Source organism: Bos indicus, chromosome 14, assembly GCF_029378745.1.
Source record: "Bos indicus isolate NIAB-ARS_2022 breed Sahiwal x Tharparkar chromosome 14, NIAB-ARS_B.indTharparkar_mat_pri_1.0, whole genome shotgun sequence".
In the NCBI taxonomy this organism is placed as follows: domain Eukaryota; kingdom Metazoa; phylum Chordata; class Mammalia; order Artiodactyla; family Bovidae; genus Bos; species Bos indicus.
Window position 1 is genome coordinate 38,473,294 of NC_091773.1, and position 72,089 is coordinate 38,545,382.

Here is a 72,089-nt window from a genome sequence, read left to right on the forward strand (position 1 = left end):
CTGGGGGAAGTCGAGATTTCTTGGCCTTTATATCAAATGCATTTCTTATCACTAGCTTTCAATAATTTCTTTATTAACTGATTTATTCTAATTAATTTTGGGGATTCCCTTAAGAGTGAGATACTTTTCTAGTTTTGCCTCTTTCTACAGAACATTTCCTGTCTTATACTGATTTCCTTTGCAGCCTTTCACACTCAGCAGATTTCCACCTTCACCATGATTTTATATTAAAAAGCATGATTCTGCTTTTTATGAAAATTTATGAGCAACTTTCATATCCAATTTTAACCCAATAATATGCTTAGCAACTTTCTATATGCTGACACTATAGCAATCATTTCTTTTCATCTTATAACATTCCATTCCACACTCCAATCTAGAACCAAGAGTGCTCACTATTCACCTCTTCCATCCACCTGAGCCATAAACATTCCATCTTCTCTGTATGGAATGTCTCCTTAACCTATTACTAAATCATCCCTAATTCATTAATCTAAACTGTATGTAAATTAACATCCTTATTAAAATATTCCTAGACTAAACTTCAGCACCATATGATATCAAACAAATTCTGGTCATCCACATTACTGTAGTTTCTTTTCAGTATCTTGATTTCTCATTTTCTCAAGTCATACCTTTTTGTCTGAAGCTGCTGTTTTTTTGGAGTGTATAACTGGAGGTTGTGTCTTTAGTTTTCTTCTCTCCCCATAAGATACAGTACAAGCCTGATTGTCTTCTTGTCACTTTGTCCAATCTATAGATAAAAGTGGAACAAATCTTCAGCAGCCTCTGTGTCATTGATTTTTCCTATTAACATTTACTGAGCATGTATTACATGCACTTCTTTTATATTATGGAGAGAAATTTACATTGCATTGGGTAGAGATGTTTGTTCACCTCAGGTTTCCCAAGTAAGATGAGCTGGAGTAATTTCTCTGACTTTATATTTCTGGGCTCCAAAATCACTGCAGATGGTGATTGCAGCCATGAAATTAGAAGATGCTTATCCCTTGGAAGGAAAGTTAGACCAACCTAGATAGCATATTAAAAAGCAGAGACATTACTTTGCCAACAAAGGTTCATCTAGTCAAGGCTATGGTTTTTCCTGTGGTCATGTATGGATGTGAGAATTGGACTGTGAAGAAGGCTGAGCGCTGAAGAATTGATGCTTTTGAACTGTGGTGTTGGAGAAGACTCTTGAGAGTCTCTTGGACTGCAAGGAGATCCAACCAGTCCATTCTGAAGGAGATCAGCCCTGGGATTTCTTTGGAAGGACTGATGCTAAAGCTGAAACTCCAGTACTTTGGCCACCTGATGCACAGAACTGACTCATTTGAAAAGACCCTGATGCTGGGAAAGATTGAGGGCAGGAGGAGAAGGGGTCGACAGAGGATGAGATGGTTGGATGGGATCACCAACTCAATGGACATGGGTTTGGGTGGACTCCGGGAGTTGGTGATGGACAGTGAGGCCTGGCGTGCTGCAGTTCATGGTATCTCAAAGAGTTGGACATAACTGTGTGACTGAACTGAATTGAAGTGAACTGAATTTCCAGTTCTCACATGTAAATGTTTAAGGAGAATGCAAAGTAGGTTTCCTTTCCTTTTCTCTGAGAGTACAATGCTTTTCCATTCCTAATTTCATGTAAGCAAGTTCAGGAGCATTAGCTAAGCAGTTATGGCTTTGATATCACCCTTTTCCTAAGCTATACATATATATCCTTGACTAATTTTGTCTGTTACCTTCTTTTTATTTAACCTCATTGTTTTTTTCTAATATTTTATTGGACTTATTCCCTATAAAACCAATTCAAAATACTTTTAAGATAAAAGAATATAAAAATATATTTTTTATTATTCTTTTTTTTAATCAAACTTTAAACTATTTATTTTGTATTGGAGTATAGCCGATCAGGAGGAGAAGGGGATGGCAGAGGATGCAATGGCTGGATGGCATCACCAACTCAATGGACATGAGTTTGAGCAAACTCGAGGAGAAAGTGAAAGACAGGGAAGCCTGGCGTGCTGCAGTCTGTGTGATCACAAAGATTCAGACACAACTGAGAGACTAAACAGCAGCAACAAATAGCCGATCAAGAATGTTGTGGTAGTTTCAGGTGAACAGTGAAAGGACTCAGCCATATATATATATATGTGTGTGTGTGTGTGTATCCATTCTCCCCCAAACTCCTCTCTTATCCAGGGTGGCACATAACACTGAATAGAGTTCCATGTGCAATACAATAGGTTCCCATCAGTTACCCATGTCAACCTAGCAGTGCATACATGACCTTCCCAAAGTCCCTAGCTATCCCTTCCCCCCAACAACCATAAGTTCATTCTCTAAATCTGTATCTCTTTCTGTCCTGCAGGTAAGTTCACTTGTATCATTTCTTTTTAGGTTCCACATATAAGGGATGTCATACAATACTTATTACTTCATACTGAGTGACTTACTTCCCTTAGTATGACACTCTAAGTCCATCCAGGCTGCTGCAAATGGCATTTTTCATTCTTTTTAATGACTGAGTAATACTCCATTGTATATATGTACCGCATCTTCTTTATCCATTCCTCTGCTGATGAACATTTAGGTTGCTTCCTAATGTCTTGGTTATTATAAACAGTGCAGAATATATTTGACAAGCAGGTCTGAGAATGCAGCACCAGACCAGTTACTTGTACATCTCTCAAAAGAAGCCTACATCTGTTGCCTTGATGTCTATTCTTCATTTTTTGTACTCACTGCAGTCTAGTTTTTGTCCACTAATTCACTGGTGCTATTTCTAAGTACAACCATCTTTTAAAAATCTTACCCAACTGTATTAAAGCCAAATTCTGATGGCCCTGCCCCAACTGGCTTCTCCTGCGCTTCATCTAAGAAGTACTGTCTTCTCACTCAGCTATTCCTTGAACTCTTCCTTCATTTTCATTTCATTCATTCAGATAACTTTTTGTTATATCAAATCTACTGTTAACCAAATTATTTGGACTTTGTCCCTCTGAACAGCACATTCTCACTTTCTTGGTTCAATCATTTATGATATGTCACCCAGACTATTACAATAATCTTTTAAAATGTCTTCTTGCTTGTCTTCCTCTCAATCCATTATTCATGTTGTCACATGAGTTATCTTCTTTTAACATGATTATCATCATGCCATTTCCTGAAAACCATCAGTGGCTCCTCATTTAGTAGAGAATAAAGTTAAAATGTCTTAGTGAAACAGAAAGTTCTTCTGTGATTTGGACCTGTTACAACTTTCCAGTCTCAGCTTCCCACCTTCTCCTTTTCTATACACCTTACATTCTAATCACACAATTCTACTTTCTATGCCTGGAACACTGCAACTTCTTTAAAGCCTCTTACCTTTGTTAATGCCATTGGAATACCCCCTTACTTGTAATTCTACTTTTCTCTCAAGATTCAGATCAAATTCTTCTTTCTTATGAACTATCCCTACTGTGCTAGTCAGAAATTATCATTCATATTTTTCGTAACATTATGTTAGTACTTTTACTGTTTCATAAACTGACCTCTGCTTGACTACAGTGTTATGATCTTTTGCTTTATTAGAGTGTAAGTGTCTTAAAACAATAGCCTGGGTCTATCCACAAGGGTATCTCGAGTGGTCAGTACTTATGATTCTGACCACTAGTATGATTCATAGAAGACTATCAATGCATGTTTGCTGAAGGCTTCCAATTACTGTTCAAAATCACACTTTTCAAAGGTATCCAATTCTCAATATTCATTAAGCTTTTGATCAGAAATATAGTAAAGAACCACTTTTCTGTTGAAAAGCAGATGCACTAATAAGTTTGGCTTGACCTAAAAGGCTCTGTGAAGGACAAATTATTCCTAGTCTATTGCACTATTGATATTGTTAAGGCAACGGGGGGGCCCAAGGCATAGTTTTAAATTAATTCTGTAGGTTTATATTAGCTCTTGTTTACATATGAATTTTTAGCAAAAATATATAATACAGAATAAAAAAGTTTACACTGTGAAAACTGGCACTTAACAACTGTTGGTAAAACTTTTGAGTTAGTGGTATTCAGGAATGGTTAAAGAGCACTGTCTTCCCACATTGAAAAGAGGGCATGATTACCATACACCATCTTAATATATCAAAAGAAAAAAAAATGGCACTTCAAGTCTTCTTTCCTCCTTTTCAGCTTTTCCATTTCCTTACCTCAAAAATGGACTCTGGTAATTTCCTGCCCCCAATATCACATAGCAATATCACAAGCAAAAAGAAGTCAGCTGCCCTTTAGAGCTATCATGCTGATAGATTTCCTCTGCTTGCATTTCCAGATGTGCTTAACCATCAACTGAACTCCATTTGGCTAAAATCTTATTCGAGATCACTTCTAACATGAGACCCAACCTCAGCCAGAAGAACTAATTTGGGATGCTTCCAGGGATTATCTTGTCCTTTGAATATTGAGGAAGGAGAGTTTGGGTGATCCAAGACCCTGGAACTCCTTACTATCTTAGAGCTCACAATGTCAGAGCTTTTGGCTCAGAATCTCTGCCAGAGTGAGGCTGTGATTCTCCGAGAGATGGGGTCATTGTTATTATTCTTCCAGTCTCCAAGGCAAAATACATTGTGTGACCAACCATGTAGGTAATGCCAAAAACCACCTGGAAAAGACCCACAGTTGTCACTGGGCCATGTTGAAATGTGAATCGCTGGAAGTGCTGACCACTACAAAGCCATGACAATTTTGTTTTCTACCCTTTGCCAGATGATGGTTAAATAAAAGGACCAAAGAGAAGGCAGTTAGAGATAGAATTCAACTTGCTAAAAGTGCCATTTATTTTCTTCTGACTTACTATGGCCCACATGATGTTATTCTAACTGACCTATTTAGAAACGTTTAAGAGTAATATAACAGGCAGTTGGTGGAGGGTTGGCAATTTTCTTAAGCTGGTTCATGCGTCACTCTGCTTTTGTTTGTCCAGCTGCCAGTATAAATTATGATCTGTTGAAGTGGATCTTGCTTGGCGCCCTCTAAAGTTGGCCCAAACATTTGGACAGTCACATGTATCTCTTTCTGAACAAGTGCATCATTCAATGGACTCATGTAGCTCAGATGATGCACAGATATTCTGTAAGCACACAGGCAATCACTATGATGGGAAAGTGGACCAAGGGGAAAATCCAAAGGACATCTGAGTCTGTCCTGTCCTAGCTGTTACTCAATGTGCTGAGATAGTGTGACATCAAGCCTTCTCTCATGTGTTCAGCCATCCAGGCTTTTCCCAGACGTCCTAATGAATTGTATCACTGCCCATTACTACACATTCCTGCTCACTTTCTCCCTATTAGTTCTATCTTTACCTTTCCCATCTCAGTCTTTCTTGAGATTTGGCACATGCTTCATTGGCAGCTGGTCTGAGTACCTCACTCTGAAGCTGAGAATCGCTCTAATGAACAGCTGTGGGAGACTGTGTTCCTTAGTGATAACTGTATCCTTTTGACCCTCTTTCTTTTCTTGCATTAAATTCACACTTCATAGTCACACACATTCAACTCAAGCTTTAATTCTATTATACCCTTTATTATTGTCTTCTCAACTCCATACTATTTGAAGAGATTTAAAAAGAAAAAACTGTTAGAGATGATTCTTTTTTCTTTTAAACAACAGTTTGGGTTTTCTCCTTCCTTTCCTCCCTTGTCCTCTCCACTTGCCCACTCCCTCTTCCCAAGGATCTTGGGCATAAGCAGAAATGCCCTAAATGTGCTATGGTATATGTGTGTGTGCATGTGTATAAAATTGTGTGTTAAATGCTTTCAATAGGTTTCTTCTTTTAATTCTCATAACAACCCCATAAGGTAGATTATTATCCCTCCTTAAGGACAAAGTCTTAGGAAAGCTTAGGTATTTGGCTGACAATCCCAGAGCTGGGAAGTCATACAGCAGGATGTTTCCTGGAGTGTGGCTCTGTATTTCTAGACTGTATGCTCTCAACTGCCTGCTGTATTGCCTAGTTTTTCCCCTCACAATATATGGAAAACTTGTGGTAAATGTGAGCATTGTACAAGGTTGAGTTTTTTTAGAGCTTGAAGAGGAAGAGATAAAAAAGAAGAAGCCTTGCTGCCTGTCTTACTAATTAATTCCCACCACTTTCTGGAACAGTAAAATATAATTTTCTGTGTCACAGGGCTTTCCAACTCTTAGTACCACTTGTTACTTTTCAGATCTTTGAAAATTTGGCTTGAAGATGTGGCCCTAGGCCAAGAACATGAACTTGGAGGAGTTAAGAGATTACATGGCTGACGTTATACTGTAGTCGGAGTATGTACACATAAAAAAAACTGTTTAATAAACAACAGAAAATTGCAGAAAAAGTGGGTATTATGGGATGATTTTCCCACCACAATGTTGGGAAATTGTTCTTTTTGTTTTGGTTACTGTTAGTCAGAGATGGAGATTGCACATAGTAGTTTGTGCAAAACAATTTCATTTCAAATATTAAAGGGCAGTCACTTAAAAAAGAAAGATAACTTTTATTTAGGTTTTAAGGGTGTATATTCATCACAATTTAAAATATTTTACACAGTTTTTTCCCCCCACTCATATTAAAATCTGTAGTTTTCATTAAGGTAAGACATATTCTTCTTGACTCTCATGTGCTCAGTGCTCAGTCACTTCAGTCGGGTCTGACCTTTAGCAACTGTATGGACTGTAGCCCACCAGGCTCCTCTGTCCATGGGATTCTCCAGGCAAGAATACTGGAGTGGGTTGCCATGCCCTCCTCCAGGGGATCTTCTCAACCCAGGGATGGAAACTGTGTCTCCTACATTGCAGATGGATTCTTTACCATGGAGGCACTGAGTAAGCTCCTTAACTTTCATATGTCTAAACAATTCAGCAGCCAAAAAGTAATTGTTAAGTACAAATTATTTTTCTAGGTATTCTAGAGCTACAGATGATACAGTCCTTGTCCATAAGGAATTTATGATTGTGTGGTAGTTAGAACACTAATGTATGTTAGACACAGAAGGAATAATGAAAGAGATGATCTAATACAGAATAAAAATGGCATCAGTTATAGGTGAGGTAAATGTTAGCTTGTACTTCTTTATCTTGTCTCTGGAAGGATCTGAGACAATTTGTTAAAGTACTCTAGAAAGCCTATAGAGAGGATTTGCAGAGGTGATGAGGGAGTGAGTTTATGCCACTGGGGACAAATTCTGAGCAAATCTGCAATGAACACAGGCTTCATTTCATAAGGAAGCAACTGGCTTCACTAACAAAATGCTAATGGTGAATAGGAATAGATAGTACAAAGGAGAAAGACAGATTTATATTCCTAGGATAAAGGACTTTTGTAATTTTAAATAGGTGAATAATAAGATAGGAATCGGAGAAGGCAATGGCAACCCACTCCAGTACTCTTGCCTGGCAAATCCCATGGACGGAGGAGCCTGGTAGGCTGCAGTCCATGGGGTCGCTAATAGTCGGGGACTACTGAGCAACTTCACTTTCACTTTTCACTTTCATGCACTGGAGAAGGAAATGGCAACCCACTCCAGGGTTCTTGCCTGGAGAATCTCAGGGACCAGGCAGCCTGCTGGGCTGCCGTCTATGGGGTCGCAGAGAGTCGGACACGACTGAAGCGACTTAGCAGCCGAAAGATAGGACTATTTGTGAAATTAATAATAATAATAAATAAAAATGTTTATAAAATTCGGGTAAACAATGGGCTGGTTATATAGGCATTAGGAAAACCTTACGTGAGGTAGTTAAGCGTGTATTTGAGCATCCATATCATGAGTGTGTAAGATGGAGTAATCAAAATTTATAAATAGAGAGGCTGAATTGGTCCATTCAGTCCATGTTTGTTATTGTACTGGGTAGGGTGCCAGCCCAGTGGGAGTGCAGAGATGAACCAGAGACAGGCCTCCCCTTACCTCATTACCCTGTGAGAAAGCTCAACATGAAATTAACTAGCAACTCTAATTATACAAATACCTACAATCTTCTTCTAAGTCAGTGGTTCGCCCAAAAGGCAGAATCACTATGACTTGAGAATATATTAGAAAAGCAAATTTTTGAGCCTATTCCAGTTGTTCTAAGAAACTCTGTTTCAATATTCTGTGGTTTAACCTGCCTTCTGGGTGATTCTATAATAATATTGGTAAAGCCTGTGAGCCTCCGTTCTGAGAAAATTAGAAATATGCAAATTACAAGCCAGGGGTAGGATGCAGTGAAGGTTGAGAGGTTCTTGTGGCAGAAAATCTACATCTTTCAGGGATTATCTAGCGAAATCAACCTACTGTATGAGTGTGCTGATTGGGAAAGAAGGTTAAATGTTGTTTTTAGGTATCATAAGTGCATGTTACCATGGGCCTATGGAGACATTTGCCTCACATTTGTTACCTAGTTTGTTAGCAACGCCAGTTTGGGTATTATCATAACAGCCAAGAGGTTACCCTGAAGTAGAGAGTAGGGAGATTAAATGATAAGCAAAGCCTTAAAATTTCTTCAAAATATACTATAATCAGTCTCTATATGTTCATGGAAATCTAGCCCTACCCAATGATTTCTTCAGATTAGTCAAGGCCTTTATTTTCTATTATATTAGCTTGTATATGGACAGCGTGATGGACACGGAGGCCTGGCGTGCTGCAGTCCATGGGGTTGCAAAAAGTCAGACACGACTGGGTGACTGAACTGAACTGAACTTAATAAAACACCACTAAGACTTACTGACGGAGAAGGCAATGGCATCCCACTCCAGTACTCTTGCCTGGAAAATCCCATGGACGGAGGAACCTGGTAGGCCCTTTCACTTTTCACTTTCATGCGTTGGAGAAGGAAATGGCAACCCACTCCAGTGTTCTTGCCTGAAGAATCCCAGGGATGGGGGAGCCTGGTGGGCTGCCGTCTATGGGGTCACAGAGAGTCAGACACGACTGAAGCGATTTAGCAGCAGTAGCAGCAGTGACTCAGCAGTAAATAATCCACCTGCTAATGCAGGAGATGCAGAGTCAATCCTTGGATTAGGAAAATCTCCTGGAGACGGAAATGGCAACCCACTCCAGTGTTGTTGCCTGGAGAACCCCATGGACAGAGGAGCCTGGTGGTCTACCATCCATGGGGTTGCAAAGAGTCGGACATGACTTGGCGACTAAACAGCAACATTATAGCTTATACTTACTCATGTTCATGTAATCTTTACATGCAGATAATTTAGGGTGAAACGTGTATAACCAGAGTTAAAAGCATCCCAGGATAGTTCCTTCTTCTTGTTGTCTTAACCATTCCCCATCTCTACTCTTTGACTTTCTTCCTTTTACTTCCTAACACCTGTCATTTTCCAAGGACTGTTTTCTGAACTGTATATTTTTTCCCTTTACCATCACTACCTTAAAGAGCTAGTATATTTTCACATATTTCGCTCACATCTAGATTTTGAAGATTATATTTATTTCTAGTCTCCTAAGAATATTTTTGAAGCTTAGTAATACTTTTTTTTTAATATAATGATAGCTTACTAAGTCTCATGGGACTCAGTCTTAATTTAGTTCCAAATGAACGCACTGTTTTTTAACTACCCATCTATAGCTAGCAACATATAATGGGACCTCACGCCAGAGACTGTATATTCTGATTTTGCATTTTTCCCCCTAAATTTATTTTGACTTCTTCCTCTCATTTATATTGACTTATTAAACTTTATTCCTGCTTCCTTGCCTGAACTAAGAAGTTATACTAAAGTACTTAATCACATATTAACTAATTCTCTAGTGTTGATTGGTTTCTGGACAGAACCTGACCCACAATATATTGTAATTCCTACTCCCACTTGTCCCAATGTCATAAATCCTGACCATTACCAAATTCCCAGTACTATGTCTCCAACTCCACAGAATGATATTTCCAACTGAATAGCATTTCAAACTCAACACATGTAAATTAAGCTTTTCATTTTACTCCCCAGATGGGATTTTCTTAACAAATTCTTGGGCAGAGTTTTTTTTTCCCAAGCTTCTAGGATTAGAACTTTTGGGACATTTAAGTTTTATTACTGATTACTTATTAAACCCTATTCCTTGACTACATGTAATTGCTCTGTCCTATAAGAGTGCTATCTTTAATTTTTATCTCTGTGTCTAATTTCTATTCTTTTAATGTGGAAGTCTCTGTCTTCACCGACATCAATTTATTCTTAGTCATCCTTTATACTCAGCCTAATTTTCATCTTTTAATAAGAAATCCACAGTTAACATTTGCAGATTTCTCTCCATTTAAAAGTTTCCAGATAATTTTTTTCTATAATTTTAAATAATTCAGTACATATGTCTTATTTCTGCAACTGACATTTAAGACATTTAAGAGCACAGGGTCATTGAGTTTTTATTAATATTTCCATTGTTATCTTTAGTGCCCCAACAGAGGATAGAAAATTCAGTAAATTTATAATAATTGCTTCATAAATGATATATATTTATATAAATCTCACTTTACTCCAAAATGATTGTGTACTATAGCAACTAGGAAATCATGCTTTGTCTTCAGAAAAATACAGGTTTGTATCTCAACTTTAGCATTTTGTAGCTTAATACTTGAGTAAATTGCCTAATTTAATAAGTCTATTTTCTTTGCAGTGAAATAGAGATGTATGGAAACTTTCTCAAAGGTTATCATTTGTTGTTACAATTTTTTTTGAGTTGACAAGTACCTTATTTTTACGTAAAAATTAAGATTTGCATTTCTTATTTTTCTTTCAAGATACAGTTTACAACTTGTAGAACTATCTTTTAATGTTTAAAAGCTGTTTGCATCTTTAGTTTTATCCATTTGTTCATTTATTCACCCAGTCACTAATTTATTCATTTACTTTTAGTAGTTTTCAAGGAGCACACAATATGGAGTATACTACTAGAAAAAACCATACATCCATAGAAACCAGAAGTTCTAGCTTTGAGTGTGGATCCACCCTTCCATTCTAACTGAGAAATCATAATTAAGTTACTTCTGGGAGAATTAAATTTTATCTTAAAAAAGTTCCTATCATAGAAAGTCTCAATATATCATGACAACTATTATTTTTATCATTTGTTGTCATTAAAAAATATTCAGTGACATTTTAAAATAGGACTGACATATACACACTGCTATATAACCAACAAAAACCTGCTATATAACACAGGAAACTGCCCAATATTATGTAACAACCCTAATGCGAAAAGAATTTGAAAAAGAATAGATACATGTATATGTATAATTGCTATCCAACTGAAATTATCACAACATTGTTAGTCAACTATATTCCAATATAAAATAAAAAGAAAAAAAAAGAGAACAATATTAAAGGAAAAATAATAATTTAAAATCATGACCACCAAAAACACAAATAGGTAAGGAACATAAAATCAGATGAATTTGTAGTTATGCAAACCTGCAGTCAACATTGGACACTGAAATTGACTATCTGGGTTCTGTTAACCATAGCAAAAAAGAAAATACAATCAGTTATAAGGTTGGAAATGGCCATAAAGGAAAAAGATACAAATTCTGGTAGAGAAATGAAGCTTTTCCTATTACCTATAGGAAATAAACTTTTCATACTCAGACTTCTAAGTGATGTGGAAAACCCTTAACAATATCCCTGGAATTACTGACCCAGCACCACTCCCCTACATCTGAGGCACAGTATCAATACACAAGTCAGGGAAAGCACTCTTGTAGCACTAAAAGAAATGTGGCCCCAAAGTGTGGCTTTCTGTTCCCATTTGGCTTAATGCAGAGGTAACACCTAAGCAATCTAGATAGGTCCTCCAAACAACTTTATGTAAACATCTATAGTGTATCAGAAAGTTGATACATCACAATTCAGGAGCCCACACACAGCTAGTTGGACTTTGATGTGCATCTAAGCTCTGGCTCTAAGTAATAACTGACTCTTTGTGGCCCCCAAAGGGACTACAGCCTGCTAGGCTCCTCTGTCCATGGACTTTTCTGGAACACTAGAGTAGGTTGCCATTTCCTCCTCCAGGGGCTGTTGCCAACCCAGGGATCAAACCAGCATCTCTTGTATCTCCTGCAGGCAGTTTATTTACCACTAGTGCCACCTGGGAAGCCGGGATTTGGAGGTGAACATATTCTTATCTGAGTCACTGTTGTATACTGAAACTAACACAATATTGTAAATGAACTTAGTTCAATTTTTTTAAATTTAAATTAATAAAGGAACAAAATATTCCAAGAACAGAAAAAAAAAAATTCCAAAAGAGGGAATCTCAATTCAAGCTGTCTACAGCAAATGTCCAGTAGTTCAGAGTTCTCCTTCACCCTCCTTCTCAAGATGACACTAGAGGGTAGAGAAGATCTTGGATCATTTCATGAGGATAGAGCTTTTTAATTGTGCCTATCACCCCTGGATGTTAATTTGCTCAAGTGTCAGCACTGTCTGAGGTGTCTTGTAGATAGGCATTATGTTAACATCTGCTCTTGAAATTGCAGTGCTGAAACTCAGAGTCTCTCACTTAGGATAGTGAGAATCCAGTGGCCCTCCCTTGCTGGCATGTCCTGCTTCCACTCTCACTGGCACTCCAGGGCTTCTGACTTTCAATCAAGGTGTTCTTCCCCAATCTTTCTTTGGGCCCTCCCCCCATCTGCAGCCTCTATTACAAAGGTTATCTCACTCTTTGTTATTGCCCTTCTGTCCCCAATCCTCTCCCCCACTGAAGTATGCTGAAAATTGCTTTCTGAGATACTTGTGATCAGGGAGAGGTTCGGTCTATACTATATCTGCTCTTCTCTCTGCTCAAATATGCCATGTTGCCAATGCCACTACTCCATTCAGCTGTGGGAATGGCATAATGGTATGGAATACCCTGCAATGGTTCTCCTCCTAGAAATCTTGTTTAGAAGTAAGTTAAAGACCTTCTACTTTTGATTCTCTCTGGTTTGTATACATGAACTATCCAGCCTTTGCCACTCATGCTTCATTTTCTAAAATTGTCACCTGGAATGATGAGTTACTCTATTGTATCTATCTTCCTCTTTCTCTTATTATATTCTCTCGAACAAGGAATCCTTTCTTTTTCTCCCTCTTCTGTCTAGAAGGGACTTGTGCTATGTGATAAGATCTTCATCCCTGAGGTATCATTAACCCGTTCCCTTCCTTGGGGCCATTGTGGCAATCGGACTTTGTGAGGATACGATTTATTTATTTTTATTGGAATGCAATTGCTTTACAATGTTGTGTTACTTTCTGCTGTACAACAGAGTGAATCAGCTACTTGTATACATATATCCCCTCCCTTTTGCACCTTCCTCCACTCTCCCATCCCACCCCTCTAGGTAATCACAGAGGAATGAGCTGAGCTCCCTGTGTTATACAGCAGGTTCCCACTCGCTCTCTGTTTAACACATGGCAATGTATTTATGTCAATCCCAATCTCCCAATTCACCCCACACTCTCCATCCCTTCACTGCTGTGTCCACATATCTGTTCTCTATGCCTGCATCTCTATTTCTGCCCTGGAAATAGGTTCATCTGTACCATTTTTCTAGATTCCACATATATCTGTTAATATACAATATTTGTTTTTCTTGTAAGAACATGATTTATGGGAAGCATAATAATGATTTCAGTTTATTATTTTCAGAATATTAACCCATTATGCATAATTTTGCTCAACAGAATTTTTCATGACTTGATTACCAGATAGTCTGAGAAGGTTACTATCAAATGTCTGGAATGGCACATACTCAAGACATTTAAATGCTCTTACCATTGCCCTTTACAAGGGCCTCTAATCATGCACACCTCTAATCATGGTCATTGTGAATGACAAATGATGGGCTTTGTGATATATAATCTGCCTAATGACTCAAGGCATCCTAATACCACCATCTCATATGCTCATTTCTAAATTTTTACTGGGCAACTAATGAGACTTTCCCACAAAGTTTATCCAGACCTTCTTCACAGCGAAAGGACCAAACAGAATTGATGACTCTGGCCAGAGTGCAGATGGCTTTTGAAGAGTGCAAGTTTTTTCTGGCTGTGTGCTGAGGTCCTGGATTAGAAAAAGACCATGCTGATATAGCATTTGTTTATCAAATTTAACAAACATCTTTCAAATGCCAACTATAGGCAAAGTCTGAAATGATGGCATGAATAAGTACATTAAAATCTCTCAGTGTACTTGACCCACAGCACAGACAGAACTTCTGGCCTTTATTTTGATATATTCTTGGCACATGGAAACAAATGTCCTGCCATTGAATCACTGGGCTGTTCTTTTTTTCTAGAATCAACTTTATCTTAAACATTAGGGAGAAAAATATATAAGCACACAATTTCTGGATGATCCAAGTATTCACGTCATTTTTTTCTTTCATTAAATAACCAATACTCATACCCTAGGGCTTCCCAGGTGGCTTTCCAAGTCTCTAAATTGAGGTAGTATAGCTAAGCTATGAGATTCTTCTTGATTCACCGGACACTTTGGGCTTAAGAATTTTGAGATTGTTACTCAAGATTTGTGAAGGATATCTAGAGGAGATAGAGAAAAATATGCACCCATTTCAAGGATTGATTAGAAAATGAAGGGGTACCTTCCTTTTGTACTGACCCTAGAGAAACCAAGGACTAGAGTTCACACACTTTGTTTTAAAATGACACCATAATCCCTGAGATGAGAGTGACTGTTGCCTCCTCTTTATCCAGGGCCATGAAACATGCACAGTAGCAACTACGACATCTATGTTTTTTCAGGGCCTCATTTTCTGCATTAAAACAAAGACAAAAACACAGCCTCAAACTCAGATAAGAAGGTAGACAAGGACCTACAGGCGAGGTATTTGAGGAGTGGCACAACTGAGTTATTAGGATAAAGGGGTTCAGTAAGTTAGAAGCTCCTGTAACATAACCAAATCCAGAGAGAGAGCCCAGCAAACTCAAACGTGGTTTCACTTTGACCTCCATCTTCAATTTTGTCATCTGTTTATTTGCTCAGTAGATATACTTTAATCTGCACTCTTTACCAAATTAATTTGTGTTAATCAATTAATGTTTACTTTAGGTTATAAATGTATATACTTTAAAAAATCTACTAGTTCTATGCTGCTGCTGCTAAGTCGCTTCAGTTGTGTCCGACTCTGTGGGACCCCATAGACGGCAGCCCACCAGGCTCCCCCGTCCCTGGGATTCTCCAGGTAAGAACACTGGAGTGGGTTGCCATTTCCTTCTCCAATGCATGAAAGTGAAAAGTGAAAATGAAGTCGCTCGGTCGTGTCCGACTCGTAGCGACCCCATGGACTGCAGCCTACCAGGCTCCTCCGTCCATGGGATTTTCCAGGCAAGAGTACTGGAATGGGGTGCCATTGCCTTCTCTAAGTCAAAATAAAAATACATTAGTCTCAGTACCTCACTTCCGCTATATTTCTGCTCCCCAGGAGCAACCACTTTTACCTCTCTTATTATTTTTTAATTTTTCTTTTATATTGTGGTATAGTTGATTTATAATGTCATGTTAGTTCCAGGCATATAGCAAAGTGGTTCTGTTACACATATATCCAATCCTTTTTATATTCTTTTCCCATATCAGTTACTACAGAATATTGAGTGGAGTTCCCTCTCCTGTTCGGTAGGTCCTTGTTGATTATCTATTTAATATATAGTGGACTTCCCTAGTGGCTTAGACAGTAAAGAATCTGCCTGCAAAGTAGGGGACCTGGGTTCAATTCCTGGGTTGAAAAGAATCCCTGGAGAAGGGAACGGCTACCCACTCCAGTATTCTTGCCCGGTGAATTCCATGGACAGAGGAGCCCAGTGGGCTACAGTGGATGGGATCCCAAAGAGTTGGACATGACTGAGCGACTAACACTCTCACTTTTCATATGTTAATCTCAAACTCCTAATTTATCCCTCCCTGGCCCCATACCTTTCACCTTTAGTAACCATAAGTTTGAAAACTGTAAGTTTTCTATGTCTGTGGGTCTATTTCTGTTTTGTAAATAAATTCATCTGTACCATTTTTTTTAGATTCCACATAGATAGAATGTAATATTTGTCTTTCTCTGTCTGACTTACTCCACTTAGTATGATGATCTCCATGTTTATGCTGCTGCAAATGGCACTATTTCACTCTTTTTTTATGGCTGAGAAATATTCCATTGTATGTATGAACCACTTATTTTTCCAGTCATCTGTTGATGGACATTTAGGTTGCTTCCCACATTCACCACTTTTAATAGTTTCTTCTTGATAGTTTACTCCATATTTTCAATTAATATACATACTCCTTGATTTAAAAAAAAATAGATATTCTCCAAAATTTTCCTGTGGTAGCTAGCCTTCAAGACAACCCTCAATAATTCTCATCTACTGGGTTACGGTCTTGTATAGTCTCCTTCATCCTTGAAGAGGTCTGAGTGGCTCATGGAACCAGCAGGGCATCGTGGAAATGTTGGTGTGGGAGTGCCATAGATAGGTTGTAAAACACACTGGATCTTCTACCTTGCTCACTCAGGGATCACTCACCATGCGGAAACCAGCTTCAATGCTGTGAGGACATTCAGGCAGCTCTGTGCAGTGGTCCATATGGTGAAGTCCATATACGCTCGCCTTCTGCCAACAGCACCAACCTGCCAGACAAGTGAATAAGCCCCTTTGGATGTTAATCCTCCAGCCCCATTTAAGTCTTCCAGCCACATTTGACTACATTTAGTCCCAACATTTTGACTAAAACTTTATGAGAAACCCTGAGCTAGAACAGTAACTAAGCTATTCTCAAATTCCTGACCCACGGAAAAAGTATGAGACCATAAATATTTACTGTTGTTTTAATATCTAAGCTTTGGAATAACTTGTTTTGCAGTAGTTGATATTATATATTTACTGTAATAGAAAGTGAATGTTTAGCTCTCCTTTAAGCCCCAACCTCCTTCCCTATATACATACAAATTCACACTTCTTTCTTCTTCCTTTTGATAACACTATTTGTTGTCCATATTATGTATATATAATTATTCATGGCAGAGTCACACAGCATTAACTTACTGAAGCCAAAAGAGAAAAAAAAAAAAAACAAACAGTGGTTAAGTGTAGTTGGGACATAAAGTGTGGCCAGGGTACAGAAATAGAAACCATTGGTTGAAGAGAATAAAGCTTAAAAGGTAAACTGATTTATATTCTCAAGACCCTGGTGAGGCAGATCAAGTCACTTAAACTTGATTCTGTGGGCAATGAGAACAAAGAGAGAGTTGCATGCAAATGGGTGAAATGATTCAGTTCACTTTTTAAGAAGGCAAAGTTGATAATGAACAACAGGAGTAACACTACAGTAATACTAGGGAAAGACTGTAGAATTAACTTCAAGCAGACATAATAATGATAAAAGGGGAATATATTGGCAGGACCTCTCAGGGATAAAAAATCCACATGTTCTTTTACAAGTGGTTGACCAGTTTTCCCAGCACCACTTGATAAAGAGATTGTCTTTAATCCATTGTATATTCTTGCCTCCTTTGTCAAAGATAAGGTGTCCATATGTGCGTGGATTTATCTCTGGGCTTTCTATTTTGTTCCATTGATCTATATTTCTGTCTTTGTGCTAGTACCATACTGTCTTGATAACTGTGTTTTTGTAGTAGAGCCTGAAGTCAGGTAGGTTGATTCCTCCAGTTCCATTCTTCTTTCTCAAGATCGCTTTGGCTATTCGAGGTTTCTTGTATTTCCATACAAATTGTGAAATTATTTGTTCTAGCTCTGTGAAGAATACTGTTGGTAGCTTGATAGGGATTGCATTGAATCTATAAATTGCTTTGGGTAGTATACTCATTTTCACTATATTGATTCTTCCAATCCATGAACATGGTATATTTCTCCATCTATTAGTGTCCTCTTTGATTTCTTTCACCAGTGTTTTATAGTTTTCTATATATAGGTTTTTAGTTTCTTTAGGTAGATATATTCCTAAGTATTTTATTCTTTCCGTTGCAATGGTAAATGGAATTGTTTCCTTAATTTCTCTTTCTGTTTTCTCATTATTAGTGTATAGGAATGCAAGGGATTTCTGGGTGTTGATTTATATCCTGCAACTTTACTATAGTCATTGATTACTTCTAGTAATTTTCTGGTGGAGTCTTTAGGGTTTTCTATGTAGAGGATCATGTCATCTGCAAATAGTGAGAGTTTTACTTCTTCTTTTCCAATTTGGATTCCTTTTATTTCTTTTTCTGCTCTGATTGCTGTGGCCAAAACTTCCAAAACTATGTTGAATAGTAATGGTGAAAGTGGGCACCCTTGTCTTGTTCCTGACTTTAGAGGAAATGCTTTCAGTTTTTCACCATTGAGGATAATGTTTGCTGTGGAGCCTATTATACAGAGTGAAGTAAGCCAGAAGGAAAAACACCAATACAGTATACTAACGCATATATATGGAATTTAGAAAGATGATAACAATAACCCTGTGTACGAGACAGCAAAAGAGACACTGATGTATGGAACAATCTTATGGACTCTGTGGGAGAGGGAGAGGGTGGGAAGATTTGGGAGAATGGCATTGAAACATGTAAAATATCATGTATGAAACGAGATGCCAGTCCAGGTTCAATGCACGATACTGGATGCTTGGGGCTAGTGCACGGGGATGACCCAAAGGGATGGTATAGGGAGGGAGGAGGGAGGAGGGTTCAGGATGGGGAACACATGTATACCTGTGATGGATTCATTTTGATATTTGGCAAAACTAATACAATTATGTAAAGTTTAAAAATAAAATAAAATTAAAAAAAAAAAAGAAAAAAAAATCCACATGTTTTGTAAAACTAGTAGATGTACGATGCAAGGTGAGAATGAATAAGGAAAGGATGATTTGGGGTTCTGTCCTGGGGATGACAGAATAAAGCTATAATTTCTATTTATATGGCATGTCACAATTTACAAAACTCATGTATAGGGCAGTCAGTTATGTTAACTACCTTGTGATAAATTAATATGTATTAAATAACAAATAGGGTTAGTATAGGAATGTTAAAAAGACCCTAATCACTACTAAATCATTTCTTTGTGAAGACACTCTACTTAGTTTTTCCCAGTCAACTTTTTCTCCTGATAAAGTAGAAGTTGACGTGTTCGCCTTTTTAAACATACTTGTCTATATCTATTCTCTGCATGTTACTATTATACATAAATGGATTTTTAAAACAATTTATTCAGTGGGCATAAATGGATTTTTAAAACAGTTTATTCCAGTGGGCTTGAGCCTCTGTGTGTCTGAAAAAAGTAATTTAGATAGTACTTCTGAGATTTGAGTATATGAGTCATCTGAGGATCCTGATAAAGTGCAGATTCTAACTCAACAGGTCTTGGATTGAGCCCCAAATCCTGCATTTCTAACAAGCTCCTGTGATGTCAATGCTACTAGTCTAAGGAATACATTTTGATTAGAAATGTTTTATACTAAAGCCATATGTGTATCTGTACCCCCACACACTCAAAGTGCTTAAGCAGTTGTACCATTTGGGGACATATAATATATCTGATTTCAATTTTAAAACAGCAACAATTTTTGCACAGGTTTCAAGGTAGACAATAGTTGCTGCCAATTGTATATGTGTTTATTCTCAGTAATACAAGTGCATTCCATTTCTGTCTGTGTTGGCAAGCATTCCCCTAAAGGTTTCTAAACACATCAATGATCTTTTTTCAAGAAGAGCTCCATAAAGAACCGCCTCATTGTTAGTTGTTCATTAGTAGTTCTTTTACTGACAACTTGGACATATGCCTCCTAATTTTGCAAGTATTTTAAAATTAAAATTACTTCCAAAGCATTTCAAATACTTCTTCTGGCAATAACATCTGCTTGGAAGCAGAATTCTAACTCTCCTCCCACAGGTCTCTTCTTTTATGATTCCATAGCCTTGTGGGTTCTCTTAATAGTCTGAATTCCACAATATAATTCATGTGTGTTGAAAGACATCTGAAATCATTGACATGCCTCAGGGTCTCAGAATTAAGCAACTATTAGCTCTGTCCTCATGTAATTGGGCATGCTTGGGTCCATCTCAGAAATTCCTTCTTTCTCTTTCTCCTTACGCTTTCTCTTATAGGAAACCCATTTATGGTTCAGACAAGTTTTTCAAAGGACACATTTTTATCCCTGTAGAAGTACCTCAAGTCAAAGTTCAATGGATGAACAATAGCTCTTTGTATACATGACAAAGAAGTAACCTTGAAGGCAATGATTGATTTTTATGAGATTCTAAGCAAGAACTCAGTCACCCTGGAGAAAGAAAATCTCCTGTCTGCTACTTAGGCATTGTGTGGGTGCATGCATGCTCAGTCATGTCTGACTCTTTGTGACCCTATGGTCTGTAGCCCACCAGGCTCCTCTGTCTGTAGGATTTTCTAGGCAAGAATACTGGAGTGGGCTGCCATTTCCTCCTCCAGGGGTCTTCCCCACCGAGGAATTGAACCCATGACTCCTATATCTCCTGCATTGCAGGCAGATTGGTTACCAATGAGCCATCGGGGGACTTAGGCATTGAATGTCCTTTATCTTCCCCTTTGCCAGATAGCTATAAGAGGTATGTTGAAAAGGATAGGCTAATCAGTGGTGGTACTAATTTCTCAAAAGGTCTTGGGAATCTTTGAGTTGGATGGCCCGCAGAAAATATGTTGCTTAACCTCCTATTTGATTTAGGAATCCTTAACACGGCATCTTTGAGATTCAGTCAAGGTGCCACGAGTACTTTCTGTAGGGGTGAGATCCTAGCTGGACAGCTCCAGTTGTTAAACTTCTGCAGCTGGGAGCAGTCATGAGCATTTCCTGAAGCTGCTCTGATGTTTCATACTATTCTGCTCTCACCTTCTGTGCTCGTTTTAGATGTTTTTGTCTTTTCAATTTTGCCATGTTAATTCCTATTTACTGCTTTTAGTATTGCACCTTAAAGTCTTCTCAAATTACTCAAATTTAGTTAGGAACTTAATACCAAAATAGAGCAAAACCTGAACTTTGACTCATGCTATCAACATCAAAGAGTATATCTCACCACTGAATTTTGAACTTCAGAAGCACTCCCAGTTTCTAACACTGTACTGCTCTTGTAAGGAAGTGGTGTGCATCCAGCGGTGATGAAGTTCATCTCACCATTGGACGCACACCTTTGCTCTCCCATTTTTAGATGCACCCATGAAGAGTTAAACTATGTGCATCAGGCCACACGTACTGGTAGAGACCCAGCTGGGAGTATAGCCCAGGAAACTTGGCTCGCAGTCGTGGTGTGCTTCTTACCACATGACCATCATTTCTGACAAATATAAAATCACGTAGTACTCTTCCTGCTGAAACATGCAGGAGACAACACACGTTGGCAAAGTAGACTAGTCAGTGTATGTTAAGCAAATTATTTAGCTGAATAATGTGCGGTTTACAAGATTCCTGTTGCCATGGACTGAATGGTCCACATTTTGTTAATGTTATCATGACACAGGGTATTTGTGAGGGTCTTTTTAAAACAAATCGCCTTAATAGTCACATTCTTGGCTCTTGTCTTGCCAGACATAGATTTTGCTCCAATGGCATCTTTCTAAGAAGGCACTACTGACTGTTGGCAGCAGCTACTGCTGCATTTAAATTCTTCATGGCCTCTAAGCTGTGCCCTCCAATATGTTTCCTGAGAAGCTAAGCTACTCTTAGCTTAAAATTTCAACTATATGCTTCTAAACCTGAAACAGATGTTATCTTGGCTGCTGTCATTTGTCATGAGCGTCTCTCTTTGTATTATATACAAGATAGATAAAAGGCAGGTAATTTGTTGCCTCACTTTGTAGAGAAAGGAAAAAAGGGAGAGAGAGTGAAACAAGAGAAAGAGATAGAGAGAGACTAAATATATAAATTAGAGGAATGAAGCCACATGGAGACAGAAAAGTACAACCACTTGAGCATCTATTATCCTAATATCATATGCTATAGTTTAGCTACTACCGACTTGCCTGGCATCTCTTTTGAATCATATTTGTGGCCACCCAGATTAACTCTGTGAGCTGTTCTTTTGATTTAATATCAGCTTGCTCTTTTCAGCTCCCATGTCATTTACTGTTTTTAAAAGAAATGTACTGCTTGTTACTCAACCTTCTGTGTTTTCAAGAACTCACAGTCCCCTTTTTTTTCTCCTTTTTGTATGGGAACCAGGAACTAGAAAGCATTAAATGAGGAAAATTAACCACTCAGAAAAGGTGGAAGCCCAGAGAAAAAAAGGCTTGTCTTTTATGGTTTGTACTTGGTAAGCTGTGGGTGTGACTCAATTTCCTCACCACCCACATAAAAAGGTTGCCACCCAATCACTGTTTTTTCTATCCAAAACCCCTCCCCTTTGATTTTGGCTAGGAGAGACCCTAAGAAAGACTGCCCTTTCTGGACTGCTGCAGACTGTGACATATAAAAGCTGTTAGCTGCTCCTGTAGCCAGCAGCACTCAAACCTTGTAGAGTTTTGCTCTCTGAGATTTGTAATAAGACACACTCCTCTCACAAGAGTTCATGCTACAACCTAGCAAAGAACTTTACATTTTTGGAAGAATACTATATTCATTTTGGCTTTGTGCAGAGGTAAGCTATTTAGCTCAACAAGTTTATTTTGCATGCATTGTTTTAAAAGTAGCTCACATTTTTACTTTTTTAGAAGTGAGATTGGGTTATTATAACTTTTTTTGTATCTATTCTATTACTGGGTGTCCATATATGTTTGGGGGACATTATCAGCACATTCTCTGTTATTACCTGTGATGCAGTTTTCCTTTCACTCTCAAGATGAGTTTCAATTCCTTAAGTTTTCCCTCTGAAAATAAATATGCAGTAATGCATTCTGTGACTCAGGCATTTGGGGTAAATGGCTCACATTCAGTTTAGGGTGAGTAGCCATGCTGTTTATTTTTCTCTAGCTAGAGGAAGTTCCTCTTAGGGGTTTGCCTCATAACACCAAGTAAAATGTATAGAGACCACTACAGGTTGTCTCCTAGGCTTGACTTCAACATTTGTTTGGATTTTTTGAAGACAGTCAAATCAAGCACTGATTTTGTAAATTCATACCCTCTGGCCCTATTGTTGTTGTTGTGTTTTTTTTTTTTTTTTCCTTTATAGACCCTAACTCTACTTTTCCGCTTTAAGGCAAAGTAAACTCCTGGCCTCTTCCTCTCCACCTCTCAAAATGATAGCAATCTCTGCCGTCAACAGTGCACTCCTGTTCTCCCTTCTCTGTGAAGCCAGTGCCGTCGTCTTACTCAATTCCACTGACTCATCCCCGCCAACCAATAATTTCACTGATATTGAAGCAGCCCTGGAAGCACAACTAGACTCTGCGGATATCCCCAAAACCAGGCGGAAGCGCTACATTTCGCAGAATGACATGATCGCCATTCTTGATTATCATAACCAAGTTCGGGGCAAAGTGTTCCCACCAGCAGCAAACATGGAATATATGGTAAGAGAAATGTGTTTTCTTTGAATTCTGAGGGAGGGCACTTTGTTTAAGGTGTATGTTGAGAGGATCCAAAGAGTTTGTGTGTTAAAGGATATGGGGTTTTTTGCACCTTTTATCTTAGGGAAGGTTCTGAAGTGCCTGGTAAATTAAAGACTGTTCTATCATAGAATTCAAAGGGAAGGAAAGTATCTAATATTTTTGTGTGAGTTCCATAACCCTTGATGAAACAGGTCTTATATGAGAAAGAGATAAAGGGTGGGGTATGATGACTGATCACATTTGGAAGGTCCTCCTTAAAAAAAAAAAAGTCACAGGGAACTTTTTCTGTGCTGTGTTGGTCTAATAGTCATATTTATCAACTAAAATATTTCTTGAAAATAATTTTTTTAAATTATAGGTTTTGTGTGCATGATTTATTTTCTGGGTAGGTGTCTCTTCCCTTTCTTGGACAAAGCTGCTTCTGACACTAATCTATTTGTATTCTCAGAGAACATGCTGACTTTTTCCTCCCTGTGATTTAATGCTTTGTCGTTCAGATAACAGTGAAGCCAGCACATTTGTGCACTGTTCCAACTTGCCTTGAACACATTCTTTGCTCTCTCTTAAAAACAAAACAAAACAAAACAAAAAATAGGCTCTCTGTGTTTAAGTTGTTTTACTTAGAAAGTAACTTTTTTTAAAGTTGATATTAAAAGAGTAGATGTCTTTTTAAAGTTTCTTAATATTTGGTTTTGAATTTATACAAGGTTATGGTTAAACTTCCAGCACCTCCCAAGAGCACAGCTTGGAGCCTGTTTAAGGCAATGAAGACCACCAATATGGTATTTCTAAGCTGGGGTGGGGGAGGTGGTATCACTAACCACTTTTTATAAGTGCTGACCTAAATTTAGGGATTTCTGTCAGTTTTTAAATTTCTTTCTTTTATTTAACTAAGCTTTTTAATTGTAGATATCATTGTCACAAGAAAAATAAAGACTTGCCAAATGTAAGAGAGTCATGGTTCATAGAAGTACAATTCAGACTTTACTCAGAGGCATTTTTCTAGGATTTCTTAATGAAACTGGAAAAGAAGATATCATTCCTTGTGTGTGAGGGGCAGTACAGTCTCATAATTAAGACTGTGGAGCCTGGAATTTAAATGCTTGGGTTCAAACCTCAGTCCTGGAATTATAAGTTGAATGAGTTCATTACCTAATTCTGTTTTATTTTCATCATCTCTAACATGAAGATAAAAGTATTATCTGCCACAAGGGGTTATTATGGGGAATGTATGAGCTGAGGGGTAGGACAATTAGACTAGATCCTACAGAAAAATAATGTGCAAGAAACATCAGTTTTTATGCATGCCTGTGAACTTACTGAGAAACATGCCCAGTGAAAACCTGTTCAAGATCTAAAAATAGGAGCAGTTACTCACATTGAACAGGTGTTTCTAGAAGTGATGCCCAGATACAGAAAGGAGAGTAATAATCATGTTTTCAAGCATCATACATTTTATGATACATAAGATTCTGTGCAAGCTCAAAAAGGTACGCTCTCCAGACTGCAGGTTTAGGGAGTACTACTTGATGGTGATCACATCACTATGCAGACTAGGGTGAGGATCAAGACAAATGAACTGGCTTTGGAGAGAAACTCATCTTGGTTGAAATCCTAACTATGCTGCTTGTTTTGTGGCCTTGTGCAAGTTGCTTAATATACATAAGATTGAACTTCCTTCTCTGTAAAATGGGAACAACAATTTATATAATAGCCAATCAATATGTAGTGTAATTTATTATTTCAATAATATGGAGGGAAGAGGGATGATCATGAATAATATGTAGGGTACAACACAGTGGAAATGCATTTTAAAAAGCCATATTTTTCCAGTTATGTTTTTCCCCACTGATCACAAATTGATTCCACATGCAATTATTAAATTGCTTCTATAAGCCGAAGATTTGGTTAATTGTTTCCATAGATGATCTCATTTGATAGCTCACAGTCTCCCTATGAGGTTAAGATTATGATCCTCATTTTACAAATGAGATCATTTAGGCCCAGAAAAGTTAATGACTAGGCAAAGGTGGTTTGGAAAATGAATAGTATCACCGGAATTATAATTTAGGTCTGTGCAATTTCAAAGCCTATGCTTGTATTGGGGGGCATCTTTCCATTTGTTAGATTGAGCAAATACTACATTGGGGGAACTGCTGGAGATGCTAGGATATCTGTTTCTTCCTTTATGGTGCTAGCTGAAATCATATAGTTTTTGTATTCTGCTTGACATCCCTTTCTTATTATTTGCTTTTGAACTATGGGAGCCACTATATATGATTTATTTTTTAAGAACCAGATACAATGCTAGTTGTATGGTAAATGCTTTATAAATCTTCCTCCACTTAGTAAGGGTGCCCCTGGTGCCTCAGATGGTAAAGAATCTGCCTGCAATTCAGGAGACCCAGGTTTGATCCCTGGACTGGGAAGATTTTCTGGAGAAGGGAATGGAAACCCACTCCAGTATTCTTGCCTGAAGAATTCCATGGACAGAGGAGCCTGGTAGGCTATAGTCTACCAAAGGGGTACAAAGAGTCAGACACATCTAACACTTCCACTTCTTCTTCACTTAGTAAAGAATGAAAAACAGTAGTATAGTACTATACTATAAAGTAACATTGTCTCAAGTTGTCATGTAAATACTCCATATAGTTCATCACACATATATTTACTCAGTTACTGTTTATTGAGCATTTACTATATGTGAGACACTATTCTAAACACCCAGCATAAATTTGTGAATAAAATAGATATTCCTTGGCCCCCTGGGTGAGGATTCAGACAATAAACAAGATCAACAAATTACATAGTATGTCAGAAAGTGATAAGTTTATGAAGAAAAATAAAGCAGGTTGAGGTTTGGATATTTCATAGTGTAATCATGAAGGCCCTTAGAATGTCCTAGAGTAAGGGGAGGGAGGGAGCCACATGGATAGATGAGGGAAGACTCTTCCAGACAGAGGGAAGAGCCTGAGTAAAGCCTCTAAGGTGGGCGGGAGGGGAGCAGATCAGTTCAGTTAGAAAAACATGGTCGGTTTAGTGAATTCCTGTCTCTGTGGGGCTTCCCAGGTGGCTCAGGGTTAAAGAATCCACTGCCAACACAGGAGACGTGGGCTTGATCCTTGGGTTGGGAAGATCCCCTGGAGAAGGAAATGGCAACCCACTCCAGTATTCTTGCCTGGAAAATCCCATGAGCAGAGGAGCCTGGTGGGCTGGTCAGAGGAGCATGGACCCTGGTCCATGGAGTCGCAAAAGAATCAGACATGACTTAGCAACTAAATAACAACAAAAGTCTCTATGAGTAAATGGACCAGCTGAAATAATTCACTGGATCCCTCTGGCAGACTCAGAGAAACTTTGAGGGAAGTAAAACTTTGAGGTCAGAGCAGGAATGTTCAGTTCAGCTAGTTCAGTTCAGTCGCTCAGTCATGTCCGACTCTTTGCGACCCCATGAATCGCAGCACGCCAGGCCTCCCTGTCCATCACCAACTCCCGGAGTTCACTCAGACTCACGTCCATTGAGTCGGTGATGCCATCCAGCCATCTCATCCTCTGTCGTCCCCTTCTCCTCCTGCCCCCAATCCCTCCCAGCATCAGGGTCTTTTTCAGTGAGTCAACTCTTCTCATGAGGGGGCCAAAGTACTGGAGTTTCAGCTTTAGAATCATTCCTTCCAAAGAACACCCAGGACTGATCTCCTTTAGAATGAAAAAATGGACTGGTTGGATCTCCTTGCAGTCCAAGAGACTCTCAAGAGTCTTCTCCAACACCACAGTTCAAAAGCATCAATTCTTCGGTGCTCAGCTTTCTTCACAGTCCAACTCTCACATCAAGCGACTTTAACCCCCAGGTCAGGTGAAAAATACAAATCTCAGTTGAACACACCTACTTTTAATTTGTTTAACATTGCTTTGGATTGTGAACAATTTGAAAGTAAGTTCCATTCCTAACCTCAAATATAGGCCTCAGAAACTGAGGATACTTATCTCACTGTTGCTCCAAGCTCTGTGTTCAAACTGTCCCCTCGGTGGATGATAGCACCATGGGACCCTCACAGAGGATGTTCTTCAGCTCAAGGTTCTTTCTAATTGCACCAGCCTGACCTGAAATCACCTTCATTCACAACTTTTCTAAAACTTTCCCCATGCTATTTCCTCACCTTCTACTGTCTTCTTGTGTGTGTGTGCTCAGGTGTGTCCTCTTTGCGACCCCATACACTGTAGCTTACCAGGCTCCTCTGTCCATGGGATTTCCCAGGCAAGAATACTGGAGTGGGTTGCCATTTCCTTCTTCAGGGGATCTTACTGACCCAGGAATCAAACCCAAATCTCCTGTGTTCTTTAAGAATGTTTTGTTCTTTACTGACACTTCCTATAATCACAGCCACATTTGATCTCTCCTTTGAGTCACTGTAACCTATTATGTCTATCATACTGCTCTCATCAAAATCAGATCCAATTTATAGTCATTTGTATATTTCCTGCAAACTTCCTAATTTTAAGCTTTTATTTTCTTAGGAAATTTCTTGTGTACAAACAGTAATCAAGCATTATTTGGTGAATTTATTTGAAATCCCTATGAATTGTTATATGTTTAACATGGATCAATTTTGATATTATTATTTATAATTAGAGTTCACTCATCATTTATAATAATATTTTATCTTGTGCACCTAAAATACAAAAGTTTTTCAAAATTTGAAAAAAGAAATCCCCTTAAAATTAACTGATTTTTTTCTTCTTCAAGTACTGGATTATGTTCATATATGCTTGAGTGAATTAAGTGGACACAATTTGAACATGAGATTGGTGACATTCATATTATAGTGTATAATATTTTCTTTGGGTATATTGGCCATGATTTTAGTGGAAAGCACATACTTAGAAATATTTAATTTTCCAAACACTGTATCCTGTTAAAAAATAATAGAGTTTAAGATATGCAAGTCAAACTCTTGGCTTCTATTCTACAATTAGTTTCTTGACAAATTTCCAGAGCTGCTTGGATACCAGCTGTTTTTCATTCTTCCTAAGGGCAACTTAAACTATGACTCTAAACCACAAACCACACTAGTTTCTCAGAATACGAGTCATCCTTAAAAGAATAAGATTATAAGACTCATACATGAAGTAAAACTTGTAGGATATTTCTTGAATTTAAGTCAGTTGAATGAATTTTTAAAAATGTGAAGTCCTTTTGTGAGAGGATAAGAGCCAAAGATAACAGAAAACCTTGTATTTAAAGTGTAAACAAAACAGGAGAAACAAGCAGGGAGAAAAAAAAACCCTAAGCACACTGTAAGACGCAATATGAAGTGAAGTAAAGTGAAGTCGCTCAGTCGTGTCCGACTCTTTGCGACCCCATGGACTGTAGCCTACCAGGTTCCTCCCTCCATGGGATTCTCCAGGCAAGAGTACTGGAGTGGGTTGCCATTTCCTTCTCCAGGGGATCTTCCCGACCCAGGGATCGAACCTGGGTCTCCCGCATTCCAGGCAGACGTTTTAACCTCTGAGCCACCCGTGTAAGACACTGCTGTGTAATAAAACAGTACAGACAAATACCAAAATACCATGGAGAAATCACAGAAAGAGGAGGTAATCCATAGTTGCAAAATCATGAAAGGCTCTTTGGAGGAAGGGTATTTAAAATAGATGCTCAGGAAGGGGCAGGATTGACTGTTACAGTAAGTAAATCAGTACATGAACAAAATCACCAAGAGAGAAAAGCATAGCACATTATCCATGTTGTCAAGGATTTTGAGAACAGGTTGAGGATCACTTAATACAAGAGCAATTAGGAAGGCCATGGAGGCTTTATATCCGGGTCAAAGGTGCAGAGAAAAGTGGCACCTGGCAATTGAGGGAGTTTAGATTGGCTGTGAAGATGGGCCAAGAATTAGCAACGATTGAATCAGTGGGGCCATTCTTTTAGCAAAGGTAAGGAGGAGCTGGGCTTCCCTGGTGGCTCAGTGGTAAAGAATTCACCTGCTAAGGCAGGATACACAGGTTCGATCCCTGGGTCAGGAAAATCCCCTGGAGAAGGAGATGGTAGCCCACTCCAGTATTCTTTTTGCTTGGGAAATCCCATGGACAGAAGAGCCTGGCAGACTACAGTCCATGGGGTTGCAAAAGAATCCTACACCACTTAGTGACTAAAACAACAACAAAGGAGAAGCCAGACACCTACACCTACATGCTTTGACAGATATGAACAGCTAATGGAAATAGTTCATAGGCACATGTGATAGCAGACTTCATAGATGAGAGAATGGTGGAAAGACAGGTAGGGGACAGCATGAAGATAATGATGGATATGAGCTAAAACCTTAAAACTAAAAATGCATAATGTAATTTCAAGAAGCCAAAGTTGTTAAATTGATAATATGGCCAATTTTGTTTGTTTGGTGCCTGCAAATATTACTTGCAGAGCTAAGGGAGTAAGTCTTCCTATATTTTTCTGGAGAAGAGAAAAATACTAGTTTCCAAGTCACAGCAGGTGGTAAAGTTACAGAAAGCATGACTCAAACGAGTGAATGGAGAAGAGATTAATCTGTCCTCAGAAACAGCACAATAAAGTATTGGCCTACAGTAATTTATGTCTTGAGAATAAGGAAAAACTCAAGTTTTGTTTATTTGGGCTTCATGTGGAAGAAAATGTAGATAATATAAATGACTTTTTCCCCTTTATTCAATAGTTGACTAAACATCTGTGATGTCTATCCTTATCTTTTTTTTTTTTTTAAATGAAATCATATACTGTACTAGATGGCACATTTCCTCTCATTTGGGAAGGATAACTCAATTTCCCTTTTATAAACATGAGTAACTTGATGTATCTAACCAATTTTTTTTTTTTCCAATGAGTGCTTTTCTGACCACTAGAAAGCCTCCTGAGAATGTTGCCAGCCAACAGGGAAGTGAGAAAGGCTGCTGACAGGAAGGCATTTGTCCAGCACATTTGAAACTCCACATTCCTGTTCTCCTACATGTAGAACCTTTTAAGTGTCTTGGCTTCAAACAGAGACCAGGCACATTTTACAGGAATTTTCTCCCCAGGTGCGTGTTGCGTAGCATTTCTAAGTTAGTATTGCTTACATATGAATGTTCAGCTCTCCACTTGTGTAGCCAGCTAAAGGCAAGGACATTTTTGTTTGTGATTGTTTTGAATACAGGCTCCAAGAAGTGCAAATGTGAAAATGTTATCAAGCTGTGATTCAGAGCCCCACCATGCTTGCTAGAAGAGCTTTGAATCACACATAGGCTATATATGTGTGGACCATATTTCCTAGTACTCAACATTGCTTTTTCTGGTGGCAAATAATATTTGACCACATGCCATGGTATAGGAAATAATTTTATTATATTTCTGCTATTCGTTGGTGGTGTTCAGTCGCTAAGTTGTGTCTGACTCTTTGAGACCCCATGGACTATAGCATGCCAGTCTCCTCTGCCCTTCACTACCTCCTGGGGTTTGCTCAGGCTCATGTCCATTGAGTTGGTGATTCTATCTAAACACCTCATCCTCTGCTGCTCCCTTCTCCTTTTGCCTTTTGACTATTTGTAGAACCTAGAATCATTTCTGTCTCACAGAGAACACTCAGTCAAAATGTGTGGAACAACTGAATGACATCTTCTAATTTTTGCTGGGCATTCCAGGTAAAGAGCGTGTAAGTATAGGACTCACAGTCTGCTGGGCAGGAATCACTCAGTCCTGACAGGCTGAGGGATTCAATGGGGAGCAAAAAGGCACTTTTTTATAGGAAGTACTGTGAAAACAGACAAGCAAGTGGGCAAAGCAGCGAGCTGAGTGCTAAAGTAGAATAAATAAAGGGTACTTGGGATCACAAGGCACATACCTAGCCCAAACTTGGACTGGGCTAGAGAGGCAGGGAAGACTTCCAAGAGGAAATGATTTCAAATATTAAATATGAAAATAAATAAAAGTTGTACAGGCAGGAGTGGGAAAAAGGGAATTGGGTGGTAGGTGAGGAAGGGTGCTCTGAGAAGGTGCACATACAGTGAAGGATAAAATTCAGTGTGGCTTGGACATAGAGGATAAAAGAAAAAGTGGTATTTGATGGGGCTGGGAAGGTAAGCAGAAATTTGAATTTTATTCTAAGATCAAGGCAAGTGGTTGAGGGTTTTAAGTTAGGGAATTAATTTGCCTTTCAGAAGGGTCATTCTGGCTTTAGGTTGAGAGAGGGATTGGAGAGAGGCAGAAGTAACAGCATAGTCAAGAGACCATTATAATCGCCTGGGGAAGGGAGAATTGGCCTTAGTGATGCTTAAGGGCATAGGGACAAAATGAATTTGGGCCTTGAATCAGTAGGGGTGAGGGATTTATATGAAGAAGTAGCATGAGGATTTATATTGGGGGGCAGCCACAGAGGATACCTCTGTTTTTGACTAAGACAATTAAGTTTCCCTGAGCTGGAGAAAACAAAGTGCAGGTTTCTGGGAGTCATTAGGTAGCTGGAGGTTTGTCATCCAGGGTGCACATCTAGAGAGGTTGAAAATAGTAGCTAGTGTGTGGGAGGGAACATTCTTTCAAAACAAAGAATTTGGGATGGGAATTATGCTTTAGTAATCAGAATGGACCACTTTACATAATGGGGGTAGGGTAGTGTCATGGAGACAGCATGGATGGATGATTTTATGTCTGGGAATCTACTCAAGAATTTTTGCAAGAAAGTTTCATGTATCTTTATTTATTTATTTATTTTATTTTTTAGAATCAGTGCTGAGCCTTAAATCAACATGAATCCAAATCTATTTCAGAGGGCTGCATAGCGCCAGGTCCATCTAGTCTTTCTGACCTATTCAGCATAAGGTTTCAGGGGAAAATTAATCAAAGGACTTCAGAAAAATAGAAGTTGACTCGTCTGACTAGTCTGGTGTGCTGAATTTAATGTATCTGAAAACGATTTAATAGTCAGTCAATGACCATTAAATAGTTATACTTGAGATGTTTAATTGTCTATGAGAATTTCTAAAGAATGATGTGGGAGGAGGTCAGGGAAGATAAAGACTAACAGTTTAAAGTGGTCAAGAGAAATGTCTGGCATAGAATACATCATGGACTGAGGTTTGGAGGGATATGATTTGAATGTTTCCAATCCATGTAACCCATGGTGTCTAAAATCAGATAGATTTTAGCGTCCAAAAGCATATTTTTTGACACAAATATGGAAGAATGCCCCCAAAGTTGTGTGTTTAGACTAGACTTTTCATGACTCTTAAAATTTCACATCACATACTCCCAACTGAAACAGTCCAGAAATGTTGCTTAAGGGCACAATCTTTTTTTTTTTATCCTGCAAAGTGCATCAAATTCACATTTCATAATTTCATTAAATATGAGCATTCTACCCAATCTGCCTCTGCATTCCAGGGAGAGCATGTTTTCAGCAGGCAGTAGGGAGGCGGAAAGGCATTTGAATTCTTCTGACTAAGTGGGCGATAGCAAGATACAGGGTTTATGTGAGTATCATAAGATAGTTTAACAGTGAAGAAGTCAGGTTTTAGATGATTATAACACTGAGTTGGTAAAAAAAAATTAACCGCACATGAAAATGTCTTCCTGGCATATAAGCACAGTATTAAATGATAGCTGGTAGGTAGTAACTTCCTGCAAAAGGAGGACTATTGCTAGAATCCATCAGTAAGTGGTCTTCAAATTTAAAGATAAATCATATGTTAAAGGGGGATTTAAGGAAGGGAGTTATTATATTTTAAAACTCTGAAACGTTCTATAATTCTTATCTTCCACTGTTTGATGTTATTTTCCTGGAAGCAAGGTCCTTATTATCTATACACAATTCTGTTTCTGATTAGTTAGTTGCTTCAGGGTTTATCTGTTTTCACCTTATCTGATTGCTTGCTAAATTTAAGGTTTCATGTCTCTTAAACTTCAGGCTGCCAGATATCGCGATTGAAAATGCACCTCACCTTGTCTCCCATTTTAGGCAGCTTTCTAGCTCACAGACCACAACTCTTCCAGTGTCTGATCTTCCGACAATAATATTTACCATTCTGTACAACCTGCCCTGCTAAAACTGTGCTAAATTCTTCTTAGTCACTATCTCGCCTAACCTTCACAGCAGTCTTGTGAAATGGGAACAATTTTCTTTATTTAGAGACAGGAAATTTGAAGTTTGGACAGCGTTAAGTAGCTTCCCCAAGGTCACAGAGCAAGTAAATCAAAATGATGAGAGCGCAGTTCTGTCTGACGGCAAAGCCCATGCTTTAAGAGACTATACAGTGCACACTCCCCTCCATGTGTTCATCTCCTGCTCTTGAGCCCACTGGCTTGGGAATGTCTCCACATGCATTTTATCTGAGGACATCACTGAATATTAGAAAGTATTTCTTCATGTGGAATCAAATCTTGCTTCCTGTACTCTTTCTAACCTTGGCAGCCACATAGGAAAAGTCTGTATTATGATACTGTTTCAAGTCTTTGAAGGCTATGAGCATCCATGCATTAGACCTTGACCCCCAATCACCCAGCTCTTTCTAACCCTCCAGCCTTTTTGTGCTAAATACCTATACACACTACCTCTTTCACCCAGAGTATGGCCAGCATCGGGAAGGCGGCATAAAGATATTTGCCTTTTGAAAATCCTGGAAAAGGTAAGAAGTTGTGCCATTAAGGAAATGGAAAATCAAGTCTCCCCCGCTCCCCTCCACCCTTTATGTTACACATACACACAGGAATGCTGCCAGTTAGATCATCTTGGGGTCTGCGAGCAGCTTGGCTCTGAGCAAGGAATGCCTTTTACTAGGCTGTTGTCCTTGGTTGGGTTCCAACATGTGTGTTCTCTATTTTTTCTGTAAGGGATGTATCTATTTGCATAATAAACATGTCTGAATAAATAGTTGGCCTTTTTCATGACGGGTGACTTTCTTTTTGTTTACTTCTTTTTAAATTAGTTTTTATTGGAGTATAGTTGCTTTACAATGTTGTGTGCTTTTCTGGCAATGAGGTGCATAGAAGTGACATGACCCGACCTGCACAGAGTAGCGATGACAAGTTAGTCTTCATTCATTCTACTTCTGTGGCTGCATCCTTTCACATTAGGCTGGCAGATGAGGTAGAACATGCTCCTGCTGAGTCATCTCATATCCTCATGAACCAAACTGCTTATAGATCAAATGTGTATTTTAAATACAGAGTCAACATTATTATCATGGAAAAGGATCGCCTTACCTTTAAAATTTTTTATCTGTTCTTTCTCTAAGATTTCGGGTTCTTAGAATGTTACGTGTGTGTCACTTCTGATATATCATTTAGTAAAGGCATTTAGAGTTCCCTCCGATTTCCGAATAAGCCGCATGAGCCTCATCTGTTCTCTCTGTTCATATCCGTGTCACCACAGACTATGTTCCCTCCTCCTGGAACTGTCATGCTCAGAATGAATGATGTTGTCTTATTTGCATAGCAGCAAACAGGATGATTTAATTACCTCTCTCATTCGTAATTCTGTCTTTCACGAAGGTACAGAGCAAACCGCCTCACAGAGCTTAGCAGTCAGTATCAGTGACAACCAGTCATTTTCCTGATGAAAGGCTATGTTTATTTTTTATCAACTCTTGGATCAATAATGTACAAGAGCTGAGAGGAAGGAGGGCTTCCCTCATAGCTCAGTTGGTAAAGAATCCACCTGCAGTGTGAGAGACCCCAGTTCGATTCCTGGATGAGGAAGATCTGCTGGAGAAGGGATAGGCTACTCACTCCAGTATTCTTGAGCTTCCCTTGTGGCTCAGTTGGTAAAGAGTCCACCTGCAATGCAGAAGACCTGGGTTCGATCCCTGGGTTGGGAAGATCCCCTGGAGAAGGGAAAGGCTATCCACTCTAGTATTCTGGCCTGGAGAATTCCATGGACTGTATAGTCCATGGGGTTGCAAAGAGAGGAAGGACACTGTTCTAAGTCCTTTTAAGTGAAAACTAACTTCTAGAAATGCCCCCCTTTTCCCAAACCTCTTCTGTGGTGTGTGTATGGGGGTGCAGGAGCAGGGTGTGGTGAGTAGGAGTGAGATAGAAGAGGGGAGGCCCAAAGTCCTCTGCAATCAGAATGGCACTTCACTGAATAAGCTTTAAACTATCATTTCTAACCGGAAGAACACAGAACAACTTTGTAAGCACACATTCAAAGTCTCCAACTTGAAATGTTGATTCACTGGGTCCAGGATTGGGCTGGGGATCTGCTTTCTCAAAAAGTTTCCATTGGAGGCCCTGGAGTGATTTCCCAGGTGAGAGAAAATATCTGAGATTATGATTTAGGACATAAAACTGAGCTGAGAAAAATATTTTGTGGCTCAAATATCCATTTATTTATCAAGAGACTATATACTAGAAGAATAAGAAAGAATTATTCCAGTGATAATTTCTATATTATCACAAAATTTCACTTGAATACTCACTCAGCACTCATTTTCATAAGACATCCTGTGGTCATTGTGGGTGAGCTACAGATGTCTGCAGTGTGGAATGACACTTATTTGGGAATATACATGATTGACTAAGGATGCTTCTAAAGAAGCAGACTTTTAAGTAGCACGTTTTTTGGAAGTGGCTTTATAACATACATTGCATATAGATAATGGGTAATGTATTATATTACATACTAATTAATTTATATAATGTATTGTAATTTATGATTTTTCACTTATTTGTTTGGCAGGGCTTCCCAGGTGGCTTAGTGGTAAAGAATCTGTCTGCCAATGCAGGAGACGCAGGAGATGTAGATTCAATCTCTGGGTCGGGAAGATCCCCTGGAATAGGAAATGGCAACCCACTCTAGTATTCTTGCCTAGAGAATTCCACGGACAGAGGAGCCTGGCAGGCTATAGTCCATGGGGTTGCAAAGAGTTGGACACAACTTAGAAGCTAAACAAGTAATTCTTTAACTTGCCTATCTCTTCCCTAAACTATAAGGCAGAGTCCATATCAGTCTTGCTGACTGTTCAATTCACATTACCCGGTGCATCCCAATATATACTCAATTACTAGCTGCCTAGATCAATGAATTTTGGCTCAGACGGTACAGTGTCTGCCTGCAGTGTGGGAGATCTGGTTTTATTCCCTGGGTTGGGAAGATTCCCTGGAAAAGGAAATGGCAACCCACTCCAGTATTCTTGCCTGGGAAATCCCATGGACAGAGGAGCCTGGTGGGCTACAGTCCATGAAGTTGCAAAGAGTTGGACATGACTGAGCAACTAATACTATTGGTTGATCTGGAAATTTGCATTTCTTACATTTTCCACTGTTGATTAAAACACAGCATCCCCATCTGGGAAGTTTGGTATAAGGAGGTTTGGGGCCAAGGTATCTCCAAGGTCATTGTTTCTTGCCACCATTCATGTGTACTAAGATCACTTATCTACAGAAGTGTGTTGGTGACAATGATAATTCCCATTGGAGTTCACAAACTACAGGCCCATCAACCATTCCAATTAGTAGTCATGTTTAACTTGCTCTGCAAGTGTTGAACTGTAGAGAATTTTACATTTTAAAAAGCTATTTGGGAACAAGAATCCACCTGCAATGTGGGAGGCCTGGGTTTAATCCCTGGTTGGAAAGGTCTCCTGGAGGAGGACATGGCAACCCACTCCATTATTCTTGCCTGGAAAATCCCCACGGACAGAGGAGCCTGTCGGGCAACAGTCCATGGGATCCCAGAGTTGAACACAACTTAGTGACTAAGCGCAGCACAGAGGTGGGTACATTTCACATACACATCAGGATTTCTACATTATCCTGGAAAGTTGCAACATTTACAGCCATTATTCCCTCCCTCTACGTGTCAGCATTCGGTTAAAAAGAATAGCATGTTTGGGTATAGGAAAATTCACTCATTTCCAAGTGTCTCTGTCTTTCAAATAATTGTCCAGACATCAAGCAACAGTTGTACTTTTTCATCTTATACCCAATATTTCTTTACTCATTTTCATTACTGGAACAACCCTGAAACCAATCATTGAGGTTGATTACATTTAAACAGCACTTTGGCATTTTCAAAGCACTTGACTGAAGTATAGATTGAGCCATGCATAAATTAAAGCACTGAAAAATTCTTTCCTTTATTTCCTAATCACCAATCCTGTTTAAGTAGTCTTACCTCAAATTCTGAATGTTTTTATTTTATCCATGCCTTCATTAATTTATATATTAAGGCTTTATGTGTATGAAACATTCTCTGAGCTAGGAGTCTTTTTCAATAATTCAGATAACAAAATGATGGTGACTTCACTCAAGGTGGTGCCAATAATGGTGATAATCAGTGGGTATAATCTGGATAGACAGGATCTTGATGGTAAGATCAACAAGATTTGCTGACAGAGCATATAAAGATTATTAAGCAAACAAAGAGTAAAGACAGCTATGGATTTTTTGGCCTGAGCAACTATAACAGCAGTTGGTAAACTTTTTCTGTAAAGGACTGGAAGATAAATATGTTTAACTTTGTAGGCCTTGTGGTCTATGCTGCCACTATAACACAGAAACAGCATAGATAATATATAAGCACGCAGTGGTTCAGATTTGGTGACCCCTGAACTGGAAGAAATAGGGTTACACCATTCACTGATGGGAGGAAGACTGCCTGTGTTGTTTAGGGAGTAGAGAGTAGGGATAGGATTGAGAATATTGGAACTCAATTTTGGACTTGTTAAGTAAAGATTTAAAGTGGGTAGATTAGCTTGGAATTTAGTGGAGAAGGATAAAGATATAATATGGAATAATACCACTAGCTTATAAACAGTATTTCAATGCATGAGACTGGATGTGATTAGCTAAGCAGTGAGTGTAGATGAAACAGGGAAGAGAGGTGGAGAGAGACAGAGACAGAGAGCGAGACAGAGAGGGACATGGCTTGAGCCCTGGGAATCCTTCAGCATGTAGAGGTTAGGGAGATGAGGAAGAAGCAGCAAAGATATGGAGACACAGCAGTCAGAGAAAAACAAGGCAAGTGTGGGGTCATGAAACCAAGGAATGGATGTGAGTCCAGAAGGAGCAGGTGGTTAGATACTCTAAAAGCTGCTGGTTAACCAAATAAGATGGTGACTGGGGAATGACCATTGATGATATCGATGAGATCAGTTTGAGTAGAGTGGACACAGAGGGAAACCTGCCTGCGGGTGTGGGCTTGAGTGTGGAAGAGCAAAAATCGAGAATTCTCTGTTAAGACAACACTCAAGAAATTTCATTGTAAGAGGAATAAGAGGAATGATACATTGGAATATGAAGATGGAGAGGGGTCAAGAAAAGGCCTTTTTTGTTAGTTTTTAAGAAATTTATGCTGCTGCCAATGATTGCCTCAGAGTTCTTCTAAAAAAGTATACTTTTACATCATCTCTTTATAGAAATTTACCTTCCCAACCTATGTGAAAGGGAGCACTCATCTTATCTGAGGAAAGTCCTTGTTATCCTTGTTTAAACACTTAAAAAACACTCAGGACCCCACTTTGATATTTTATGTTATAATGCCATCCCATATCTGTATTCATTTTTGAGGCTTGAGGGAATTTTTTTTAAATCAAGTTCCTTTAACTACTTCTCTTTTAAAGTTCAATCAGTTTAATAGCATTTAATTAATCTAACTAGTGCCAAAAATTCCCCATGTGAAAGCCTTTTCTCTTCCTCTGCCCACTCCACCCCCTCCAGGTTAACCAAGGCTCATTCTTAACACTGGGTCTCAGTTTCCTTCATTGGCCACCTCACAAGCATTTCCACCTAAGGGGAATAAACCCATCAATTCAAAACAGAACCACAACCATGCCCATGAAGTGTTTTTTAAAAGCTTTTGGCTGCCCTCAGGGGAAATAATTTTTTCATCACTTAATATCTTTTCAATGGCTCTTCCTCACTTCTGTAAGTCATCTCTCCTTTCCCAATCTAACCCAGGAAAAGAACAAAGAACCCCAGTTGAATATTTTTAAACACCAAAAGCTTGTCTATCTAAACTGCCTTTATGTTTTATCTAAATATATGAGAAATGACTGCTTAAAAGTCCAAGAAAACAAGTATCTGTAGGACATGCCATACTGTTTCCAGTGTTGCTATCATAGTATCCTTGACAATAACTGATTTAGAAATATGTCTTCAAAAATTCAGTGTGGTATTTTTATTTTTAGTATTTTATGTCTTTGAAGATGGTTGCCATGTGCAGAGTAGATTTTTTAAGAGGTCATTTTCAAATTTAATATTTATGGTTTTCTACTTTAGCCTCACTTATACATATTTTTGTTCTATGCATAAATCTAGCAAGTTTTGGCAACCACACTTGTTTAATGTTTGTTACTATTTACAAATCTAATTAATTTAAATTTTAAGTTACATTTATAGATTTAACATATTTGACCTTTAGTATTTCACTTGGTTTATTGAAAATCATTTCCATATATTTAAAAGTCTTAAGAGGCTAAGACATTCAGTGACTTTTAAGTTCTAAATTTTGCAATACTGTTTAAAAATTATATCAAGATAGTCTTACAATTTTTAACTTAAAACCACAAATATAAATAATTATTCATGAATGCATTTTATATTGCAATTACAAGGCTAACTAGTTGCTTTAACAACCTGTTGCCACATTCTTTTAACCACTATAAATAATATCAAATATGTATAGATTCCTTACCCAGAAATAGTTATTCTTTTTAGCAACTTATATTTAACTCTTTCAAATGCTTCTACATTTAATTCTTATGCTTGGAATTAAAATATGTTACCCACTTGAAAAAAAAAAACAAACCAGTATGCCATCTCTAACAATGCTGGGTATACATTCTGAAGTAATTTTTAGGGTTGTCTTTCAGTTGGTCTACATTTCTTATTGTACAGCAATAATGACTGGGGTTTAAGGAGGGAGCTTTGGATGTCCTGGTGGCCACTGTGTCATGAGTACCAAAACTTAAGGAAATGGCTTATAAAATGACCCCATCTTTGGGCTGGATCATATCATTCTCTAATTCTTCTATTTATGAAAGTTAGTGTGTCATGTTGAGACACTCTTTGACTCAATTTTTTATTTCTTTGACCCAAGCTCTGAAGACCCCTGGACTGATAAGGATCTGCATTCTTTTCCTGTCTCTCCTATCTCTTGGAGCCACACTCTTCTAGCAATTAAATAACATCAATTTGAATTCTGGATGTCTCTCATGGCTTAATCAGACTATGTGGTTTCCACAGACAAGGTGCTAAATTTATTTATAAGCACAGTAGCTTATGGTAAACATTTTAGTTCAAAGCTATATCAATCAATTTACAAGCTGACCAACTAAATAGTTTGTAACACAAAGAATGGAAGAAAGCCATGCAGGGCAGTAGTGCCCGTATATACAGGCTTGTGCATGCTCTGACACCGTTTCAAACCATCTTTACTTTGTGAATTATTTAATCATAATATCTAACTTCTACTAGCTCCTGTAAATATTTTTGTGTCTCCATGCATAATTTTCTTAATTTTTGCCTCATTTTTAGAAGGCAAGATAAGAGTTTAAGTGTTGGCAACTCAGTTATCTATGACATTATTTTATCCATGTAGAGGAACAAAGGGCTCCCCTTGTGGCACAGATGTTAAAGAAAATGTCTGCAATGTGGGAGACCCAAGTTTAATCCCTGGGTCAGGAAGATCCTCTGGAGGAGGGGCATGGCAACCCACTTCAGTATTCTTGCCTGGAGAATTCCATGGACAGAGGAGCCTGGTGGTCTACAGTCCATGGGTCACCAAGAGTCAGACAATGCCAAGAGACTGACACATTCACTTTCAGAGGGACAAGACCTAGAAATACAGAATTTGAGGCTGGCTCCATAAAAGCTAAATAAATATCAGGTGTTTAGTTTAACACCTGATAATCACATGTTGCATATTTGCTAGTTATTTCATAGAATGTTAAAAAAGTGCACATTTGTGGCCTTTTTTCTTTTGCAAATTTATAGGGTATGATACTAAAATTATTTCAAATAAATATCACAGATGCTTAATGAAATTCAGCAGATTGATTACCCATTTAGCATCCAGAAATGTACATATTACTCAAATGCTTAGGTGATTATAACTTCATTCCTGAAACTTGTAAGTTGTTAGAATTCTTTCACGTGATTAAACTGACAACATTAATCACAGTTTAGAGCCTCTGGATAGGAAAGAGGCTATCTTGATTTGCTGTTTTCAAAACTCAAAGACCTCTCATCATATTAATAAATTTAAGTGACAATGTAGATTGAAGGGATACATTGCTTACCCATATTCTCCTGGGAGTTGTAACCAATGGACAAAGAGACAGCAAAATACAGTAGATAAATAGTTCCTAAGTTGAAGACCTGGATCTTCATTTCTCTACAGGATGAATGTGAGAAGTGGGCATCTCTGCAGTGGGCCTCAGAAAGATGATTGATCTCCCATGTGAAGGCAAAGTGACCCCATTTTCTGTGTGGGACCTGGCCAGTCTGCCAGGCTCTCCAGCATCTTCCTTTAGGGGCAGACAGAAATCCCTCCCATCAGTTCCCTAAAAGCAAACATGAAAAAACATGGTTATCCCTCTTCCCTCACAACTATCATCTCAAAAATTTTAATTATGATATCTGTACATAGAAACATATAAAAATGTAGGCATCAGTAATGCCAAATACATGATCTTCCTATTAGAATCCTTTATAATAATTTTAAAGTGGTGCTCATGTAAGATATTTTTGAGGCATGAACTCTTTGGTTTATCTCTTTGATATACACAATACATTTTAAGTATGTGAAGTAAGCACATAGAATTATTATATGCTAAATTAAATTTGTTCACTACCTTAAATATTTTAAATTATTTTGTAAAGAATCTAGCTTTATTCTGTCTGTGGTGTGCAAAAGGCTAGAACTGAACAATTCATAAGCCAATATAATAGATCTTCTTGGTCCTGATGCCGGGGCTACTCAGGTATATTAAATCGTAAGATGCTGAAGAGGAAAGAGACTGTAGAGATGGCTTCATCTACTCTCCTTGTTTATAGATGAGTTAACTGGGAGACAGTTATATGTCTATAACTGGGAGACAGAATAACTGATATGTCCTCAGTTGCAGATGGTCTTAACAGTAGACTTAGAATGCAGAATATTTTCTTTTTCAGTATTATTTGTTCTATGCAGTCCTGATATTTTAGACAAGGCTATAAGAAAGGGACTTCCCTGGCAGTCCAGTGGTTAAGACTTCACCTTCCACACTATAGGGGGGCATGGGTTCAGTCTCTCTCAGGGAGTTAAGCTTCCACATGACTCAAGGCCAGAAAAATCCCAACATAAAACAGAAGCAATATTACAACAAATTCAATAAAGACTACAAAAAAATTGTCCACATGAAAAAAAAAATCTTTAAAAAGAAAGACTGTAAGAAAGGTTATTTCTCAAATGACTGTATAAAAACACAGAAAAATTGTGTTTTTGGCAGTTATTATTCTGAGTGCACTATACTGCAATGTGTAAACAATACTTAGATGTGTTTTTTTCCCCCAGAGTCATTATAATTAGTTCATGGGACATAATTTGTTGATGCTATTCCATTTAAAATTCATTTGTGAGGTAAATATGCTATTTTGCATTTTGATGAACTGTAATCCACATTTTATAAATTCATATTTCATTAAAAATATCAGAAGAATAAATACTCAAATCCTTTATTAGAGAAACAAAATACTTTTAAAAGTTAATTTCAGTCCTAGAATACGATGATTTTCAATGTAAATTTATTTTATATTATTGATATTTTGTGGAGATTTTTGCAGATAAAACAAAGAAATTTGAAGTAATAATTTATCAGTTCAGTTCAGTTCACTTCAGTTGCTCAGTCATGTCCAACTCTTTGTGACCCCATGAACTGCAGCATACCAGGCTTCCCTGTCCATCACCAACTCCTGGAGCCTGCTCAAACTCATGTCCATTGTGTCGGTGATGCCATCCAACTATCTCATCCTCTGTCGTCCCCTTCTCCTGCCTTCAATCTTTTCCAGCATCAAGGTCCTTATAATAATTTACAGAGCTAAATAACAATGAAAAACATAATACAAAATATTTTTCGTAATTGTAAAAGAATGTTATATCAAAGAAAAACAAAGTACATTAAGAAACAGACACTAACTTTTTATTAAAATATTATAGAATGAACATGTTCCATTTAATATACCATATTTAACATAGATTGTATGTATGTGTTTAGTCACTAAGTTGTGTCCAATTCTTTTGCAACCTCATGGACTGTAGCCTGTCGGGCTTCTCTGTCCTTAGGATTTCCCAGGCAACAATGTGGGATTGGGTTGACATTTACTTTTCCAGGGGATCTTCCTGACCCAGGGATTGAACCTACATTTCCTGCGTTGGCAGATTCTTTAGCACCAAACCACCTAGGGAGCCCTTAACATTGATTCAGTTCAGTTCAGTCACTCAGTCGTGTCCAGCTCTTTGTGACCCTATGGACTACAGCATGCCAGGGCTCCCTGTTCATCACGAACTCTGGGAGTCTACCCAAACTCATGTCTATTGAGTTGGTGATACTATCCAACCATCTCATCCTTTGTCGTTCCCTTCTCCTGCCTTCAATCTTTCCTAGCATCAGGGTCTTTTCCAATGAGTCAGTTCTTCACATCAGGTGGCCAAAGTACTGGAATTTCAGCTTCAACATCAGTCCTTCCAATGAACACTCAGGACTGATCTCCTTTAGAATGGACTGGTTGGATCTCCTTGCAGTCCAAGGGACTCTCAAGAGTCTTCTCCAACACCACAGTTCAAAAGCATCAATTCTTCAGTGCTCAGCTTTCTTTATAGTCCAACTCTCACATCCATAAATGACTACTGGAAAAACCATAGCCTTGACTAGACAGACCTTTGTTGGCAAAGTAATCTCTCTGCTTTTTAATATGCTGTCTAGGTTGGACATAACTTTCCTTCCAAAGGGTATGCATCTTTTAATTTCATGGCTGCAGTCACCATCTGCAGTGATTTTGGAGCCCAGACAAATAAAGTCTGACACTGTTTCCACTTTTCCCCCATCTATTTGCCACGAAGTGATGGAACTAGATGCCATGATCTTAGTTTTCTGAATGTTGAGCTTTAAGCCAACTTTTCCACTCTCCTCTTTCACTTTCATCAAGAGGCTCTTTAGTTCTTCTTCACTTTCTGCCATAGGGGTTGTGTCATCTGCATATCTGAGGTTATTGATATTTCTCCTGGCAATCCTGATTCCAGCTTGTGCTTCTTCCAGCCCAGTGTTTCTCCTGATGTACTCTGCATATAAGTTAAATAAGCAGGGTGACAGTATACAGCCTTGATGTACTCTTTTCCCGATTTGCAACCAGTCTGTTGTTCCATGTCCAGTTCTAACTGTTGCTTCCTGACCTGCATACAGATTTCTCAAGAGGCAGGTCAGGTGGTCTGGTATTCCCATCTCTTGAAGAATTTTCCACAGTTTGCTGTGATCTACACAGTCAAAGGCTTTGGCATAGTCAAGAAAGCAGAAATAGATGTTTTTCTGGAACTCTCTTGCTTTTTCCATGATCCAGCTAATGTTGGCAATTTGATCTCTGGTTTCTCTGCCTTTTTTAAAACTAGCTTGAACATCAGGAAGTTCACGGTTCACGTATTGCTGAAGCCTGGCTTGGAGAATTTTGAACATTACTTTACTAGCATGTGAGATGAGTGTAATTGTGTGGTAGTTTGAGCATTCTTTGGCATTGCCTTTCTTTGGGATTGGAATGAAAACTGACCTTTTCCAGTCCTGTGGCCACTGCTGAGTTTTCCAAATTTGCCGGCGTATTGAGTGCAGCACTTTCACAGCATCATCTTTTAGGATTTGAAATAGCTCAACTGGAATTCCATCACCTCCACTAGCTTTGTTTGTAGTGATGCTTCCTAAGGCCCACTTGACATCACATTCCAGGATATCTGACTCTAGGTGAGTGATCACACCATCATGATTATCTGGGTCGTGAAGATCTTTTTTGTACTTCTTCTGTGTATTCTTGCCACCTCTTCTTAGTATCTTTTGCTTCTGTTAGGTCCATACCATTTCTGTCCTTTATTGAGCCCATCTTTGCATAAAATTTTCCCTTGGTATCTCTAATTTTCTTGAAGAGATCTCTAGTCTTTCCCATTCTATTGTTTTCCTCTATTTCTTTGCACTGATTACTGAGGAAGGCTTTCTTATCTCTCCTTGCTATTTGTTGGAACTCTGCATTCAAACAGGTATATCTTTCCGTTTCTCCTGTGTTTTTTGCTTCTCTTCTTTTCACACCTATTTGTAAGGCCTCCTCAGGCAGCCATTTTGCCTTTTTGCATTTCTTTTTCTTGGGGATGGTCTTGATCACTGCCTCCAGTATAATGTCACGAACCTCTATCCATAGTTCTTCAGGTACTCTGTAACATTGATTACTCATCTATTAAAAGGTTGTTTTTCAGTCACTAAGTCATGTCTGACTCTTTGCCACCCAATGAATAGCAGCACACCAAGATTCCCTGTCCTTCACTATCTCTCAGAGTTTGCTCAATCTCATATCCGTTGAGTCGATGATGCCATCCAATCATGTCATCCTTTGTTGCCCTCTTCTCCTCCTCCCCTCAATCTTTCCCAACATCAGCATCTTTTCAAATGAGTTGGCTCTTCCCATTAGGTAGCCAAAGTATTAAAAGGGTATTATGTGATATCTTGCCATATTTAACTTAATCCTCAAATGGGAAGATTATAGTCTAGATAATTAAAAGAAAGTTGTTTCTGAATGATCTTTCTTTCTACATAGACAGTGGAGATGTGGCCACTGTCACCATAGAATTACTCAAGATCCTTTCTCGATAGTTCTGATTTACGTAACTTTGTGAGTGAATATATTTTAGTATAATTCTAGATAGATTTATGTAACATAACTTCATTTTTCTAATTTAAGACAATTTTTGAACTAACAAATCTTTTTTGAGGGTGGGTGTCATGGTTTCCTAGGATGAAAGTGTCTCTTGAAGGGTTCACCAGTTGTTGTTTTTCCGATTTTATTTCAAAGTCACTAAATTAATTTCCTTTCAGTTAAATACATTGTTATATTAAATACATCTATGTTTCCAGTTCATGACAATTCTAATATTATTATTAATATAAAATATTCAAATGACACAACATATCAAATTATATCATATTATACTTAGATGTAGTTTGACCTTTAAAAATTGGCATAAATGCAAATCCAAACTACAATGAGACATCATCTCATACCTGTTAGGATGGCTATTGTCAAAGACTCAAGACATAAAAAATGTTGGAGCGGATATGGAGAAAGGGAGTCTCGTACACTGTAGATGGAAATGGAAATTGGTGCCAACACTGTGGAAAACAGTATAGAATGTCTCCCCCAAAATAAAAATAGAACTACTATCAGATCAGATCAGATCAGTCGCTCAGTCATGTCTGACTCTTTGTGACCCCATGAATTGCAGCACGCCAGGCTTCCCTGTCCATCACCAACTCCCGGAGTTCACTCAGACTCACGTCCATCGAGTCAGTGATGCCATCCAGCCATCTCATCCTCTGTTGTCCCTTTCTCCTCCTGCCCCCAATCCCTCCCAGCATCAGGGTCTTTTCCAATGAGTCAACACTTCGCATGAGGTGGCCAAAGTACTGGAGTTTCAGCTTTAGCATCATTCCTTCCAAAGAAATCCCAGGGCTGATCTCCTTCAGAATGGACTGGTTGGATCTCCTTGCAGTCCAAGAGACTCTCAAGAGTCTTCTCCAACACCACAGTTCAAAAGCATCAATTCTTCGGCGCTCAGCCTTCTTCACAGTCCAACTCTCACATCCATACATGACCACAGGAAAAACCATAGCCCTGACTAGACAGACCTTTGTTGGCAAAGTAATCTCTCTGCTTTTTAATATGCTGTCTAGGTTGGACATAAGATATAGCAATTCTACTTCTAGGTATTCATCTGAAGGAAACTAAAATACTAACTCAAAAGGATACATTCACCCCCATGTTCATAGTGGCACTGTTTACAATAGCCAATACATAGAAGCAGCTTAAATTATCATCAACAGATAAGTGGATAAGTGGAATATTATTCAGCTATAAGAAACAAGGAAATCTTGCCATTGTGACAGCATCGATGGAACTTAAAGGCATTATGCTAAGTGAAATAAATCAGAAAAAGACAACATATGATGTCACATAAATGTGAAATCTAAAAACAACAACAACAAAAACAACACTGAATTCATAGATCTAGAGAACAGATAGGTGGTTGTCGGAGATGAGGTTGGGGGTGGCTGAAAGGTACAAACTTGCAGTTATAAAATAATTCCTGGGGATGTAATATACAGCATGGTGACTATATGTATAGTACTGTATTATATATTTGAATGTTGCTAAAAAATAGAATTTAAAAGTTCTCTTCACAAGAAAAAAAATTTGAACTGTGTGTGGTGATGAATGTTAATTAGACTTCTTGTGATGATAATTTCACAATATATACATATATAAAAATCATTAAGTTGTACATTTGAAGCATATATTGTTACATATCAATTATATCTCAATAAAAGTTATAATATTTTACATTGTCAGTTTTGGTTCATTATTTGAATAAATTTGATCATATTAATTTTTGAGATATATTAATAGCTCTGAATAAACTCCAGGGAAATCATTTGATGCTGGTAGATTCAAACTTTAGTGGTCAGTAGGAGTTGTCTCCAAGTTACATCTAGACACGATATTTTACTTAACCTATCCTTTACTAAAATTGATGTCTGGACTTCGGGTCTAGATGACAGTGTTAAAACAATAAAGATTTTTGAGGAATAACCATACTGTATTGTAGAACTTTAAATAACAATGGTCTAATCTTGCTTTCTTTTAGTCAGGAAGTAGAAGAGGAAGAACTTTAGGAAATGGTAGATTCTTTCTTGCCTCTTTTTGTTTGTTACTAGCAAACTCAGTAAGCTGAAGGTTTTTTTTTTTTTTTTTTTCCCTTACACAGGTTTGGGATGAAAATCTTGCAAAGTCTGCAGAGGCTTGGGCAGCTACCTGCATTTGGGACCATGGACCTTCTTACCTATTGAGATTTTTGGGTCAAAATCTATCTGTACGAACTGGAAGGTAAGAAATAGTTTCACTGATACTGTTTATCCAGATAACTTTATTGATAACTTTATTGCCTATGGACTCCAAGTGTTAGTAGCGTCAATTTCAAGTAACGTCTACAGGTATTTATTGAGAACTCACTATATGCCAGTCACTGATGCTTGGCCTATGACTGTTTTAGATGTCTTAAAAAATTATTTAAATTTTTAAAAAAGCCTAAAAAAACCCCCAGTTTTCTCTTTCACCCTTGGAACACCATCCCTTAATCTTTTCTACACTGCTGCTGCTGCTGCTAAGTCACTTCAGTCGTGTCCGACTCTGTGCGACCCATAGACCGCAGCCCACCAGGCTCCCACGTCCCAGGGATTCTCCAGGCAAGAACACTGGAGTGGGTTGCCATTTCCTTCTCCAATGCATGAAAGTGAAAAGTGAATTCTACACTAATCTCACAGAATCTTTGAAAGAATCAGGTTGTATCCTTATCCTATCGCTTCTAGTTCAGAAAAATCCCTTGATAGTGGCAGAAGCCATTATTATGTATGCAGCTTTCCCATGTTTGCATATTCCTATATATGTGTTATACAAATTCAATGTATTTACATGCATATGTACATATACATATGCACATATATGTATATGCAAGTATATGCAACTGTGAATGAAGCTGCTTCCGGTAACAGGATAATTTTTCTGCACTGTGAGAGGTCATCATCCAACATTCAAAGACTCATTCCCTTCCATAGAGGGGAGAAAAATCGGGTGAATTCTCACTAAATTAAAATGATACAACTTTAAGGGGGGAAATCACTCTGAGTCTAGTATCACAGTTTTTTTTTAATATCTAATTTTTAATTATGTATAAGATTCCAATGGAAGACATTTCTGACATTGGTAAATATAAGGTAAAGATGATAATTCCCGAAAGATTTGCATTTCTCTTTTTGAAACAACCAGACTCATACTTAAACAAATATAGGATCACTTGCTCCAGGCCTGAACATTTTCATGCTTGGCTCTACTGGGAGGAACAGAGGATTCTGCTGGGTGGTGATGGTTATTGTGAGGGGGTGGATATGCTCTTGATTTGCCATTAATAGCCTGCAAAAGAACAATTAACTTGTAATTTAGTGTGAGTCCACTACACATTGCCACTGCTGAACTGTGAGTTCTCATTGTGTTTCTTGATATTTAGATACCGCTCTATTCTCCAGTTGGTCAAGCCATGGTATGATGAAGTGAAAGACTACGCCTTTCCATATCCCCAGGATTGCAATCCCCGATGTCCTATGAGATGTTTTGGCCCCATGTGCACACATTATACACAGGTTATTTTGTCTTGTTCAGTTCTGATTCATTCTTTTTTAAAAAACGCTCTTTCCATTTTGGTGAACCTGCGTTTTCTTAACTCCTGATCCTAATAATGGTATATGGGTTTACTTTCTCAGATGGTTTGGGCCACCTCCAATCGAATAGGATGTGCAATTCATACTTGTCAGAACATGAATGTTTGGGGAGCTGTATGGCGCCGTGCAGTTTATTTGGTATGCAACTATGCCCCAAAGTAAGTATCTGGTTGGCTTCTACTTCCTGAAATCCTTAATGATGTTAAATATCTTCAGTCTGATAGATATTTTTAACAGGTAAATAATATGAGTAAGACTTAACTAACAAGCTCAGATCCTCAAATCTTCCATCTTCTCATATATCAAAAAAGTTAAAAGCTGAAAGATTTCTTTTCACAAGGATTCTAGATTAACATTTTGGACAAGACAATTTGTGATTTGGAGATTCACTAAATTCTCCTCCTCATCTTTCTTTAGACCTGGTAATTATAAAATAAACATGTGATTCCAGGCTTTTGATAGCTTATATAAAAGTCTCAGGCAAAGATCTTCTAGGGAATTTATCAACACCACAGTATTCTCATCAATCATTCCTAGAATGTTGGCTTAACTTTTTCACTAGGAAAAGAAAACAAGCACTTCTTCTTTCTTTTAAGGGTAGAATTAAAATCACAGTTTATTTTTTCCATAGGTGGTTAAGGAGGCATTCAGAATCAGAAGGGAAAATTTAAATGCTATGACATCTTTTTAATGAAAGCTGTGCCATGATTTAAACTATATAAAATAAAAAATTCAGTAATTTCATCCTGTGGCACACATTAAAATTGTATATTTCATATTGTGAAAATTGATCAAATATTGTAAAATATAGTTGTATTTTATATTTATGAGCATTCTTTTGTATTATGAAGATAAACAAGCATTTGTTGACATTTGATAAAATGCCTTTTTGATAACAATGACTCTTTGGATAAAGTGTTCCAGTATTTATACATGAGTCTTTTCCCTTTTGGAGTAAATACTAAAATGTGCAAAGGATTTATGACACGCCTGGTGTCTTCCAAAGTAAGTCCCAAACAAAGATTTTTCTCCAGCTTTGCCAGTATGGGGAGGGAATGAGAAAACGTTTCACAAATAACTGCATTACTCATTTACATGGTTGTATGCCAGGGGCAGTGTTTTTGCAAAGTTAGAAAAATAGCGATTTTCCCAATGGTCTCCTCTCCACAGTTATTAGAATAGTAAGATTTGGAAAGTAAAATGTGACTGCATCATGAAAAGCTTTAAAACTGTGCATTTGTTTGATATTTTCAGTTATGCACCTTATATTTTCCTATTAAGACTCTAACTCTTCTTTCTGACATAAATAGGCCAGGCAGTTCTCTAGTGAAAGAGGCTTTTATTACATTCATTTGGCTATTCTGTTTTTGGCCAATGATGGGATTTTTGCAATATTATTGATGAGATGTCTGATTGTTTTATGTCTAAGAGATTAAGATATTGTGTTAGTATGGTGTATTTGCTGTAACAGAGAACCATTTTTTGAAACAGGCAGTGAAGAAAGTTTAAAAATTCCGACTGATAGTTGAATAGCAGCATAAAGTTATCTCAAGCCAACTGTTTATCAGGGAAAAAAGAAATACAGGGTTGGGTGGTGGTTGGGGGTCGGGTGGTTGGAGAGAAAGAGAGAGAAATGAGAGAATGAAAATGAATTAGCCTGAAAGGATAAAAATTAAAATATGTTTATCCACTGACTGATTTACTATTGAATATGGGGCTTCCCCGATGGCTCAATATTTTAGCTTTTCCACTGTTGTTTTATCTTCAACCCACCACACACCACATTTTCTCCTGACCATTCGGTTTCCTTCACACTTCTGGCTCTGTGGTTATCTGTTAGTACTGTAGTTACTAATCACCATGCTACTGTAAATAAATCCATTGCTTCCTCCATCATAGCTAAAAGAGCTTAGTAACAGTAAGACGTTGTGACTGTTTTTATCCTAAATGCTGAATTTGGTGTATCATTATGGCCATCAAGATGAAGGAAAATATTGACAACATTCAGTTAAATGTGTTCAGCATTATTTTAAAAAATTAACAGTATTGCTAAAAATTATAACCGTGAGTTTACATATGGGAAAATGTTTTGGAATCATCTTTAATGGCTGCTTCTGTAAGCCACTATTCTCTGAGTTTTCCATGTCTCATTTTATGAATACTGAGAATCTAAACTATTCAACTTTAGAAAGAAATCCTTTGAACTCTTAAAACCTATTTTTTATGCTTATGACAACTTCTTGCTCATGTCACCATTTCTAAGCCTCCCCGAATTGTATATATACTGTATATGGGCTTCCCAGGCGGCACTAGTGGTAAAGAACCCACCTGCCAATGCAAGAGACGTAAGAGAGGAAGCTTTGATCCCTGGATCGGGAAGATCCCCTGGAGAAGGAAATGACAACCTGTTCCAGTTTTCTTGCCTGGAAAATCTCATGTACTGGGCTACAGTCCATGGGGTCCTAAAGAACTGAACACAACAGTGACTGAGCATGTACACACTTATATATATAGTACACACTTATATATATATATATATATATGTATTTGTATATATTTTACTATCTTTATAATAGCATTAGCATGACTTTTTAAAAAGTACATTTAAGAGGACACAGCGTATGTGTTCTGGAAGGCTGCAGTAGGAAAGAGGCAGCTGTGGTGATGGATAGAGCATCAAGTCAGATGTGGGTTGACTAATAATGTCACCATGCATTGTAAATTATTGTAAATTAACATGATATTAACTTACTCAGAAAGAAAGTATTTTTAAAGTAAGATATATAGAATAAATTGCTACAGAAATAAGAAATGGATGTAACTTTCAGTGCATTTCTAAAAATGACACACTTCTGAAAATTTCATCACATGTCAATGTGTGATCATGTGCTTAAGGGCAATCAGATTTTAAAAAATGAGCAAGTAACACTCATGCTCTCTTCTTTTTTTTCCTAGGGGCAACTGGATCGGAGAAGCACCATATAAAGTAGGGGTACCATGTTCAGCTTGCCCTCCAAGTTATGGAGGGTCTTGTACTGACAATCTCTGCTTTCCAGGTGTAACGTCAAACTACCTGTATTGGTTTAAATAAGCTTATCTTTTCCTCCAGGAAATATAGTGGTTTCTGGGAATCATAGGCATATATATATATTGAGTTTTGCACATACTATACATATTTTATCATAATCTTGTTTTCCTTTTATTATTCATTGTAAAGATTAGTGTTTATCTTGTATGTTTGTTTAATCCTTTGAGGTAATCAAACATCCATTTCTATTTTCTGACCTCTAAGTCTAAATTAAAATACTCTGTATGTAGTATTGACATAGTTGATGCATCCAATTCCAAAGCTTGTTTTCCAAAGAAATTATGTTACATTCCTAACAAATAGAACATATATTTGGCCTATAAATACACATACATATATAATTTGATTTTGTAGTTAGCTTGGAGGAATTTTTTAAAAATCCTATTGTAAACAATATGTTAGGTGGTAGGACATCTCCTGCACCCATTTCTTTAATATCCCCAAACTGATCATTAGCAAACTACTAATAAAACTCCATGATATCTAGATATAATAATTTAATTAAGAACCACAGATTTCATTATGGAAATATTTTGTTTTATTTGGGTCCACCAAAAGATATTCTCAATTTATGTAAGGTTGAACACATTTATTTTGCTTAACCTCTTTTATTGAACCAGTAATCATGTGTGGAGTGGTTATGATGGGCAAGGCACTCTGCTATAGTTATGTTCTGATCATGCAAGGATAACAAGACATAATTCCTGTCTTCAAGAAGCTCACAAAAATATTCAGGAAATAATGCAGCCTAATTATTGGGTTGCCCAAAAAGTTTGTTCGGGTTTTTCTGTGATGTTACGGGGAAACAAATGAACTTTTTGGCCAACTCAATATCTTGCTGTAAAAATGTTATTTTGTTAACAAATTGATTTTTCATGTAAATTTGAGGAAGTGAACCCAACGATGTCCACATGTAGGTGGAATAGATGATAGGCCACGCCGTGTAATATGTAAGTCTCCTGGTTAGCATGAAAATGTAGCTATAGTACTTGGAACTAAATGAGGCAGGGAAGAACGAACAACCGTGAGTGTAAATAGTTGTTTTGGAAGGTGGAAAACAAGACCTAAGTGAACTGACGAGGTCCAAGAGAAGTAAGATTCAGGAGACAGGCATGCAAACCCACGGAAATTACCACACACGCGCGCGCGCGCGCGCGCACACACACACACACACACACACACACACGGAGAGCCTCAGAAAGGCATATCCTGAAGGTTTAGTATACCTTGAAGCCTGTGAGCAGGAGGTGAGGGATACCAGAAAGAAACATGCAGGTGCCAAGGATATTTCCTGCTCTTCATTGTTCTGCTTGTCCTTATTTGATGAGAATCATTCAGCATGAGGGTCCTTGAGTATCATGTGGAAAATCTCATGTACACACCACAGACAGCTATGATTTTGTGAAAGGGGCCTCTTCAGATGATTTTCTAAGCACTAAGTACCAAATTTTATTACCATATCTAAGGAGAATATTTTTCAGTTCTGCATTAAGTTTGCGTGTGTGCATGCTCAGTTGCTTCAGTGGTGTCTGACTCTTTGCAATCCTGTGGCCTGTAGCCCACCAGCCTCCTTTATCCATAGGATTCTCCAGGCAAGAATACTGGAGTGGGTTGCCATTTCCTTCTCCAGGGGATCTTTCTGAATTAGAGATTGAACTTGCATCTCCTGTGTCTCCTGCATTGGCAGGTGGATTCTTTACCACTGAACAAACTGGGAAGCCCCAAAAGTGAAGCATGGTGGAAAGCAAATCACTGTGAAAGTTTCACTCATGTGATTTTGGAAATGTTTATTTCCAAATCACTTTCAGAGAGGAGAAAGTCAACACATGGATCAAGACACTTAACACATTACATTTTACATGTGCATGCGTGTGTGTGTATGTGTGTGTGTGTGTGGTTCAAGTTATATAATGCTGCAGTAGAATTACAGAATCAGTAAACACAATTAGTTCCAGAGTACAAATAACAGAAAGAAGCTACTTGTTTAAAATTCTCTACACATTTACAGTTTCTTAGTTTAGATTCATTGAAAGATGACAGATAGTTAATTAAATCCAATGGGGGATTATCCAGCATCTGGAGTTCAGGTTTTCATGATGACAAATAATTGGCCAGATTTCTTTCACACATTGAATCTGACCAAATGTTTTCCTATCAAATGACTTTGCTTTTGTGGGAACATATATAGACTTTATTAAAAATAAGTATTTTTGGAGACTAATATGAAGAACAGAAATAACAGTAAAAGTCAGGTCTCAAATCAACTTTTAGCTAATATATACAGGCAATTGGAGAGAAAACTCATTAGTGGAATATTTGTTTCCTTTATCTAGATAGTCTTTCTTGAGTTTCCTAAACTAGTTCTACAGAAGTAGTAAAATAACTATTAAACCAAAAAAATGGTTTTAATCAGTTCCATCCTATTGCTGGTTTACTTGTGTGGCTTGATTTCTCAGGTCTCAAAAAGAATAATGCTATTTGCCACATGATTCACAGAAGTTCATTTGAAGGTAAAATTACCATATTAATAGAAAATCATGAATATTAAAATGATCATTAATGTTGTGAAGCTTTTATCTGAGATAAAATTAAGTCTTTCATGAGCTCCTCTTTGGCAGAAATTCTGTCTTATCTTTGTGTATTTATACCAGCTTCTTATATAATGGCTATAGTGTAATAAGTTTTTATATGAATGGGTTTTTAGAATTAACTCAACAGTCTAGTATTGCAAGAATTAGAGGAACCTCACCTTTCCATATTTCATTAAGACAAAAATGTCTTAAATACAAAGCTTTGAGTGCATCAACAATCCAGATAAAGCACCAAATATATCAGATTAAGACTAGGAACCACATACTCATAAACTTGTACACAACAGTCCTTTCCAAATATAAGTTTATTTATAACTTAACAACTGAGCTGAAAATGTAACGGGTATATTTGTTATTCTATCTGTGCTTCTTAAAGTTAGTAATATAAAGTGGCCATGTGAAATGTTTTATTTTCTAGGCTAAACCAAATGAACGTTTGCTTGAATCAACCCAGAGGGTCATACTTTTCACAGCATGCAACAGTGGTGCTAGGGTAGCTGTTTCTCACTGTAACTCCCAAAGGGAAAAAGGGTCTGGGCATAAGCTATTTCATAAAAGCAGCTTTAAATAGTATTGAGGTTTTCATTTCAATAGGTTTCATTCGACATGGTGATTGGCATACATATTCTACAGTGTTGAATTTTATCTTTGGTATGGATTTTTCATTACATCCTTTATTCAGTAGAAAAATTTAAAAAATTCTGTCATAACATCAATTTTTTTGGCTTCCATGTCATCAAAAGACTGGAAAAATTACAAGTTGATCTGTTAAACTGATGGATTCCTTTACAGAATTGTATTTGAGTTGTGTAGGCATACTCATAATGTTCCTGGTTATGGTAGGTAAGTTTGCTTTTAAAATGTGGCAGAAACGATTTTCATCGTTATCATGTTTTGTTGTTTTTTTTTCCTGTCCTGTAGTCTAAGCAGCATCACTTCCGTGGTCCGTTAGGACTTCCCTACCAAGTTCACTTGGCAGTTCATTCGAAACTTTTGTGGAAATACTCATTTGAAAGTTCCATGAAGTTTTAGCACAGAACTGACCAAACAGTAGGGAAAATTCAATCAGTATAATTTACTCAGAATATTTGAATTGAAACAATATATATTTTTCTCATTAGTATATGCTTGTGTTAGATCAACTTACAACATCTACATAAGCAATCAGAAACATATTTAGGCCAGTTCAAGTGTTCTGTGTTCATATCCTGCTTATTAAGTGAATACATAAGTTAAACAGATCATTTGAATGCGTTCAGGAAGGAAAAGTCATGCTTAAACTGGGGTCTGTTTTCTCCCCCTTGTATAACAACATTCCCAATGTTCTGCAGTAGCATAGGACACCAATCTTGGATTCCTATTCCATAGGAAGCCGTTTCCTATGGAAGTGTTTAGGAAGAGTAAAATTAGATTTCTAACAATGTCTAAAATTATCTTTGTTTTATATTTGCATTTTTTTGTATTGTTATATGTGTGAGGAAAGACATTTAAACACATGCAAAATGATTTTTTAAAATTCTTTCATCTTCTAACTTTGACTTATGAGAGGTCAGTCAACAACTTAGAAAGTTACACAGTTCACTGGTTAATGGTGCTGAAAATTCATTACAACCACCATATACTTGCTTTAATTTTGAAGTTTCTTTGCAATTAATGTTTTTAATAAGTGTGAACTATCAGTATCTATTCTGGTGCTATATATGTGGTGCTAAATGAATTGTTAGTGTTAGTAGGTTAAGAAGTCTCTTTTTATTCATAGTTACAAATGATGTCCTTTCAATTTCTGATTTAGAAATCTTAATAACGTCCTGTTAAATGAATCTTAACCAAAATAAGCCAGTGTGCTCTATTTTTATATAATAATCCAACATTATTTGGGTGTTACAAAATGTAAATATATTTCTTAGAAGTTATTCATCTTTTTAAATAGCATTTTTAAACTTGGAATGTAAAATTCAAGTTATCAACTAAAGGTTAGATTACACCTACACCAACCGTGCTTCAGGCACTGGCGCCCTCTGGTGGTTGTAAGAACAAATTCTTGATGGCAACTTGGCCTGCCAATAAAACCATTTCTTCAGTTCAATGAAAATTTAAGTTGCATAATACTAAATTCTTGGATACTCTGTAACTCTGATGACATTAAAGATGCTTGATTCTATTTAAATAATTTTCTAGGAGGGTAATACATATATCTTGACATCCATTTTCCTAAATAATAATTTTTTATGGCATTCTAGTCCTGAGGTGCTTATTAACAGTGTTCTTTTTTTGAACTAGGTATTAATAAAATATATTTTTAATTTTGTTTACATCATAAATACGATAAGAGGTAAAAGTAATGAAGAGAACTTTTTCACTTTAAGTGATCATTTATTTTTATATATTAAAACAATTTTCATATACCAAAAGATTCTCCATTTTTACTTGTTGATCTGTAATTTGATAATGCTCTTTGGTCATACTATTGAGCTAATTATGACATTTTATTGTTCTATTCAAATTCCTTCTGGACTTAAAAATATACATAAAAATTTAGGATTATATCCTCTGTAACTAATGAAAGCAACATTTTTAGATAACCTTTCACTTGAGTTGTGCAGTTCACTAAGTGTGATAATCTGTTTCAACAAAGATATTTCTTAAACTGTGTTAGCATAACCAAATGAAATACACTTTAAAGCAGTTTCCCATGTTAGTATTTTCAAATGTATTTTAAAGCAATAAACCCTTTGTATGATCTCATCTTATACAAAGCTCCAATATATAATATGCATAACATGGACTAAACCTTCTCCAGTGCCTTGGAAGTTTCTTCTAAGAGCCCTAGGATTCCATAAAACCACTAGGAAAACATTGATCAAAGTCATCCAGTTCTCCCCATTTTCTCAAAAGAAATCAACTAATTAAAGACCAAAAAAAAAAAAAAAAATGGAGACCCTAAAAGTTTTGCAATGGTTATCTTAAATTCTTAAGTACCCACTTCACTTTGCATGTGTTAGAAGTCAAACTAATTGATGGAGCATTTAACACTGATTTTAACTGGTGCTTGGTTATAGATTACAGCATCTTGTGCTTTGTTATTTGACAAACAGAATTTTGGTATCATAATATTTTGAGAATTAGAGATAATTGTAATGCACATAGAACATGTTTAAAAATATCTGAATGCTTCAAATATGTACATAATCCTAAAATAGATTGTATCATTTTAGATTTTTTAAAAGATTAATTTGATATTTTTTATTCATTACCTAATACTGTAGCAGTAAAAGGTGCCTTTGATGTTGTGATATAATGTCATGAATGTGTACATACATAAAACCTGTGTAAACCTCTGACTTTATAAAGCATAACAAGTGTAGCTTTTTGAGCCCCACTATATTATTTTTCCTTCAATAAAATATTATAATTAATTGTTTTGTGTTTAAGATTTTAATTCATAATTGATGAATTTAATTGTTTCCTGATTTTCAATAGTTTTACAATAGTAAAACTTTCTTGCCTTCCCTGCCTCCTTCCTTCCTTCTTCCATTCTTTTTTTATTTAATTCCACAAAATATTTTGAGACCCCAATGCAAAAGACATTTCCATGGAGAAAGAGGAGAAGAACATTATGTTAAGAAGTTCTGAAAAAAAAAAAAAAAGAAGTTCTGGCTGAGAAAAACTGCAGTAGTTGAACATAAATATTTCCATGTTTCATACTGAGGGCAAGAAGAGAAACCATAGGCATTCCTATGGGGGGATGCACCATGTCTGGTCACTAGTTGGACCAAGAAGGCTGGTGTTTTACAGATGGTTCTGCCTTGCAGCAGGCAAATTTTCCCTCTGGTGAGACGGGAGAGCTCCCAGGCCAGTTCACCACTGATGTTCAGTTGCCAAGTCTGCAACCTGAACTGTAGCATGCCAGGCTTCCCTGCCCTTCACTATCTCCCGGAGTTTGCTCTAACTCAGGTTCATTGAGTCAGTGATGCTATCTACTCATCTCATCCTCTGCCACCCCCTTCTCCTCTTGCTCTCAATCTTTCCCAGCATCAGAGTCTTTTCCAATGAGTTGGCTCTTCTCATCAGGTGGTCAAAGTATTTGAGCTTAGGCTTCAGCATCAGTCCTTTCAATGATTATTCAGGTTGATTTCCTTTAGGATTGACTGGTTTGATCTCCTTGCAGTCCAAGGGACTCTCAGGAGTCTTCTCCAGCACCACAGTTTGAAGGCATCAATTTTTCAGCACTCAACCTTCTTTATGGTCCAACACTCACATCCATACATGACTACTGGGAAACCCATAGCTTTGACTGTTTGGACCTCCGTCAGCAGAGTGATGTCTCTGCTTCTTAGTATGCTGTCTAGGTTTTTCCCAGCTTTCCTTCCAAGGAGCAAATGTGTTAATTTTATGGCTACAGTCAACATCCACAGAGATTTAGGAGTCTAAGAAAATAAAATCTGTCACTCCTTCCACTTTTCCCCCTTCTATTTGCCTTGAAGTGGTGGTACCGGATGCCATGATCTTAGTTTTTTGAATGATGAATTTTAAGCCAGGTTTTCCACTTCCCTCTTTCACCCTCATGAAGAGGCTCTTTAGGTCCTCTTCACTTTCTGCCATTAGAGTGGTATCATCTGCATATCTGAGGTGGTTATTTCTCCCAGCAATCTTAATTGCAGCTTGTGATTCATGATTCATCCAGCCCAGCATTTCACATGATGTACTCTGCATATAAGTTATTAATAAATAAACAAGGTGACAGTATACAACCTTGTACTCTTTCCCAATTTTGAACCGGATGTTCCATGTTCAGTTCTAACTGTTGCTTCTTGATCCACATATAGGAGACAGGTAAGGTGATCGGGCATTCCCATCTCTTTAAGAATTTTCCACAGTTTCTTGTGATCCACACAATCAAAGGCTTTAGTGTAGTCAATAAAGCAGAAGTAGATGTTTTTCTGGAATTCCTTTGCTTTCTCCATGATACAGCAAATGTTGGCAATTTGATTTCTGGTTCCTACATTTGTTTAAATATTTTACTTATCTCTATTTCATAGTGCACACATACTAGTGCATAGAAAACTGTCTAGTATATATTAGCACGTGGTATATTTATATTGTATATAGTGGGAGTGCAAGATCTAGAACTTTCTACAAATAAGGGTGCACAACCAACAGTTTGGAGGAAACAGGTCTAAAGCCTGGCAGCTTCCCAGCATGTTTCTCTGCTTCCCACCACAATATGGCATCTGCATCGCTCTTTTTGAAAATAAAGCACATCTAATGACTCTCCTACACAACACCTTCCAAAGACATCCCCAAGCATTTAATAAAACACAGTGCTTTATCACCACTTATGGCTTGGCTGGCTTCTACCTCGTTCTCCAACATCCTTCTCTCCCATTCTCCCTGCAGCTCACTCTGCACCGACTTCTCTTCTTCCCTTTTGCCAAGTTCATCCCCACCTCAGACTTTTCTCTTGTTCTACAAACAGACTGGGACATTATTCTCCCAGACAGTCACAACGGTTTCTTTCTCTCTCACTTCAATATGGGCCCCCTTCCAATTGACACTTTTCTGCCCTCCATATCTCTCCCGCCAGAATGTAAGCCTCTTTGAAGGAAGGAAACTTGCTTGTTTATTGCTATATTTATTGATGTATGTCCAGACCCTAGTTAAGTGCCCAATAAATATGTGTTAGGCAGACCAATGGATGAATGCAGTTTGTAAAGGTTAAATGAAGTAATTATGTAAAGCACTGCATGCACACTCTTCCTGATAAGGAATAAACAAAAAAAAAATCATTATTTTTACCGTCACTATAATTTTTTCATGGTGTTCTTAAATATGACAAGGGATCTATGGGTTCTCTATCCCTAGAGAGTATGTGCTAACATAATTAGTTTACCACAAAAGTGATTAAACAACCCTATTTTCTCAGAAAAACAGTATCTTTTATCCTTTAAATGACTTTAAAAAAATCTGAAGCTAAAATCAGATTTTTATTAAATTAATGTCTTTTGAGGAACAGGTCCATGCAGTCTAAATGGTTAACTTAAGATATGGATTGCTTGAAGAGACATTTTTATGTTGACCCCTGATTTCACCCTCATATGTCAAATGAATGTGGCAACCACTACACTGCAGAAATAGATAAGACTTCATTTTTATTTGAAGAAGAATGAGGAAAATTATGCAGGTTTTGAGAAAAGAGCAAGGAGTTCTTCAGCCTTTCCTCCATCATTTGTGCTGAAAAATGAGGGTAGGCCAGAGAGGGAAAAAAAAAAAGAACAAGTGAGAAGTATGTGAAGGGCTGCATTTGCTCAGTGATTCCATTTGAATCAAATCAGTAAATAATAAAACTGATTGCTATGTTTGAAATCTGGGTCTTTTCCCTGTAGCTTTAGTGAGGTGCTGAACACATAACACAGAGGAAGTAAGAATTCTATTTCAACTGGATTCATGAACTTGAGACATTAAACCAATTTAAACAGTCATACAGAAAAAAAAATCTAAGAACATGAGACACCTTTTTGGAGATAGAAAACAAAATGACAAATCATATTATATAGTATAATAATGATATCAATAGTATTTATATTAATGTTTTCAGGTAAATTATAAATAATTCTTAAAATATAATGTCTATGTATTTTTAATATTTTCCCTAGTTATTAAAAAGCAGCCTCATAATAGTAACAGGTAGACCTTTGTTATCTTTATGCATAAAGAAACATGATTTTTCAGTAGTGCTTCTCAATAGGAATGATGTTGACATTTGGGTGGGAAAATATTTTGTCCTGAGGGACTCCCATTCCCAACAGGCATTTATCATGCCTGAATCCTCAAAACACAAAATGCCTTATAGAATCTTCTCCAGTTTCCACAAAATGTGACAACCAAATTACCTGTACACATTCTTAAGCACCTTCCTGGAGGTGTAAGGGTGGAGTAATACCCCTAAGTAAGCATCATTGATAGAGACATTCATGAGTGAAAAATCAAAACCAAACAAGTCTGACTGATGCATCAAACTCCTTATATAGGCTGCTCATTCCTGTATGTTGTAATTATGCACAGTCACACATGTTCTTCATGGTGTATTTTATTTTCAACTATGCGTCATACTCTTTGAGAGCTACGCACTGAAAAAAAGAGATAAAAATCCATGCCTCACGGAATTTACATTCTGGAGAGGAGGATCAATAATGAGCAAATACATAAGACATGGAATGTTCAGATCAGATCAGATCAGATCAGTCGTTCAGTCGTGTCCGACTTTTTGCGACCCCATGAATCGAGCACGCCAGGCCTCCCTGTCCATCACCAACTCCTGGAGTCCACTCAGACTCACGTCCATCGAGTCAGTGATGCCATCCAGCCATCTCATCCTCTGTCGTCCCCTTCTCCTCCTGCCCCCAATCCCTCCCAGCATCAGGGTGTTTTCCAATGAGTCAACTCTTCGCATGAGGTGGCCAAAGTACTGGAGTTTCAGCTTTAGCATCATTCCTTCCAAAGAAATCCCAGGGCTGATCTCCTTCAGAATGGACTGGTTGGATCTCCTTGCAGTCCAAGGGACTCTCAAGAGTCTTCTCCAACACCACAGTTCAAAAGCATCAATTCTTCGGTGCTCAGCCTTCTTCACAGTCCAACTCTCACATCCATACATGACCACAGGAAAAACCATAGCCTTGACTAGACGAATCTTTGTTGGCCAAGTAATGTCTCTGCTTTTGAATATGCTATCAAGGAGTAAGCGTCTTTTAATTTCATGGCTGCTGTCACCATCTGCAGTGATTTTGGAGCCCCAAAAAATAAAGTCTGACACTAGTTTCCACTGTTTCCCCATCTATTTCCCATGAAGTGATGGGACCAGATGCCAGGATCTTCATTTTCACTCTCCACTTTCACTTTCATCAAGAGGCTTTTTAGTTCCTCTTCACTTTCTGCCCTAAGGGTGGTGTCATCTGCATATCTGAGGTTATTGATATTTCTCCCGGCCATCTTGATTCCAGCTTGTGTTTCTTCCAGTCCAGTGTTTCTCATGATGTACTCTGCATAGAAGTTAAATAAACAGGGTGACAATATATAGCCTTGAGGTACTCCTTTTCCTATTTGGAACCAGTCTGTTGTTCCATGTCCAGTTCTAACTGTTGCTTCCTGGCCTGCATACAAATTTCTCAAGAGGCAGATCAGGTGGTCTGGTATTACCATCTCTTGAAGAATCTTCTACAGTTTATTGTGATCCACACAGTCAAAGTCTTTGGCATAGTCAATAAAGCAGAAATAGATGCTTTTCTGGAACTCTCTTGCTTTTTCCATGATCCAGTAGATGTTGGCAATTTGATCTCTGGTTCCTCTGCCTTTTCTAAAACCAGCTTGAACATCAGGAAGTTCATGGTTCACATATTGCTGAAGCCTGGCTTGGAGAATTTTGAGCATTACTTTACTAGCGTGTGAGATGAGTGCAATTGTGCGGTAGTTTGAGCATTCTTTGGCATTGCCTTTCTTTGGAGTTGGAATGAAAAGTGACCTTTTCCAGTTCTGTGGCCACTGCTGAGTTTTCCAAATTTGCTGGCATATTGAGTGCAGCACTTTCACAGCATCATCTTTCAGGATTTGGAATAGCTCAATTGGAATTCTATCACCTCCACTAGCTTTATTCGTAGTGATGCTTCCTAAGGCCCACTTGACTTCACATTCCAGGATGTCTGGCTCTAGGTCAGTGATCACACCATCGTGATTATCTGGGTCATGAAGATCTTTTTTGTACAGTTCTTCTGTGTATTCTTGCCATCTCTTCTTAATATCTTCTGCTTCTGTTAGGTCCATACAATTTTTGTCCTTTATCGAGCCCATCTTTGCATGAAATGTTCCTTTGGTATCTCTGATTTTCTTGAAGAGATCCCTAGTCTTTCCCATTCTGTTGTTTTCCTCTATTTCTTTGCATTGATCGCTGAAGATGGCTTTCTTATCTCTTCTTGCTATTCTTTGGAACTCTGCATTCAGATGTTTATATCTTTCCTTTTCTCCTTTGCTTTTTGCTTCTCTTCTTTTCACAAGTATTTGTAAGTCCTCCCCAGACAGCCATTTTGCTCTTTTGCATTTCTTTTCCATGGGGATGGTCTTGATCCCTGTCTCCTGTACAATATCACGAACCTCATTCCATAGTTCATCAGGTACTCTGTCTATCAGATCTAGTCCCTTAAATCTATTTCTCACTTCCACTGTATAATCATAAGGGATTTGATTTAGGTCATACCTGAATGGTCTAGTGGTTTTCCCTACTTTCTTCAATTTAAGTCTGAATTTGGCAATAAGGAGTTCATGGTCTGAGCCACAGTCAGCTCCTGGTCTTGTTTTTGCTAACTGTATAGAGCTTCTCCATCTTTGGCTGCAAAGAATATAATCAATCTGATTTCGCTGTTGACCATCTGGTGATGTCCATGTATAGAGTGTTCTCTTGTGTTGCCGGAAGAGGGTGTTTGTTATGACCAGTGCATTTTCTTGGCAAAACTCTTAGTCTTTGCCCTGCTGCATTCCGTATTCCAAGGTCAAATTTGCCTGTTACTCTAGGTGTTTCTTGACTTCCTACTTTTGCATTCCAGTCCCCTATAATGAAAAGGACATCTTTTTTGGGTGTTAGTTCTAAAAGGTCTTGTAGGTCTTCATAGAGCCATTCAACTTCAGCTTCTTCAGCATTACTGGTTGGGCATAGCCTTGGATTACTGTGATATTGAATGGTTTGCCTTGGAAACGAACAGAGATCATTCTGTCGTTTTTGAGATTGCATCCAAGTACTGCATTTCGGACTCTTTTGTTGACCATGATGGCTACTCCATTTCTTCTGAGGGATTCCTGCCCGCAGTAGATTTAATGGTCATTTGAGTTAAATTCACCCATTCCAGTCCATTTCAGTTCGCTGATTCCTAGAATATCAACATTCACTCTTGCCATCTCTTGTTTGACCACTTCCAATTTGCCTTGATTCATGGACCTGATATTCCAGATTCCTATGCAATATTGCTCTTTACAGCATCAGACCTTGCTTCTATCACCAGTCACATCCACAGTGGGTATTCTTTTTGCTTTGGCTCCATCCCTTCATTCTTTCTGGAGTTATTTCTCCACTGATCTCCATGGAATTATCAGAGGTCAATAAATGCTATGGAGAAAAGAGCCGGAAGGATGAGGCATGGAAAATGTGGGAAGGGAGGGGACTAAGTTTCACATATGGGGTCTGGAAAGGCCAAACTAAGGTAACATTTAAGCAAAGATGTAAAAAATGTGAGGGAGATAGCCATGTGGAATCTATTCCTGGGTACATACCATGTGGACCTCTGGGGGAAAAGTTTCCAGGCAGAGGAAGAAGGCAGCCCTGAGGCCTGCTGTGTCCACAGACTCAGTGGCGTGAGGAAAGAAAGCAGTATTGGATTGGAAGAAGGGCAAAGAGGTCATGGAATCCCTGGTTCGGTGGGCCAGACCATTGCAAGGACTTTAGTTTTTATTCTGAATGAAATGGAAAGTCATTGACAGTGTCATAATCTGACACATTCAGAAGGACCTCTCTCGCTACTATGTTTGAATAAGCCATATAGAGTCAGAGAGACAGAGAGAACATTCATCCTTTCTTTTTCTTGTATTTTCGTTCTTCTTCCAAGCCCAGGATAACACAACAAATAGTTACTATCTCATCACTTTTTAGACCCTTATTACTTAGAATCATAAATATGCCATTTATATTCACTGACTTCAGATCCTGGTTATCCACTTAATCCTTGAAAAAAAAGTGTTAGTCAGGCAATCGTGTCCAACTCTTTGCAATCCCATGGACTGTAGCCCACTAGGCTCCTCTGTCCATGGAATTCTTCAGGCAAGAATACTGGAGTGGGTAGTCATTCCCTTCACCATGGGATCTTCCCAATCCAGGGATCAAACCCAAGTCTACTGCATTGCAGCAGATTCTTTTACCATCTGAGTCACCAGGAAAGCCTAGACTTAATCCTTGAGGTCTTTTACTTCATTTATTCCACAAATATTTATCAGGCACATTTTACATGTCAGGTACTATTAAAGGTAAATGTCAGACTAAGTCCAGCACACCAGAAGCTTACATTGAAGTGACAAGGGGAAAAATAAACAAACCAATAAATACATAATTAAAATCCCAGTGGAGATAATTATTATGAAGAAAAATAAACAGGGGAATGAGGGAGAGGATGGAGATGTTTTTAGATAATGATGGTCAGGAAAGACCTCACTGAGGAGGTGAAATGTAAGGAAATACAATAATTATGTTTGTTCTTCATCAGATGAAACTGCCCGGGGAAGATTTCTGTGATACACTTATTGAAAAATAGCTAGCATGTATTTTCTTCAACCTTTCTGCTGCATCCAAAATAGTAATTCATTCCATTTTTTAAAACTCTTCTCCTTGGGTTCTGAGGCCAGAAGAGAAGTACAGAATGGCCAAGGAGAGTACAGAATGGGATATTCAGTGGTTCAGTTGAGAAATAATGAAGTTCTAAACTGAGTTTATAAAATTAAATTTATTACTAAATGAGTCTTTCTGAGGCCAGCCTTGACATGTAACTCCCCTGTTAGAATACTTTCTTTTGCATCTTACCCATTAACGAATAAATGCAAACAACATTTCCTTCATTTAACTTCTCTTATGCAGAGGAGAAGGTTTATATTTACGGTTTCTTCCTGCTATGTTTTACACACCTTTTCTAAGGGACATCACTCATACCCTAACCTACACCTGCCAACATATCTTTCTGGTCTTAGGTGGTTTACATTGTCTGGATGGGTATGCACGTGTGTTACATGTGTGTCCTTCGTAACACAAACTGCTCTCATATGGCTTTAATTTTACCTCGTTTGGAGATCTTTGGTTTCCCACAGTTGAAACCTTGTACTGTCTCCTTTGAGCACCAATAGCACTTGATCTGTATTTCTACTGTTGCACTTAACCTCCCACCCTCCCTTGCTGTATATTTATAAACCTTCTAAAAACCTTTTCATTTTACTCCAAGGTCTATGCTAGGGTCACTTTGGTATTCACTCATGAAGTAGTCAGTGCTTTTAAGCAAGGCTGTGGTCAAGTCAATTGCCGCGGTATTTCTGCTGTAGTCACAGATCCGCAGGTACATGAGTGACCAACAGAGGCCACTCTTGTAACTATCTGTAGCAGCACACTTCTGTAGAAAACTTACGGGAAATTAGAAGGCTTATATCATAGGAACAATTAGTATTTCTTTGGCATTACTTATATTAAATACAGAAGTGACAGTCAGGGCATGTTACAGAAACTATGTGAATGATTTTAGGTTTCCCAACCTTTGAGAAAGTAATGCAATTCATTCTTCAGGTGTACTGGCAAGTGGGTGGCAATTTTCTGAAAGATATTTCAGAATAAAGTTGAAGAGAAACACTGACTAATTAAGACTTTGAATAATGGACATAGAATTGTGAATATTAAAAATGGTTCAATACTACGTTGTTATTGTTCAGTTACCCAGTCATGTCCGACTCTTTGCAACCCCATGGACTGCAGCACACCAGGCCTCCTTGTCCCTCACCATCTCCCGAAGTTTGCCCAAGGTCATGTCCATTGCATCGGTGATGCCATCCAGCCATCTCATCCTCTGACGCCCTCTTCTCCTTCTGCCCTCAATCTTCCCCAGCATCAGGAACTTTTCTAATGAGCCATCTGTTCACATCAGATGACCAAAATACTGGATGGAGCTTCAGCTATAGCATCAGTCCTTCCACTGAGTATTCAGGGTTGATTTCCCTTAGGATTGACTGGGTTGATCTCCTTGCTGTCCAAGGGGCTCTCAGGAGTATTCTCCAGCATCACAGTTCAAAGGCATCAATTCCCTGGCGTTCTGCCTTCTTAAGGTTCAGCTCTTACAACCATACGTGACCCCTGCTATACTTTATGTTTATTAAGAAGTATTTTTAAAGCTGAATCAGATACAGGTAATTTTTATTTAGTAAAAATTTAGAAACTGATTGTAATGTAAGAGTTGGTCCCCTTAAGAAAATTTAATGATTTTTGGCAAAATATAACTTCATAATGTAAATAATTATATCTTATTCAACTGTAGTATTTAAATATCATTGAGGGCAACAACAACAACATACCACTAAATACCATTATATTATAATGTAACAAATTATAATATATATTAATGCCAGTGAGAATTTCTTTTTAGCAACAAATACTAAATGAAATTTTTAAAAGTTACTTATAATTGTATCAAATTACTAAGTAGCTATAAATTTAATGAAACGTGTAAGACCTTTAGTGTAAAAAAATATATACAAAAAACAAATGCTGAACAAAGTTTGATTCAATCGTTGATTGAAAGGTACATATCTTTTTCATGTATTGGAAAACTTAATGTTTTAAAGATGCTGATACCCTCCAAATTGATCTACAAATTCAATGCAATCCCTATTAAAGTTCCAGTGTGTTTTTCTGTGAAAGTCTATCAGCTGAATTGAAAATTTATATGAAAAAGCAAAAAATCCAGAATACTCGAGAAAATCTTGAATGCTTGCAGAAGCAATGACATGGAGGAAATACATTACCCAATCTCAGGACTAATTTTATAACTACTCTAAAGTCAGAGTGATTTTGGCATAAGGATACACAAATCAAAATGAATGGAGTGTCCAGAAATAAATTCCTACATGTATGGTTCCTGATGTATGACATAGGCACCTCTGTAGTTCACTGGGGAAAGGTTGATATTTTCTGTAAGTGGCTCCTTGTCAAACTGAAATCCATTTGAAAACATACTAAACCCTACCTTACATAATGCACAAAAATTAATTTGAGATAGATTCATAGATACATAAGTGGAAAGTATAACAATAGACTTTCTAGAAGAAAATCTAATACAGTATCTTCATGACTTTGGGGTAGATAAACATTTCTTAAACATGGCACAATAAATGTTAAACCTAAAATGATAGATTAATAAATTGAATTTCATTAAAAGTAAGACCTTCTTGTCAAAAGATGGCATCAAGAGAATGAAAAGGCAAAACACAAAGACAGTCTCTTCAATAAATTGTGCTGGAAAAGGTGGACAGCTACACATGAAAGAATGGCATTAGAACATTTCCTCACACCACATAGAAAATAAACCCAAAATGGATTAAAGACCTAAATGTAAGGACTGAAACTATCAAGTTCCTAGAAGAGAACATATGCAGAACACTCTGACATACACCAGAGTCAGATTTTTTTTTTGTATCTGTCTTGTAAAGCAGAAGAAAGAAAAGTTAAAATAAACAAGTGGGACATAATTAAACTTAAAATATTTTGCATCACAATAGAATCACCGACAAGATGAAAAGTTAACCTATGAAATGGGAGAAAATATTTACAAATGATATCAAAAGTTTAAAACCCAAAATATATAAATAGCTCATATATCAACTCAATATCAAAAAAAAACAAGCAATCCAACTAAAAAATGGACAAAAGACTTGGATAGACATCTTTTCCAAGGAAGACATACAGATGGCTAAAAAGCACATGGAAAGATGTTTAACATGACTAATGATTAGAGGTCTGAAAATCAAAGCCACAAGATACCACTTCACAGCTGTCAGGATGGCTATCAGCAAAAAGTCTACAAATGACAAATATTGAGAAGGATGTAGAGAATGGGCACCTCTGAACACTATTGATGGGAATATACAACAAATTGGTGAATCCACTATGGAAGTTCCTCAAAAAGCTAAAAATAGAACTACTGTATGATCTAGCAATTCCACCCCTGGGTATACATCTGAAAAAAGCAAAAACACTAATTTGAAAAGATACATGCACCATAATATTCATAGCAGCATTATTTAGAATAGCCAAGATATGGAAACAAGCCAAGGGTCCATCAATAAATGAATGAAGAAAAAATTAAATATATATTAAATATATATATAACATATATTATTCAGTTATTATTCAATTATTATATATTATTCAATATATATGTATTTAATATGGAATAACACTCAGCCATAAAAAAAGAATGAAATTTTCCCACTTGCAGCAAACAGCACAGAAGGACCTGGAAGGTACTATGCTTAGTGAAATGTCAGACAAAGGAAGACAAATACAGTATATTATCATTTATATGTGGGAACTAAAAAATAAAACAAACATATATATATATATATATATATATATATACAAAACAAGATGGCTCAGATGGTAAAGAATCTGTCTGCAATGCAGGAGACAGGGCTTCAATCCCTGGATTAGAAAGATCCCCTGGAGAAGGAAATGGCAACCCACTCCAGTATTCTTGCCTGGAGAATTCCACGTACAGTGGAGCCTGGTGGGCTACAGTCCACGGGGTCACAAAGAGTCAGACATAACTGAGTGACTCACACACACATATATAACAAAACAGAAAGAGACTTACGGAGAACAACCAGTGATTACCAGTGGAGACAGGAAATGAGGGAGGGGCAAAATAGCTACTGGGGATTAGGGGTACAAACTGCTGCTGCTGCTGCTGCTGCTAAGTCACTTCAGTCGTGCCCGACTCTGTGTGACCCCATAGACGGCAGCCCACCAGGCTCCCCCATCTCTGGGATTCTAGGTATCAAATATATAACCTATGGGAATATATTGTATAGCATAGGGAAATACAGCTATTATACTGTAAACACTTTAAATGGAATATAATCTAAAATATTTAACTACGTTTTATACCTGAAACTAATATAATACTGTAAATCAACTTCAATTATTAAAAAAAGAACAGGCAAAGCATGAACTGGAAGAAACAGTCTGTAATGCACTTCTGAAAGTTTTTATATCCAGAATTATTGAATAAATCAATTAGAAAAAGACAGGCATAATACTAAAAAATGATGATATATTTTGTATTTTTGTTTTTCAAGATGTAATTGGTTTTTATTCAGAATTGCTTAGTCACTGTTTATAACATCTTATTCCCTTTATACATTTATGGGCTTTTATTTCTTAAAGAAATTATAGTTATCTTGGACTCTCTATCTGCTAATTTGAATATCTGAATTTCTTACTGGTTTGTTTTTGTGGTGATGTTGCCAAAGCTCTCTTTCCCCTCCCCCTGCCTCACACAACCAGGAAGGTTATCTGTAGATTATTGACGCCTGGGCTGAAGCCCAGTCCCACTAAGATGAGTTTCTTTACTCCAATAAGTCCCACAGGGACACTACCAATCTGAAACTACTGTAAATGAAGTTTCTTGATTCAGATTTTTCAGACCACAAAGACAGAGTGGATTTGGACTAGAAACATCTGTCGTGTAAGGGCTAGGTTGTGGTTACAAACTCTCCAGGAGGATTTTATGTTTTTATCACCTAGCGCCAAGATCAAGGCAGGCAAGTTTTCCAGCTGTCCCCTCGTGTGGTGG

General features: G+C 37.7%; 1 protein-coding gene across 2 annotated transcripts; it reads left to right on the forward strand.

The window, feature by feature from the left end:
- The first annotated feature begins 22,391 nt into the window (after positions 1-22,391).
- Positions 22,392-59,093, forward strand: PI15 (peptidase inhibitor 15). Of its 2 annotated transcripts, none has more exons than XM_070802729.1 (6): positions 22,392-22,586; positions 23,118-23,457; positions 48,492-48,610; positions 49,788-49,920; positions 50,041-50,156; positions 52,954-59,093. In XM_070802729.1, the coding sequence occupies exons 2-6, from the start codon at positions 23,185-23,187 to the stop codon at positions 53,087-53,089; spliced, it is 777 nt and encodes a 258-aa protein (XP_070658830.1). In that variant the 5' UTR covers positions 22,392-22,586; positions 23,118-23,184; the 3' UTR covers positions 53,090-59,093. The 2 variants fall into 2 exon arrangements, with proteins under 2 accessions (XP_070658830.1, XP_070658829.1); XM_070802728.1 differs by having other exon boundaries at positions 22,393-22,586; positions 23,145-23,457.
- Positions 59,094-72,089: the final 12,996 nt, after the last annotated feature.

Excerpts from the sequence above, each read along its gene's own strand:
- PI15 (XM_070802729.1), top strand. The coding sequence starts at position 23,185 with ATGATAGCAATCTCTGCCGTCAACAGTGCACTCCTGTTCTCCCTTCTC. Across the intron at positions 23,458-48,491 it reads CAGCAAACATGGAATATATG|GTTTGGGATGAAAATCTTGC; the intron begins GTAAGAGAAATG and ends TCCCTTACACAG. Across the intron at positions 50,157-52,953 it reads GTATGCAACTATGCCCCAAA|GGGCAACTGGATCGGAGAAG; the intron begins GTAAGTATCTGG and ends TTTTTTTCCTAG.